This window comes from Rattus norvegicus, chromosome 6 (genome assembly GCF_021556685.1).
Source record: "Rattus norvegicus strain SHRSP/BbbUtx chromosome 6, alternate assembly SHRSP_T2T, whole genome shotgun sequence".
Classification (NCBI taxonomy): domain Eukaryota; kingdom Metazoa; phylum Chordata; class Mammalia; order Rodentia; family Muridae; genus Rattus; species Rattus norvegicus.
The window spans coordinates 15,932,144-15,995,978 of record NC_141539.1 but is presented as its reverse complement, the minus strand read 5'-3'; the positions used below and the strand labels follow the sequence as shown (position 1 = coordinate 15,995,978).

The following is a 63,835-nucleotide window of genomic DNA, read 5'->3' as shown; positions in this document are numbered from 1 at the left end:
CATAGTCCATTTCCCAGGATTAACTCTACTTCCCCCAACGGGTCATTTTTCAGCCTGAGGCTTCATTTAACCTGAACACTGAACTGTAGCCAGGTATGTTGATGTCCACCTATAGTCTCAGCTACTTATGAGGTTGAGGCAGGAGGATTGCTTGACCCTGGGAGGTCAGGGCTAGACTGGGCAACACAAGACAAAAATAAATCAAACTTATGAGTCAAAACATATGCACAGCCAGCAGAGAGTCTCCACAGAAGGGCTGCTCTCTCAGGCATGCGGGCTCCTGAGGTGCTGACTGAAGCACCAGGCAGAGCTCACTTAAGCTCTGTGCTTTGGGGTGGAGGGGATGTTTAATCACAGGCACTTCCGGGTGGAAACTGGTGTTAGCCTGTTAGGCCTGTGTCTGTCTGTCTATCCCTTTGGAGCACAGGAAGGTAGGATTTCTTCTCACCCAACACTGAGGCACTAGGAATAGAAGTGAAACAGTCTACTTTGTAAGATCACGAGTCACCCAGATCCTTCTCCAAACCTAAGGACTCCTATTTCAGAGAACCAGAGGTAGGCACAGGTACTGAAATTCTCTGGGTACTATTTTCAAGATTTCATCCTTGGCTTTCTGGGCAATTCTGCTCACTTCTCAACGCAGAACATGTGGGTTTGTGAGATAGATACACCCCACATTCCAAATTCACAGAATTTAGTTTATAGTTAGAAACGTACGAATCACTGAGGTAAGTTGGAGTAGGAGGTGTGCAGGACCATCCATCGTCCCAGGGATACATGTCTCATGTTAATACTTAACTAGGTCCCCAGTTCTCTGAGCACACAGACTGTCTGCTGCAGGTTGGGGAAGAGGGGCAGGTGGCATTGGGAAAGCTAACTTCGGATTAAAAATTAATTGTGCTGTTTTCAAATTAGATCATTGTAGGCAGATGGCTATGAATTTTAATGCGATTGCATATTTAAATATTTGAGGAGATTTAAACTCCAGTATCTACCAATTGGGCAATTGATTACCTCACATTTCAGCTTTAACTCTAACTCATGGCAAGTGGAATCATACGGCTAGGAAAACTCCACCAGTCATCCACAGCTGCAAAGAACCACGCCCAAAGCCAACCAAAGTGGTAGGGATCCCTGACACACATTTTCAAAAGCTTCTAATTTAAGGTTTTCTATCATCGTCTTTCTTGGGAGTGAATTCTGCTTCTCCCTGTTCCATTCAGCTCCTCTCTGCTCTCGTTCCTCTCTGTCCTCTGTGCTCTGTGGAGCTGGACAGACAGAGAAGCCTCCTCTCTCCCACCCACACAGCCCCAACAGCATCAGGCCTTGGCATCTGCATGAGACTGCCATCCTGTCCTATGCAGTCAGGCATGCTAGATGGTGTCAGGAGACACGGGGGTTGGGGTGCAGGGTGCCCACATTAGGAGTAGGATTCCAGGCCAGAAGGAACTAACGCAATCCTACAGGAGTGCTCAGGTTATTAAAAAAACAAAAAAACAAAAACCCAGCACTCAGGGGAAAGAAACCTGGGACAAGCAGTAACACTACACCTACAGTGTGGGCAGTGTTATTTAGCAAGGGGAGAGTCCATGCAGCATTGACACTAGGCCTACTGTGTGGGTAGTGCTACTTAGCAGGGGAGGTCCCAAGCAGCAGCAATGATGCATGTAGCAGAAGTAGCAGAGCTGTAGTTCAGGAAGACCAGAAAATCCAAGGAATACATCTGCCAGTAAATGAGGGCACAGAGAATTTCAATTTATTTACTCAGGGAAAAAAAATGGCAAGAGTAAGTGTCCTAGTTGCTGTTCTATTACTGTGAAGAGACACCACGACCCAGGCAAATCTTATAAAGAGAAAATGTTTAATTGTGGGCTGAAGGGGAAACTTTTGGTTTCTTTGGAAAGTCAGTTATGACCAAGAACATTTTGCTGAAGCAGACGCAGATGAAAAGGATGACACACATATATTGGTTTGCCTTACACTGCAGTGTGGAGCTCCATTAGTCATAATTCCATAGAGAGAAACACACCAAAAACCTGTGGCGCTCTGGCAGCTTCCTGCTGCTTCTGTGGACTCAGGTCAACTGGCAGAATAAGGTCAGCTGATACAGACTCATGTGGAGTTTTGCTAAGACAGACTCACGTGGTGAGGCAAGACCTGTGGGAGGACACGTGATGTCTGGAATGGATATAAATAGAACTCAATGGACAGTGGTGCAGACTTGCATGGGGAGCTTTGCAAGGTTTGTTGGTGTCCAGTCTTGTTTTGCTGATCTTCACTTTACTGAGAGCAGCACAGCAGAGAGCTCCTCCTGGTGTCCCTGTTGGTCCTAATGGCTCCTGCTGACTCATGCTGATTCAGCCTGGATGTCTCTGCTAGGTCGCATCACTGCTGCTGATTCGTGTTTGCTATCCTGACACCACTGAACAGGGTTGCTGGCGTGTTAGTGAAATGTTTGCAAGTCTAGTAAGCTGTTGCTGCTGCTGTGAACTGAAGTGCTGATTTCCTCACAATGCAGATTGAATTTGCTCCAAAGAACAATTTCTAAACAGGTCCACTTCCCCCATATCCTAACAACCTTTCTTTTCTACTACCTCTGGTGGATGGAGGGCTAAAGGGAGATTAAAGCATTCATGAACCATTAGAAATTTAAGCAACAAGGGGGCTTGCTTACAGTTTCAGAGTTTTAGTTCATTATCATTATGGTGGGGAACATGGTGGCATGCGTGTTGCTAGAGCAGTAGATGAGAGCTTTATATCCTGCTCTGCGGGTGGTGTGTGTGTGTGTGTGTGTGTGTGTGTGTGTGTGTGTGTGCGTGTGTGCGTGTGTGTGTGTGTGCGTGTGTGTGTGTGTGTGCTGGAGTGGGTGTTTAAAATCTTACAGCCTACTCCCAGTGACACACCTCCTCCAATAAGGCCACACCTCCTAATCCTTCCCAAACAGTCCCACTATCTGATGACTCAGCATTCATATATGAGTTGGAGTTGGAGGCTGTAGCATTCTCATTCAAAGTACCTCAGCTGCCTTCCCCAGGAACCCTTCCTTCGTAGGTATCCTTTTTAGTTCATTCTAAGCCCCCAGGACTTCCTCAGACCTCACATTTGCCTCCTGAGTCTGTCTTTCTAATTAGTCTGTCAGTACCTTAAGGTAGAAAACAACTCCTTTTTGCTAAGGAGCAGCGCTGCAATGGGGAGACCATGGGCTTTCAAATCACCAAACCTGGGGTGCTACATGTGTCAAGGTCCTCATCTCAAGGTCTCCGCCTCATCAGATATTAAACAGTTCACACATCCTCCTAAGGATTGTGAGTAACAAACCAGCAGCTGCACCTAACACTTTTTGATGCAGAAAATGTCAGATAAAGAAAGAACAGGAAGAAAGGCGTCAATTGGCTTATGGGTTTGTGGTCAGCCATGTCTTTGGCAGAGAGAGGACAGAGCTAGGTGGTCTCAGTGAGACCATGCACAGTGATGTCAAGTCTTGGCTGTGTCAGGCCTTTCCTGATGTCTAGTGCCTTGACAGAGGGAAGACTTGCCAAGTGTCCTAAGCTAGGCATTAAGACGGGCATTTTCACCCTTACTCTGGAGCTTTGATGATGCTTGGTGTGGGGAGGGCCCAGTTCACTGTAGGCAGGGCCACCCCTAGGCTGGCCGTGCTATAAGAAAGCAGACTGAACAGGCTATGAAGGGTAAGCCAGCAAGTAGTGTCTCTCCATGGGCTTGGCTTCTCCTGGTTCCTGCCCTAACGTCCCTCCAAGATGCACTGTGATTGGGACATAGAAAGTAAAATAAGCCCTTTCCTCCCCAAGTTACTTTTAGTCATGGTGTTTTATGACAATAATAAAATCCCAAAGACAAAGATTAGATTAAAAGTGTCTAGTAATAACAGTACACAGAAAGAGAAGATCCGGGCGTACAGCTCAGTGGTAAAGCACCTGCCTGGCATGTGTGAAAGTCTGGATTCCATCACTAGAGAAGTAGCAGCAACGAATCAGCTAACATTTATTTGAGAACTTTGGTCCTCTACCTGGTGGATTTCCTATTTTAAAAAGTCTACAGGGGCTGGGGATTTAGCTCAGTGGTAGAGCGCTTACCTAGGAAGCGCAAGGCCCTGGGTTCGGTCCCCAGCTCCGAAAAAAAGAACCAAAAAAAATAATAATAATAAAATAAAAGTCTACAAGCGTATATTAACCAAAAACGGGACATCATGGTGAGCCTTCCACGCATGCCTGTAAACATTCTCTGACCACATTCACCACCACCCTTACTCTTTGTTTTACCAAATACTCTGTGGATTTCTACAATTTCTTATTCACTCTTCAAAAAGTTCATTTCACAAAGAACGGGCTTCTAAGAAGTGAGTTTACGACGTGGCTTTCAGGGAAAGCTGGCGTTTTTATAGGCCCTTGCTTCTCTGAAATCTTGTTCAACTTGGCCCTGAAATGTCTGATTGTGCAAACAAGATCAAAAGTTATTGCTCGTGAGGGACTGGGGATGTGGCTCAGTCGGTAGAGCAATCGCCTAGCCTGCAGGAAGCCCAGGGTTCAGTCCTCAATGCCACATAAAACTACATGGTCGTACATGCCTGTAATCTCATTACTGGGGAGGTGGAAGTGGGAGGGATAAAGTTAAAGGACATCCTTGGCTACATAGTGAGTTGTGGGCCATCCTGAGCTACAAGAGATCAGGTTTCATTTTCTTTGTTTCTTTGTTTTTTAGTTTCTTTGTTTCTTTCTTTGTTTCTTTCTCTATTGCCTGAGGCAGTTCTGAAACTTTATTTGACATCCAGCGGTTTAGTTCTTCTCATCCACAGTGACTGTCTGTAGATCCCTGAGTGTGATAACAGAGGCACTTAAGTTACCAATGTGGAGAGCTTGTTTGGTGAATCTTCATACTGTTTATGCTTTCTGGACAAACGTACTCGGATTTGATATGGAACCTTTCTTATTGCTTTGGCCCGGACATCTTTATTGACCCTGGCATCAATTCACAGATCTGGAGTTCCCATCTCCTTCATGATGAGTTTCTGTATTTTTTTGAGTGCCCGAGGGGCATGTTTCTTGATGTTCACACTGTGGATGTGCTGTGGATGTTGGTGGTCTATACTCAGGTCACCACCTCAATGATGAGAGAATGGCCCTTCTCTTCCTCCTCCTCCTCCTCCTCCTCCTCCTCCTCCTCCTCCTCCTCCTCCTCCTCCTCCTCCTCCTTTTCCTCCTCCTCCTCCTCCTTTTCCTCCTCCTCTTCCTCCTCCTTTTCCTCTTCCTCCTCCTTTTCCTCCTCCTCCTCCTCCTTTTCCTCCTCCTCCTCCTTTTCCTCCTCCTCTTCCTCCTCCTTTTCCTCTTCCTCCTCCTTTTCCTCCTCCTCCTCCTCCTTTTCCTCCTCCTCCTTTTCCTCCTCCTCCTTTTCCTCCTCCTCCTCCTTTTCCTCCTCCTCTTCCTCCTCCTCTTCCTCCTCCTCCTCCTCCTTTTCCTCCTCCTCCTCCTTTTCCTCCTCCTCCTCCTTTCCCTCCTCCTCCTTTTCCTCCTCCTCCTCCTCCTTTTCCTCCTCCTCCTCCTCCTTTTCCTCCTCCTCCTCCTCCTTTTCCTCCTCCTCCTTTTCCTCCTCCTCTTCCTCTTCCTTTTCCTCTTCCTCCTCCTTTTCCTCCTCCTCCTCCTCCTTTTCCTCCTCCTCCTCCTTTTCCTCCTCCTCTTCCTCCTCCTTTTCCTCTTCCTCCTCCTTTTCCTCCTCCTCCTCCTCCTTTTCCTCCTCCTCCTCCTTTTCCTCCTCCTCTTCCTCCTCCTTTTCCTCCTCCTCCTCCTTTCCCTCCTCCTCCTCCTTTCCCTCCTCCTCCTTTTCCTCCTCCTCCTCCTCCTTTTCCTCCTCCTCCTCCTCCTCCTTTTCCTCCTCCTCCTTTTCCTCCTCCTCCTCCTTTTCCTCCTCCTCCTCCTTTCCCTCCTCCTCCTTTTCCTCCTCCTCCTCCTCCTTCTCCTTCTCCTCCTCCTCTTTCTTGCCACCTTTCTTTGTAGGAGTCATTCTGGCAGGGCACAAGTTGAACGAGAGATCCTACTTCTTTTTTTTTTTTTTGGTTCTTTTTTTTCGGAGCTGGGGACCGAACCCAGGGCCTTGCGCTTCCTAGGCAAGCGCTCTACCACTGAGCTAAATCCCCAACCCCGAGAGATCCTACTTCTAAGAACAGAACTACAACAACAACAGCAGGAGTTACTGACAGTGAGTCTATACATTGCAAGTAGTGACTTTCTCTGCTTTAGCCTAGAAAGGGATTTTTTAAAATATGTGCTTAATGCCATCAGTGTAGAAACCATCAAAATGCAAGACAGAAATCTACAAGTTCAGGCTGAAGAGATGGCTCAGTGGTTAAGAGCACTGACTGATCTTCCAGAGGTCCTGAGTTCAAATCTCAGTGGCTCACAACCATCTGTAGTGAAATCTGGTGCCCTCTTCTGCTATGTCTCAAGATAGCTATAGTGTACTTACATACAATAAATAAATCTTTTTTTTTAAAGAAACCTAAGTTCATGACCATTGTGCATCCCTATACACATGCCCTCCTGCCACTTTCCACCAAAAAGAAGTTCTTGCTAAAATGAAAACTTCAGCGCTAAAGAGATGGCTCAGCAGTTAAGAGCACTGAGTGCTTTTCAAGAGGTCCTGGGTTCAATTCCCAGCTCCCACAGGATGACTGACAACTGTCTGTAACTGGGCCTCTGAGCATTACACATTCTTGTGGTGCACAGACATACTTACAGACAAAACACCCATCCACATAAAAAATAAAACTGAAAAAGAAAAGAAATTTTTGTGTCAATAGAATATTTTCCTTCCCTCAAACTGGGGAAATCTATAAAGTGATTCATGGTCTTCCTGGATCATGGAATTACCTAATTGTAAAAAGACTAGGGGTTGGGGATTTAGCTCAGTGGTAGAGCGCTAGCCTAGCAAGCATAAGGCCCTGGGTTCGGTCCCCAGCTCCGAAAAAAAAAAAAAAAAAAAAAAAAAGACTAAAGACTAAAGGGACTTCCAGTCCCTCTGGAGAAAGAAGTGACAACTATTTTAATTCAATCATCTCTTCCTTGGAAATTAACAGTTCACGTCTCTACTGATTTAACCCTCTGTCCCTGTGATTCGGTGGCATTTTCACACCAGTAATGAGGACAGGCTGTCCCATGATTGTTTAACCCTGCTGTTCTTCTCTTTGAGTAGCTTTCTCTAAACAAAAATAGCCCCATTGCAAGGACACTCAGTCGGAGAGAGACCAACACCTATACCTCTGCCAGTTATTTTAAACACTGGAGGGAAGGGGTTCACTGGTAGAGCAGTAGCTTGTGTCAGGCCCTACGTTCAGTCCTGGACACCACAAAATCAACAGTGACTATCCTTAGAAACTCCTACGAGTAGGGGATTTTAACCTGTGTTGTTGTTGTGCTTCTGAAACTTCAACTATTCTGAACAAAACAAAACAAAGCCGGATGTGTTAGAACAGTAAGCAAGAGCCAAGACAGGGAACAAGAAAGAACATGTCTGGCCCTGGTTTTCTTTCTGGAGCCCTTGACTTTGCCTTAAGAACAGGCTAGAGATGTACTCGCTTGTGGAGAGATCATCTTGCTGCGGGTAGAAACTATGACAGTGGCCTAAATTAGGCACCATGACTTCAGCGTTGGGACAAGGAGGAGGGAGAGAGGAAGGGAGGCCGGAGCAGCTGTTTCAAGTACAGTAGCGGAGTTGGGGGGATCGATCAGTTTTCTGTCCGAGAATTCTTCCTCTCAGCGCAAGGGAGGATGAGGCCATGTCCTTTATCCTCTGACATCTTAAGGACAAAGAGAAGTCTTCCAAACTGTGAAGAAAAGAAAAGAAAATGTTCACTGAGCCTGCGGAGGCCTGGAACTGGCAAAGCAGAGGGTGAGAGGCGGTTGTGTGGGTGCTGAGGGAACAGAGGCCCCTGACACCTTCCTCACCGAGACAATGCTTCAGTGTCATCTGTCATCCCATAGCATAGGCAGCTAATCTGCCTCTGGGATCCTCCCTGCCTCTCCTGTACCATCTGGAAGGTGTCTCTGTGCGGTCAGCAGGACTGGTCCCGCTCACTCCCCACATGGGTCTTGCTATATTTTCGATTCCTTTTCTTTATTTAAACTCTACATGGATGGATGGTAGAAAAGTCATTATTTTGCTCTTGTGGCCTAATTTTGAGGAGTCACGTCTTTCTTTAACTTTTTTGAGGGGTAGGTGGGTAGGGTTTGAGATGATGTCTCAGGTAGCCCAGGCTGGTCTCAAACTTTGTAGCTGAGGTTAGCCTTGAACTTGATCCCTCCTCCTAAGAGCTAGAATTACAGGCAGGCACAGCTCCACCCAACTGAGTTCATTTCTCGAGTCTCAGTTTTCCCCTGTAATTCACAGCTATGATGCTACCGAGAAGGACTTGAAACAGCAAATGTGAACACCCTGGGGCTCCTTTTACCCGGAGCACAGCGCATGCAGGTGTTCTGCGGAGTGCTGTACAGACGGTGCATAATTCACTCTCCCGAAAGTTAGTAAGGCAGACACTCTCCGTACCCCTAGCTAATAAGGCAGACAGACACTCGCTGTACCTCTGGGGAAGTGAGGAAACAGACTGGGAGCATGAGTAACTTTCTGGAGGCGCACAGACAGTCCATGGGTGTGAACATATGTGAATTTGGTTCTCCCTCACTTGGCAGGGACTATGTTCACACTAGTGGCACGCCGCCTCTCTGAAAATGTGTGTCACCAGAACAGAGCTATACCAGACTCTTTCTAAAGCACAGTACCCTCCTTTCCAGGCAGATTTGAATGTAGCAAGGATCCTAATTTACAGATTAAAACCCTCAGGGAAATTAATGTGCACAGAACTGCAATCTATTCTAGGTGAAAGGGAACTCTGATATGACTTAGGTTTTCAAATTTCGATTCTCAAAGGCCCTGCCCCAAGTTCTGCTTCTATCTGTCTTACATTTTATTTTGCTTTCCGGATAGCACCATGCAGACCACCCGGGAAGTGAGCCCTTCTGTGATGTGCACACTCACGGATGTTTGGCTTGCTCTTGCGACATTTCACAGTTGATCCCAGGATCAAGAGACTCGAGGCTCCTGACTCGACTCTCACTTAGTCCTATGTCTTGGCTCAGTGTCTCCAGTGTAATAAAGGACAAACATCAGATGTTAATAATCAAGGAGGACCTCTGCAATGAAATATCTTAGGAAGGCCAACGGGCCCTGCCTCACACACAAAGGCAGTGTTAAGTGTCACAACATAGAAAATGAGGATGGGACAAAAATAGAAGAAAGAAGGGTGTTTTGTTTTGTTTTTGTTTTCACTTATTTTTCCCCCTTGAGGAAAGCCCTCGGTGTATAGCTCAGGTGAGTCTTGAACTCAGTCAGGATCCTCCTACTTCTGTCTTCTAAATGCTGAGTTTACAGATTTTGACAGGGTCTGGAAACAATAGCAAAATGACTATTAGAAAGTTGTCTCTTATGGTCATCGTTGGATCCAGGAATCCCCTCACAAACCACATGAACACTGATCTCAGTCAGACACGGTAGTTTATTGAGCATACACCCCAAGACTGGTCCACTAGGGCCATCATCCAGATTTGGGAACTGAACTATGACTCATTAAGAGTCTACAGGGTTTTTAAGCCTCCAATCCACAAGCATCTGTGCTAAGTCATTTCACCAATCAGGATTTAGGGATAGGGGTTTCCTTGGGAACATGTCTTTGTGGTACATTTAACCTGCTTCCAGTGGTTGGGGTATTCAGCTGTGGGAGGGGACTTGCCTTGTCTAACATTCATGTCTTAACTTGTCTACCAGGATGTCAGTTACCCATGTACATGTCTTTTTTCTATCAAGTAGGATGTCAGTACCCAGGGAGGTCTTAGGAATTAAAACCTCATTAGACCCCTACTCAAAGTGGAAGACTTACTTCAAATAGTTTCTTATATTGGTGCAGGTGTCTCTCTTATCTTGGGACCCATCCCAGGGGCAGCTTATAAAGGCAAAACCCATAAAACCTTATACATAGGTGCAGGAAGTGCTGTTGGGTGGTTGGTTCCAGTTCAAGCTTATTTGTGGGTAACTATACAAAACAGTTCTACTCACTTCTATTGTGATTGCTTTCCAAGGACACAGAACACAAGAGAATGTGTAATCAATCTTGGCATTAGAAACTTTCCTAGTAACAGCAGAAACATAAGAGAAAGTTTCCTTATAATCATAGGCTAGCCAGGTAACTGTTACTTAGACCTTAACATTTTACCTAGGTCCTAACAGTAATAAATAGAGTGTGCTACTCTATGAAGCCCACTCCTTGATAATTTATGAAATAGCTATTATTTTCCCAGTGTTATATTAGGCAGAGGGTCCACAAGGTGCTCTAGAGGGGTTCATGAACTGTCATGGAAGAAACCGAGAGACAGAAGCTTGAGACAGTGACAGCTGTATGGAAGACTTAGACTCCTGGGTACTTAGGGAGGGGCCATCCCATGCACCCTTTTCTGTGTGAGGTGAGGGAGGCAGGGAGGTCAGAAAACCCTCCATGGAGGCTGCTAACGCCTGAAGGAATTCTAGACACAGGAGACTGGCAGAGGAGGATAGCCCTGTTCAACTTCTTTCTCCCTTTTCTTGTGAGGAGCCATAGATGGGTAAAATTCAGCAAGGCTCCTGACCATAAGCCATGAGCTGATTAGAACCCACACCCTATTGCCTCAGAGTTAGTGCCGGCTGGAGGTCTGTGTTCAGTGACTGGACATAATGTCTTAAGGTTATTTCTTCCCACAGAGATGAAGCCGGCTGTCCCTCAGGATCAGAGCATGGAGGCTTTTAGGTCGCTGATGATGCGCCTCCTTCGGATAATTGTTGAATAAACTTTTTCTGTGGGAACCACACCACCCATGTGCTGGATGTTTGAGAGGATATGTAAACGAGGATATGTAAATGAGGATATGCAAATGAGGATATGCAAATGAGGATATGTAAATGAGCTCTTCTTATTATGGACACTAAACGGCTGAAACAAATGGACTCTGTAAAGCCGTGGCTTAAGCCCAACTGTTTGCCACTTTGAAATGTTTCAATATCCCATCAGCCTCCATTCTTTCCCTCAAGGAGACCCATGGGCAACGTGAGGCTCTGTGTCTTAGGCATATATTTCTCTTGGTCTTCAGTACAGCAGAAACTCATGGCAATATAGACATTTTCCTAAAGGACTCTACTTAGGACTAGCTGACAGCATTTCCCCTCGTATGATGCCCTACGGCTGCAAGGGCTGCTAAGAACAGCGTTGCATGCTGGGTAATGGCTGCTGGTCGTCTGTATTGCTGTGGACAGGGAATAAATTACTACGTCATTAAGCACTTTCGTCACAGAAACAGAGAGAAAGAAGGTAGGATGAATAGCCAAATAAATTTTAACTTAGAATGGTAATTGCAATAATGTCTGTCTAGGAGTACTGCCATATTACCGACACCCTAGGAGTTGGCAGGTAGAGTCAGAAGATAAAGGAGTTCTATGCTGATTCCTAAATGTTCTCTGCCCTCCACACAGAAGCTATGCTTTACCTGTACCCACACATACAACGAATAAACAAAGATAAAGAAAACCACCCAAACTCACTTTAAAAATACCTGAGCGGACAGAACTTCTTAAACACTTAGGACCGAAGCCTGGCTATAAGTGGCCCAACCAGGAGCACACTCATTAGGAAAGCCTACTTTTGTTTTTCCACATGAGCCAGAGTTTCACTGTGCAGCTCAGGTTAGCCTCAAACTCTGTTATCCTCCTGCCGCAGCCTCCTGAGTGCAAGGATTATAGGTTTGTGCCGCCATGCCTAGCTAGTTTTATTTATTTATTCATTAAGAATTTTGGCTGAATGGTGGTGGTGTGCATCTTTATTTCCAGCACTCAGGAGGCAGAAGCAAACAGATCTCTTGAGTTCAAGGCCAGGCTGGTCCAAATGCATGGGGAAAAGAAGGGTTTGAGCAAGATCCTGAACTAGAAGTAAAGTGTTGCCAGACACTATGGATGGGGAAGCATGGCATTTATAAAAGTTCTAGAAACAGAAGAGAGCAAGCAGACTAGGACAAAGGGAAGAGCTTCACGGGCAGAAAGATGTGTGTCAGAGTCTCATTCCAGCACAGAGGGAGGCTTCCTGGAAGGGAAGTGGCAGTTACATTTCTGTTCTCTGGGTGGGAAATGAGGCAAAAGGTAACATATCGGGCTTCAAAGGGCCTGAAGTAATGTGTTGTGAATCTTCATTAAAGCACTCCATTAAAGCAAATATACAAATATTATTTGTATATTAAGGTAAGGGGGCTTGCTTTGAAGCAATCGAACCTGCGTTTGATTCTTGGGACCCACAGGATGGAAGGAAAAAAGTGACTCCCAGAAGTTGTTGTCTGACACTTACATCCACACTCTGGCACACAAGTATACTCACGCAGACAATAAATACATAAATATAATAAAAACGCAAAACAGCTTAAACACTAACTCAATGGTATATTAATCATTTATTGAAAATACTTGCTGCCTATTTGGTTTTAGTCTGGAGTAGACTGCACATCTTTGGTCACCTCAAATATCTTTCAGACTAGAAAGATTCCTTGTAACTCAGCTGTGAATGGTACGACATATTCAGTAAAGGACCGATGGGAAATTTTTATTTAACTAGTGACCTGATTGACAAATGTCATAAGATAGGCTCACAGACTGACTATACAGTGGCAGAATCTAAAATCAGTGTGGTTTCCATCCCCTGGTTAGACAATCAGACATGAATTTCGACAGCGCTACAATACAATTTTGCATATAATCTCACATTAGGTAACCTTAAGATGTGGAAGGCCCTTTAAAAGTAGTTTTCTGTCCTGATAGCAAAAGAAGATGCATCTATGAAGGTGAAGTCTCAGTGGGTTCCTGCTAACTTTGGGGGTGCAGGAGAGCACTTGATATAGGTGGCCTGAAGAGCAGAGAAATGCAAGCAACTAATGGGAATTAGAACATCAGCCTCGGGGAGACAGATCCCTGAGTGCTTCCTAATAAGAACTCAGTCTGGTCTCTACCTTGCTTTTAGCCTTGCAAGACTCTCTGTGGAGAGCCCAAGATGAGCTCAGGCCCCAAGCCACAGAAATACGGTCTAAGAAGGAAAGGTCACTTGGAGACATTAAGTTTGTGGTGATCTGTGACCTGTCTATGTATATGTATGTGTATATGGTGTATATTTTTATGTGCATGTGTACATGTACCCAAGCACAGTCAATTTTCTGTTACTATGACAAATTATCCAACACAAACAATTTAAAAGGAGGAAAATTTATTTTGGCTCACGGTTTCAAAGGCTTCAGTCCATGGTTGGCTGGCTCCAGGTTGCTATGGGCTTGGGGCGAGGCAGCACATTGTGGCAATGGTGAAGTCAAGCTATTCACACCATGGAAGCAGGAAGCATAGAGCTGGGTGGGGAAGAGAATACCACAGATCATGTATACATACACGTATGTGTGTGTGTATGCATATATGTATATTATTTGTATGTCTATGTTTATGCGTATATGATGTATGTGTATATCCTTCAAAACACTCCATGGCCTACTTTCTCCATAAGGCCCCTGGCCTCATTTCCATTATAGTGCCATCAAACTATGAATTTGGATTATTTCATTGATAATGCACAGCCCTCATGATCCAGTCACTTCCCCTAAGCCTACCTTTGAGCATTACTCAGGGAGACCAAGTGTTTGGGGAGACACATCATATCCAACTGTAACACAGATGTACAATTCTGGATCCTCCATAAACATTTCTCCTTATTTCTAGTGTTTTACCCATCCCTCACTCCCAGTGCTGAGGATAGATTTCAGGGACTCAGGCTCACTACACTGAGTTAGACAGACCACTGAGCTACATTTTCAGCCTGACTTTTTCTTTTCACTTAGAAAGAATTATTTATTTTATGTAGGAATACACTACAACTGTCTTCAGACATACCAGAAGAGGGCATCAGATGCCATTACAGATGGTTGTGAGCCACCATGTGGTTGCTGGGAATTGAACTCGGGACCTCTGGAAGATCAGTCAGTGCTCTTAACTGTTGAGCCATCTTCCAGCCCCACAGCCTGACTTCTAAAGGATATAGTTTTGTTTGTTATCCTGGAGTTAGGGGCTGGAGAGATACCTGGGCTCTTCTTACCCACCATGACACCAGGAAATTCAAACATATCACTCTAGCTGGAGGGCCCAATGCCTCTGGTCTCAAAGGGCACCTCCACTCACATGATGCACAAACAATGATGCACAAACACTCATGATTAAAAACAAATATTATTTTTCTTTTTCATTTCTTTGGGACAGTGTCTCTCTACATAGCCCTGGCTACTGTGGAACTCACAGAGATCCTCCTGCCTCTGCCTCCCAGAGTGCTGGAATTGAAGGCAAGTGCTACCACACCCAGCAAAAATAAATAAATCTTAAAAGGGATTCTGGAGTCAGGGGTCAAGAAGACAACTCAAGCATTAAAGCACTCGTTGCACAAACCTGGCAGCCTGAACTCAACCTTCACAGACCATGTAGGGTGGAAATAAAGAACAGAGTTGTCCTCTGACCTCCACACGGGGGTTATGGCCTGCACATTCCCCTCCCACAGTGACAATCCCCCTCCTTCAACGATAATAGCTCTTACATTGTATATATTGATTTTATCTTATGGGTATGATGGTTTGCCTGCATGAATGTATGTGTACCACCTGGTGCCTAAAGGGGTCAGAAGAGAGCATTGGATCCCCTGGAATTGGAAGTACAGATGTGTGTTAGGGTTTACTGCTGTGAAGAGACACCATGACCAAGGCAACTCTTATAAGGGACAACAGTTCACTGGGGCTGGCTTACAGGTTCAGAGGTCTAGTCCATTATCATCAAGGCAGGAACATGGCAGAGTCCAGGCAGGCATGGGGCTGAAAGAGCTGAGAGTTCTACATCTTCATCTGATCTGAAGACTGACTTTTAGGAAGCTAGGTTGAGGGTCTTAAAGTTCATGCCCACAGTGACACACCTACTCTAACAAGGTCACACCTCCAAACAGTGTCACTCCCTGGGCTAAGAACATGCAAACGATCACAAGGTGGTTGTAAGCTACTATGTGGTTTCAGGGAATCACACCTGGGCCTCTGCAGGAACAAGTATTCTTACTTGATGAGCCATCTCCCCAGCTCCAAACATTTTACAAATTCTGGAGTCAGGGAAACAAAGGTAAAGAGACTGCTTAGCAGGTGAGAAGCCCCAATTCTTCAACCAGCACTGCAAAAACACATAAAACTAAAGTCACTTGTCACATACTGTATGGTTCTCTGTGCACATAGCTTGTCTCATCCCTCAAGATGGTCTGCTCACATTTTCTATGTATTTACTTTCATTTTATGTGCATAGGTATTTTGCTTGCATGTATATTTATGTGAGAGCGTAAATCTTGGAGTTACAGACTATTTTAAGCTGCCTCGTGGGTGCTGGGATTTGAACCCAGATCCTCTGGAGGAGTCGTCAGTGCCTTTAACCACTGAGTCATCTCTCCAGCCCCAGGATGGTTTGCGCTTGGTTGACCAAACTTTAACTGTGTCTGCTTCCAAGAGTTTGAGAGCATGGGTGCAGACATGTGCAACCCAGATCCATCAGCAGACATAAACGAAACCTGACAGAGGCAATGCCCTTGAGGACAAGCAAATGTCTCTCTCCCCTTGACAACTAAAAACAACTTGGACTAACATTCAGCTGCTGAGATTCAAGTTAAAGATACTTGAGTGCCAGGCTGCACACAAACCGGAATGACTGGCCTGAACCCTGAGGACATAATTGAGACCCTCGCAGTTATGGCTCTGTTTTATTCTTAGTTCAAGTATAACCATAATTTCTCCCCAGCCCTGTTTGCTGCTGTGACTGTAGCAGGGACTGGAAACTCAGGGTTTCTTTTTTAGCCTCCACGTGGAATTTCCTCCCTCTCATCCTTCCATTCTGGAGATCAAACCTAGGGACATGTACATAATAGGTGTTGTACCATTGAACAAACTACACTTCCAACTTATTATTTTTGTTTGTATACAGAGAGAGAGAGAGAGAGAGAGAGAGAGAGAGAGAGAGAGAGAGAGAGAGAGGAGGGAAGGAGGGAGGGAGCTAGAGAGGGAGGGAGGGAGGGAGAGAGAGAGAGAGAGAGAGAGAGAGAGAGAGAGAGATCTTACCCCAGAGGCCTACTTCTCTACTTCTGCCTCCTCCAGTGCCTGGATAACATGTGTGCCACCATGCTCCATGCTGGCTATTTGGGGTGGGGCGTCTTGGGGCTCAAACTTGCACAACAAGCATTTTACTGACTCTGTCCCTTCCCCCACCCTCTTCAATGTTTTTCAAAGCACAGTGCCTGGACCATGCCGAAAAGAATAACCACTTATTAAGATTATAGGTTCTTGGGCACAGTCTAAAGGCTGTGGGATCAGAACCATAGAGACATGAGTTGAAAATGTGCATCGCTAACACATTTGGGGTGATTCTCCAACAACACAGATGGTTTGGTAAAGGTGGGGACTGGAGGGGCTGGGGATTTAGCTCAGTGGTAGAGCGCTTACCTAGGAAGCGCAAGGCCCTGGGTTCGGTCCCCAGCTCCGAAAAAAAGAACCAAAAAAAAAAAAAAAGGTGGGAACTGGAGCCAGAGCTGTGATGATGAGTGATGTTCTTCCATAATTTAGTCACTGTGGAGAGCCGTTCCAAGCTACCTCAGTGCTCTACATTTCCTTGTGCCCACAACGGTAGCTAGTAAATGACACTCCAACTATTGGTTACCTCACCATTTGTGGAAACAGCAGAAGCAGCAGGTAGCAACCAGAACCAGGGGCTGTGGCTGTTGACAGTGATAGAGTGCGTGCCCAGTGACCACCAGGTCCTGGGTCCACTCCTGATGCAGGCCACTAGACCTAGCTGAGCTCCTCTGAAAACAGGCTGTGAGGTTTCATTCCAGGGTGTTCTTGCCCTGTTTCCAGAGGATAAAAGCATTTTATCTTCCAGATGATGAAGACACCAAGAATCCTAAGAAACAACCTCCTGTGTTCCACGTGTCCTCCACACAAACCTTTCTTGGCCTTGCTGCTTCTAGAATAGTGCAAATACCACTTCAGAGTGGCTTGAGGCAGGCAGGTGTCTCCTGACTCCCCTGGGTGGGCTGAGAAGAAACTATTACACTGTCCTGGCTGCGTGGTGATACTGTTACATTGTTACATTAGCTGTTTATCTGTTTCTCAAGGAGATAGATTTGGTGAACTGGGTACAAGTGCTGGCTTGTTTATCTCTGCTCCCAAAGTCTGACCCAGTCTAGAAACAATATTCCCAGCAAGCGTTTGTGAATATGTGAGGAAATAAAAATTTACAATTTTTAGATTTTTAGTAAGAAAATGTAACTCGGGGTTGGGGATTTAGCTCAGTGGCAGAGCGGTTGCCCAGCAAGCGCAAGGCCCTGGGTTCGGTCCCCAGCTCCAAAAAAAAAAAAAAAAGGAGTAAGAAAATGTAACTCCGGGGTTGGGGATTTGGCTCAGTGGTAGAGCGCTTACCTAGGAAGCGCAAGGCCCTGGGTTCGGTCCCCAGCTCCGAAAAAAAGAACAAAAAAAAAAAAAAATGTAACTCCATACAAGTGGGAACAAATTGTTTTTTGAGACAGGGTTTCTCTGCATAGCCCTGGCTGCTATGGAACTCACTACGTAGAGCAGGCTGGCTTCGAACTCACAGAGATCTGGGTGGGTGGTGGGATTAAAGGTGTGTGTCATCACCCTTGGGTATAAGTTGAAACAGATTTAAAGACGTTGTAAACTTGGGAAATTTGATAGATCAGATGGTGGTCAACACGCATCAAAGAATCCGATAGCTACTGTGGAGCGTCTACTTCTATAGATGAAAATTCTAACTTCTCGGCCTTCTCAGTTCTTACCAAGGCTGTCCTGACCCCTCATGGACTGTGCCAGGGGAAAGACAGGTGGGAATGGAATGATACAGTCCTGGGTTCAACTCTCACCTCTGCCAACCTCTAGCTACATTATATTGAACAAGTTTTTTTTTTTTAATTTTTTTTTATTTCTAGATATGAGTCTTCTTCCACATTATGTAGGTCAGAAAAACTTCCTACGTATGGATAGATGGAACAGTAAGACAGAATCACAGAGGGGAAATGGTATGCAAAATGCAGATGTCCTGTGTCTGAGTCCTGTTTGGTCTCTGTCAGATACCAAGTGATATTGAGAATGGAGGAGTGGAAATGAGAGAGAGAGAGAGAGAGAGAGAGAGAGAGAGAGAGAGAGGGAGGGAGAGAGAGAGAGAGAGAGAGAGAGAGAGAGAATAAGATACCGAATATTACAAAACAACTAAATAAGCCAGTTTTGTTGTTTAATTTTATTAAAAAATGCTCATAGAGGGGCCAGCAAGATGGCTAAGCTACTAAAGGTGCTTGCCACCAAGCTGAAGACCCGAGTTTGAGCCCCAGAGCCTACAAAGTAAAAGCAGAGAATTGCCTTTCACCAGTTGCCTTCCAATCTCCACATGAATGCCACGGCAGGTAAAAACATGGCATATGTACACAGACACACACACACACACACAGACACACAGACACACACACACAGACACACACACAGACACACACACACAGACACACACACACAGAGACACACACACACACACACACACACACACACACACACACACATCAGGGCGGGAGGTTAGAAATACCTTTTAAGATATTTGCTTGACTGCTGCTTTCATTCAGTTAGTAGAATGCTTGCATGGCTAACACAAGCCCCAGGTTTGATCCCTAAAACCCCACTGACTCTGGTGTGGTGGTGGTACATAGCGTGGGAGGTGGAGGCAGGAGGATCAGAAATGCAGAGTCATCCTCATCTGCATAGCAAATTTAAGGCCAGCCGGGGATTATGAGAATCCCAGAGTGAGACGCTGAGGAAAGGGGGTGACTCTAGCCCAGGAGTTGGAGACCAGCCTGGGCAACGGAGCGAGATATGGTCTCAAAGCATCGACAGGACGTCAGCTACAAGTCTGCTACTTGTCTTCCAAAATCTAGTCTCCCTGTGTTCCGCAGAAGTAAGACCCTTAATTTTCCAAACACTGCTGATTTCTTCGTATGTGAGCACATGGATAAGCATGTGTGCACGTCTGTGTGACTGTGACTTCCTCAGGGTCTCTCCCTGAACCTGGAGTTGGCAACTTCTTTTGGCTACTAGGTCCCGGTGATCCTCCTGCCTGCGCCCACTTGAGAGCTGGGCTTTGTAGGCACACACGCAGTACCTAGCTTATTATACTGGTGCGGGGACCTGAATCAGTTCCTCGTGGCTTAGCCATCTCTCTACCCGTAGAATTCCTACCTTTTAACCAAGCACATGGCGGCATGCCATCGCCTTTACAAGTCTAGCCTCTTTCACAGTCCCATGTGACCGTACCCCTTAGCACCGACTATTGAGAGAGGAAGACAACGGGAGGAAATTCCATCCAGAACGAGAGGATGCTAGTCGCTTGTCTTTTCCGTCTGGCTGGTTGGCTGTGGTTTCAACAGCTGCAGCTAGAGAAATCTTTTGGGTTCACAGCCCCGGAGACGCTGAAGCAGCGGAAACCTAAGGACGTTGATCCCTGGCGATCCCAGACACCCTCATTGCCTACGTTTATTTGGCAGACAAATAAACTTCAATCTGCTGTTGCTGGGGTGGGGGTTGTTAATACCCACAGATGAAGTTAATCCTAACTAATACAAACTAAAAACGGCACACAAAACCCGCCAGCTCTCTTTGAGCTTTTCGTGTAGAGTTTATAAGAAGTGAAAATGAGGGCTGGAAAAATGTCTCTGCAGTTGACAGCACTGGATACTCTTCCAGAGGACCCGGGTTCAATTCCCAGTGCCCACAGAGCAGCTCACAACTGCCTGTAACTCCAGTTATAGGGGATCGGACACTCTCACACAGACACACACGCAGAGAAAACCCAGTGCACCTGAACTTCCAAAAAAAAAAAAAAATAGCGAAACCACTGGAGATGATTTTACACGCAAAGCTGCACAGAAGACATATCGGAAGGGAATATACCTAAGTCTTAGCTTATTGGCTTAGGATGATGGATTTATACATAGGGATTTTGTTCTGTTTTGTTTCAAGACAGGGTTTCTCTGTATAGCCCTGGCTGTCTTGGAACTCAATCTGTAGACCAGGCTGGCTTCAAACTCACAGAGATTCTCTTGCCTCTCCCTCCTTGGTGCTGGGATTAAAGGCGTGTGTTACCACTGCCCACCTGGCCTTAGATAGTTTTTGTTGTTTGATTTAATTTGATTTTTTTTAATACTTCATGTTTCTTTATTTCTTTCCATTACACCAGTGGGAGGAAATCATACCTTTCTCCCATCCCTTTTCCTTTAAGGAGTATTTTGTAGCTTACTGTTTGCTACTGGAAATATATTTGGGTTTCCAGTTTTTCACAGTAGCTTTGCTGTGTGGATGCTGGGAGGGGTGGGGAGATTACTGAGGGAAGGTCTTGAGCAATAACCTTAATAATTGGAATTAGCTACAAGGGTGTGTGTGTGGGGGGGGGGGATGCAAAACATTCTTCAGGTTTTTTCCCTAATGTTTTTCCCTCAGGATGGTCAAGAGTTTATTTCCATTGAAAATTCTAATTTAGGAGTGGCAAGATGGTTCGGCAGGTCAGGTACCTCACAAGCCTGAAGACCTGAGTCTGATTCCTGGAACTCATGTAAAAACGGAAGGAGAGAACCAACTCCACAACGTCGTCCTCTGACCTCCGCAAGCACGCTCTGGTGTGCACACAACCACAATAGCAGTACATTTCTAAAGTGTAAAGTAAATGAAACTTTAACAGACTACAAAATTATACACGCCTATAGTGTAAAATAAAACCCACAAAGAAATCTCAAGAAAGTTAAAAGCATGTGGTTTTTGTTTTTTGTTTTTTTTAAGAGCAAGAACTTTTTTTTTTTTCTTTTTTTTCGGAGCTGGGGACCGAACCCAGGGCCTTGCACTTGCTAGGCAAGCGCTCTACCACTGAGCTAAATCCCCAACCCTTTTTTTTTTTGTTTTTAATAAAGTCCCAATGTCCACAAAGGAATAAATATATCTAGTATTATCTTCATTAGGAGATAATCTGGATGATTATGGATAATTACTAACCACTAATGTAGTTAGATACAACAGTTATTTAGTTTTGGGATAAAAAGTGAGAGTGTCTACTGATGTGCTTCCCTTTTGTCAGCATGTTGGAACCATGAATACTTTAATCATAATGTATTATATATATATACAAATAATATATATACATATATTACATATATATACATATATATTGCATTGCATATCCATGCATAATACATCATTTTAAGAAATACAGGACCCTGGGTTCGGTCCTCAGCTCCAAAAAAAAAAAAAAAAAAAAACAAAACAGGAAAAACTGGTTGAGAACCTAAATGTTATGCGTGCTATGAACGCTACCCTGAGGGCCGAGCATGGAGACATACATGGGTGTCTTAGTTTCACTGCTATGAGCAGACACCATGACCACAGCAACGCCTCTAACAGTGCCACTCCCTGGGCCAAGCATATACAAATGATCACACATGCGTAATCCCAAAATTTGGGAGGCTGAGGCAGAAGGATTCTAAATTTGAGACCAGCCTGGGTTATATAGAAAGACTCTCTCAAAACAAGCAATCTAAATAAATAAATAAATAAATAAATAAATAAATAAATAACTATTATACAGATATCATGCATAAAACACTGAGTGAGTTATATGTTTTGAATCATTGTATCCTCAAATATTAACATATTAGTTAATTAATGACAACAATATCCACTTCCCAGATGAGGAGAGTGGAGTGCAGGAAGTTAGGGCTCTCCTAACACTACAATGGTGGTGTGTGCTGGGTACCCGGGCAGCCTGAAGTCAGCCTTTTTTTTTTTTTTTTTGTTGGGGGGAGAGGGTGGCTTTTGCCAATTTCAAGGAGAAGAAAGCTAGACATTTAGGGGAAGACTAAAGTCCCAGAGTTCTGTGTAAAAGAACTTGAGCTGGGACAACCACTCAACCCCTTGTGTCCTGCAGAAGTTTGCTTTTTGTGCCATGCCCGTCCGCATGGAAAGACGAATGTCCCTGTCACGTCTGCGGGAAACACCAATGTGGAGTATAGTCAAGCTGCAGAAGCCTAAGAGGAGAAAGTTCCCCCAAGAGAAGTATTCCCTCCCTCTTCTGCTCAGAGCAGTTCGACCCTTTGGGGAAAGGAAAGTCGAAAAGCAGAACGGAATAGAAAAGAAGAGAAACTGAAGCCACCTTCTCGCCTTCCCCATCGCAGCGTTGTGACTGAACCACATCGGTTGTCCCCAACTCCTTTTAAGATAGCCGTCCATAGTCATAGCAAGCACAAAGGACACAAGCATCTAATGGCTTTAGACGGCTAGTCAGCATCACATCCACTCATGGCTGATGATATAGTAGTGGTGGTGTGCTGGCTGGACAGAACTCTGGTAAGGGCTCCGATTTGCGTCATAGTCTCCGTGTCAGCCTGATCCGACATAGTGTCATGTCGGGTTCTCAAAACAGCCCTGTGAAATCAATAGGGCTGGTATTATTAGCCCCATTCTGCAGATAGGAAACTATTTTTAGGTAAGTGGGACAAGGTATCATTGCCATCCTCGTTTTATGAATGAGGAGACTCGTTTTATACAAGCCGAGTGCTATAAATAGCTATGGAAGGAATGTAGACCCGTAGAAAAAATACACGGAAATTCAAAAACCATTTAAAACCAGAAAGCAAAGGGAACACGCTGAGAGAGATACTCGTGGAGGCTGCTGATTCACCGCTGCTTCAGACTCACCACACATTCATAAACTGTTTTGACGCTAACACGACACTAGCCTTCCAAGCCTTGGTACGTAAGGGCGTGATTGACAGGACCGTCCCGTACAGGGCTCCATGCAACAGCACTCACGTGGATATGATGCAACCCTGCAGCATGGGTCAGGAGTGGCAGGTGTCCCTTAGACTTGACAGAGTACTGACCCTAAATCAGGGCCACTACGTAGATACTACAGACATAAATCTCAGGCTTTGTCTTCAGTTCTCCCTCAGCCTCGTCATCTGCTGTCGTCATCTGCTGTCTCCTCCAGTAACTTCTGTCCTGATCGTCCCTCCTGTCAATCGTATATTTTGTTTATGTCTATTTTAATCGTGTCCTTCTTTTTTAAGATAGGGTCTTGCTGGTCTCGAACCCCCGGTGACCCTCGTGCCACAGCATTGTAAGTGCTGTGCCTGGGCTCATAATTAATCTTTCTGTATTACCTTCTATGTTTCACCTTTGAAATCTGACTCTTAGGAGTTTTCTATCCTTACAAAAGGCTCTAACTTGGGAACAGAAACTGTTTCCACACCTTTGTGCTTCAAGTTTTCCTGTGCTTAATGATAAGCAAAATAGTTTAAAAGTACAGTTTCAGTTCGTGTTCAAAAGTTAAAGTCATGTAGCCGGGCATGGTGGCACAGGTCTCTAATCCCAGCACTCAGGGGGCAGATCAGGTGGATCTTCATAAATCCGAGGCCAACCTGGTCTACATTGCAAGTCCCAGGACAACCAGGGCTACACAGAGAGACCCAGTCTCAAAAAACAAAACAAAACTGGCGTCATTTGTTATAAGTATAGTTAAAGATCCCAAATAATTCTAGAAATACATTAACTATTCCATGAAAAATATTTCCTCTTAATTTTACTAATTTGCTTATATTTCTTCTCTCTCCCTCTTTCCCCCCCTCTGCCCTTCCCTTCTTTTTTTTTCTTTTTTTTTTCTTTTTTTTTTTTTAAGATTTATTTTATATATGACGAGTACACTGTCACTGTCTTCAGACACACCAGAAGAGGGCATCGGATCCCATTCCAGATGGTTGTGAGCCACCATGTGGTTGCTGGGATTTGAACTCAGGACCTCTGGAAGAGCAGTCAGTGCTCTTAACCGCTGAGCCAGCTCTCCAGCCCCCTTCCCTTCTTTCTTTCCCCTGAACGGGATCTTCTGTTTTCCAGGCTGGCCCGAAACATGATGTAGCTGAGGGTAACTTGAATTCTGATGTTCTTGCCTCTGTGTCTCCAGTGCTGGGATTACAGATGTGCACCACCATTCAGGGTTTACGAAGAGTTAGGGACCACACCCAGGGCCGCAGGTATGCTAAGCAAGCTCTCTACCAGCCGAACTACACCCTAAACCCCGTTGTGTGTGTAGTTTTCTGATGGCAGAGTTATTGTTTTAAACGTGTGTTCCTTTGTTTGGTAACTCACAAATTTGAAATCTGTTTGTGTTATTGTCTCCAGAACAAATTCAAGAGTGGTCATTCCAGGCTGTGGTTGAGTTACATTTCTTAAAAGAGACAGTATCATGTAGCTTAAATAAACAGATAGTTTATGTAACTATCAGGACTCGAAAGGATATCTATCCTAATTTAAAACAAACAATTTTTTTTAAGGTTTGTCAAAGGTTCGCAGCAGTTACATGTAATTGAAACTTGTCTACACTAGTAGTTTAACCAAAAGGAATTGTTTTGTTTTGTTTGAGTCAAACACTTGCTATGTAGCCCGGGGTGGCCTTAAACTCACAATCCTCCTGCCTCAACCTCTGAGTACTGAGATGATAGATATGAACCTGCATGCTTTGCTTCTGAGTAGGTTTTTGCTGGACAGAGTTGCAGCCGAATGAGAGAAAATACAGGATGCTCAGTTAAATGGGGAGCTGCTCAGGGAAGCTTCCACCTGTCCTCACCTCCCCAGCATGGGATTGGAGCCTGGGCCTCTACCCTGGGTTTTGTTTCTGTTTACTGATGTGAGTTCTGAGAACTGAACTCAGGCTCTCACATTTGCAAAGCCAGCACTTTACCAACGGAGCCATCCCCAGCTCCCTTCATTGAACAGAGCACCATCAGAGGTAGGGTCATGTGATAACCTTTGGGTGATTCAATTTTTTTTCTATACTGGCAAAGAATGTAAAATAAGAATGTGACTTTATCATAAATATCTCTAGTGTCATTACTATATAGAAATATATACAAATAAGAATAAAAACTTAGTTTTACTCAGAGTATTAATAGTAATTAATTAATTACAATTTAGTTACCTGTGTGCTTTTGGTAAGGTCATATTTATTTTATCTCTGGTAAAATAAAAGTTTCGTGTCTAACTGAATCAGCGGCATAATTATTTTTGTCAGAGTAATAAAAAAACGAGTGGTTTTCCCACTTTTGGGAGTGGCATGGTCTTTAGAAGCTCCCAGGAGACATCATTCAGATAAGGTCACACTAAATAGAAGTTAGCTCACCAGATTAAAAATAGATTGTCTCAGTGACTCAGCAGGTAGCCTGCTGTTATCACCCACTGAGAACATCCTAATTCTTCCTCTGCTGCGTCAGAGGCCGTTCCAGCGGCTTTGTCGGGATTAGCTCGTTTGGCTACTAGAAATAAGATCACAGTATATCTAGGATGGTCTAAGAGGTGAGACCATTATGGGTCAGACTCTAGCTAAGAATACATAGACGTGCATTCAGACCTACCTATATGAGCTCCTTTCTCTGAGAATATTCCGTGTCACATTCTGGAAGAAGTATAATTAAGCCCATATTCAAAATAACGATTTGCTTCTTTTAATAAATGGGCAATGGCGTCAGCTTAAATTGGACGCGAACAGAGGAATCAGGTTACAGAGAGAACTGAGCTCTGGTTTCTAGAGCAAGGACCGGGGATGTGACTTTCCACTTGCAAAAGCAAGCGTTCCTCTCTCACACCAAGGAGAGGAGAGTGACTGTGACAGCCTGAGTCTCCTGCCACACGGTTCACAGCCACCCTCTAAGTTTACCTCCAGTCCATTTGCCTACATACCTTTCAGACCACATCATCTTTAGATGGTATATTAATATTAATCCACCCATTTTATCAGTCCTTTGGAGGTTTACTTCCTCTCCTAGTTTGTTTGTTTGTTTTGGTCAACTTAACATAAATCATAGTCACTTGGGAAAAAGGCATCTCAATTGCAAAATCATCTCGGACTGGTCCGTGGGTACACTTGTGAGGCATTTTCTTGATTAATAATCAATGTAGGGGGTTGGGGATTTAGCTCAGTGGTAGAGCGCTTGCCTAGCAAGCGAAAGGCCCTGGGTTCGGTCCCCAGCTCCGAAAAAAAAGAAAAAAGAAAAAAAAGAATAATCAATGTAGGATGGTCCAGCTCACTGTGGGTAGAACATTGGGCAGGTGGTCCTGGGTTCTATAAGAAAGCAGGCTGATCAAGTCATGAGGAGCAAGCCAGTAAACAGGCTTCCTCCATGGCCTCTGCCTCAGTTCCTGCCTCCAGGTTCCTGCCTTGAGTTCTTGCCCAGGGTTCCCTCAGTGATGGAGGATGATCTGAGAATTATAAGCTGACATAATAAACCCTTTCCTACCCGAGTTGCTTTGGGCCAAAATGTTTTACCATATGTGGCTTTCTTTCTTTGACCCTTTCTTTCTGTGAAGCCCCCTTTCTCCCAACAATCTGTCCTTTATCGTTTTAATTTGCATGTCACAAGAAAAGAACCTAATGATGCAGAAAAGGTTGTTTTTTTCTCCCCTATATCCACATTCGGGCATGACCAAGAAAAGTCACCCCCAGCTCCAGGACAACCAGGGAGGGTCTCACACCTAAATAGAGTCTCCTGGAAGCCCTCATGAGGAGTAGAAGGCACTGTGGTTTAGATGTGTCCCCCACAGGCCTTCTGTTGGAAACCCGATACTCCATGCAGCAGTCGAGAAGCAAGGTTAAGGAAAGAGGAGGAGACCACAAACAAAGTCTCTGCCCTCAAGGCTGGATTAATGCTATCATGAGACTCCTTTCTATCCTTGTGATAGTAGGCTTTGTCCTCTCTTGGTCACTGTCTTGCTGTCTCTTGCTCTTTCGAATTCCACTGAAGAGACACGAATCACGAGAGCCCTTACCAGGCATCAGCAAGGTGCTCTTGGACTTTCGGTGAAATATATTTCTTTTCTTTATAAATTTGATATACTATGGCATAACATAAAAAGGGCTAACACGGAAGGCCCATTTCCCCTCCAGAACACCTCTAGAAATCCCTGACTCTTGGTAGGCTGGTTAAAGCTGCAACGGAGGTAAAAGAAACTCAGCACAATGCATGCAGGTGATGCTGCAAAGGACTTGTTAATATATTTGTTTAGGAGCTCTCAAGCCACACAAGTGGAATTTAGCTAAGGGAGCACTGCCTCCAAAATACCTCAAAGATAAGTCATGTGCTAGCCAAGCCTGTTAGAGGTGAGCAAAATGTAGGACATGAGGATGTAAATATCTACTCTCCAGGATGGACCAGGCATGAGCCTCTGCTCACACAAGGAGAGACAGCACTGACTTATAACCAGTCAGTAGGGCCGGTTCCCTGATACAACAGCAGCTCAAGGGCAGTGGTTTAGAATCACAACCAATTTCAAGTTCTGCTCTGCCATTAGGTCTCCTGTGCTTATCAGGAAAAACATAATTTTACCAGATAGGCGAGAAGCCCTAGATAATGACTATTAGGAGGTTGGGGTCAGTAGTGTTCATAGTATCATCCTGGCAAAGTCCAGTACCTTTGCTGGATAACTTTCCTGTCTGCCTAAGAGGCCAGGCTTGCTTGCGGTCTCCTTAGATTGTAACCTGGGGTTGGAAACTGGAAGTGGGTTAGGGAGGGCCGTGTTTGTGGCTGTAGAAGTCTAAGATGTGCACGTGTAAGGAATGTGTAAGGAACGGCTTGCATCAGGGGCTGACTCTATGTGGGTGTTAGCCACAGTGTGCCAGGTGCTCTCTAATAAAGTGCTTGTTTTTCTTCCCAAAGTGTGCAGTGGTTTCTCACTGGGAAGCCACATTGTTTCTACAACACCAGCACCCGTCTAAAACTACCCCGGCAGCCTCCGGATGTTAAGTGCTGAAGAGCTAAGGACAAGTGAGATATGGTCCTGACCAATTTTCGTTTCTGTTGGTTCCTTTTCCTCCAGAATTGAGGGTTTTACCACAACTTCTCTCTGTTTCCTATCATGTGGGAAGAGTCATTAGTCACAGCGAAGAGTCAGAAAGCTCTAATTACTCCAGGCTTATAGCTAGGCCTGGCAGCACAGGCCTTAATCCTAGACTCTAGCAGCAGGGATAGTCATATCGCTGTTCGTTTCAGGCCAACCTGTCTATACAATGAGTTCCAAGCCAGCCAGGGGGGCATAGAGAGACCCTGTCACAATCAATCAATCAATCAATCAATCAATCAATCAATCCATCCATCCATCCATCCATCCATCCAACCAACCAAACAAACAAAACAAAAACAAAAACAAAAATAATCTTACAATGAGTTCCCAGTGTTGCCAGTGGTGTCTCTTGGGAAAATCTCACGTATAGACCAGGTTGACCTAGCTACCTGTGCTTCTAAATTCTTGTCACTATGGAGAAATAATTTAGGGATGAGACAAAGGCAAAGTAAGAAATGTGGAGGAAGGTTTATTACTGGGTATTCTAGGGTGGGTGTGGGCTTCTCAAGAGAGTGGTTTCTGGCTGAGATTTAGGATAGTCCATTGAACAGGCAAAAATAAGGGGAGAATTATTCATGAGTACAGGGTGGGTGATGGACTGGGGGTGGGGTAGAAAGCGGGAAGTTCCGGGACTGGGTCGGGATTTTCCTTGAATGGAGTTGGCGCCTCTTTTCTATTTTAATATAGGTTTTCCCAGGTATCATATGCATGATTGCAGCACACAGCTTCGCAAGGCGTTGATGGGAGATGTGTTTTTAATGATGCAAAGGAATACGTAGAGAGCAGTTTCGAGAGGCCTAGAATGGTCACAGGACATCCTGCATACAGTTTTGCTGTTGCACGAGCCTCTATGAACTGAGTTTGTGTTTCTACTAGTCTCTCAGCCCACCTCACTGTCTCAGATCTGCGTTAACACAGGAGTCCCAAAAACTCAGAAGGTTGTGCACAAGTGCACATCACAACCTCAATAATTACCCTGTAAATTATCCTACATTAAGGCTCTGCCCCAGGCCTCTGCCCTGGGCCTCCGCAGTCTTTTGGGAATGGTTTCAATTTGTCTTTCCAGGGTTTGTGTGTTGAGAGCCTGGTGCTCGGGGCAACAATACTGGGACATGGTGTTGCTTTTAAGAGGACCTAGTACAGTGCTTCTGTGACCTAGTAATTTCTTTACTGTTTTAGGAAGAAAAGCTTAAAGAGCACATTGCACAGAGGCAGTGGGCTGGGCAATATTGGAATTCTGCTTTGACCCTCACCTAATAATCTCTTAAAGGATCCATCTACCTCTAGACCAGACCACACCCGTCACACAGCATTCAAGAGGACAAAGGGAGGAAGACAGGGAGTCCAAAGTCAGCCAGGGCTACTTAGTGAGACCCTGTCTCAGAATAAAACCAGGAAATCAACCAATAAACAAAATAAAGGTTCCTCCACTCGACATTACTGTGTTAAGAATAAGCATCTGACACAAATCCTTGGGATAGGATTTAAAACCATAGGATCAGGGCTGGCAAGATGACTCAGTGCGCTAAGGCTCTTGCTGTCAAGCTTGTGTTTGGTTCCAGCTGGGATCCACACAGTGGAAGTGAAACACTGACTCCTGAAAGTTGCACACACACACACACACACACACACACACACACACACACACACACACACACGCACGCACGCACGCACACACGCGCGTATGGACATACATACGCCCATGCACAGGTATGTGACCACATAACAAATCCCATAGCTGCAACGTTAAACATAAAAATAATATATCTTGGGTTTGGGGGGGTTATTTGCTTCATTTTATGAAACATGTAGTTTTGCTATGTAGTCCTGACTAGTCTGGAACTCTAGGTAGACATGGCTGGTTTAGAACTCACTGAGGTCTACCTGCTTCTGCTTCCTGAGTGCTGAAACTAATTGTGGGCAACACCACAGTCAGGGAAAACCCATATAGTTAAGTCTATCTGTGCACTACATAACCATAAGCACATGGAGAGATAATAAAACCCAGAGCTGTGCGCACATCCTTAAAAGCATTCTATCAGAGAGCTACACCCAGGATATTAAAACAAATACATGAAATTGTAAATGGATGACATAAGTTTGAGGCTGCTGAGTGACTGTAAGACTAGATCCAGTGTAAACAAATGGTCCAGCTATTGAAAAGAAGGAGAAAGACTCACTTTTCTCTCTTCCTGCGTGATTTATTTCTCTGGGCTTTTCAGAAGGCCATGAATCTTCTTAATGGCTAACCAAACCTCTGACCAGTGCCCACACTCAGGAATGATTTCCGAGGACCCAGAGGTCTCTCTAAAACGTAATCACCATGGATGCTGACTCTCTGTCCCACCCACCAGCTCCTGAGGGACGCTTGGGCCTGCCTGCTTTGCCATCTGACTCTGAACCGTGGAACCTACAACGTTGGTCTTGGGTTGTATCTGCTTAGCCATAAAAAGCATTGGATTTCTTTCTGTCTTTACAAGCTTTTCAAGCGAGCTGTCAGTTTGTCTCCCATTCTGATTTAATGCTTAGTCAGTGGTAGAACAATTTTCTTTCTCTTCTTCAGAGAAATATTTTCCTGGGTTGGAAGATTTTGTTTTTCATTGTGTTTTCCCAATACTACTGTAGGCTATCCTTTTCCAAAGGTGGCACAGTGATGCTAAGCACTTTTCAACAAAACCATTTATCCTCTCCAGTTCCAGTAATAACAGAGAATGTGTGTGGTGGTGTCTTCGTCAGTCAGTGTTCTATCACTGTGAAGAGACACCATGGCTACCAGCAACTCTTACAAAGAAAAACATTTAATTGGGGCTAGCTTACAGTTTCAGAGGTTTAGACCATTATCATCATGGCAGGAAGCATGGTGGCATACAGGCAGACATGGTGCTGGAGAAGGAGCTGAGATCAATAGCAGCTGAGATCTGGATCTATAGCAGCAGGAAGAGAGAGACTCTGGACCTGGCTTAGGCTTTTGAAACTTCAAAGCCCACCCTCAATGACACACTTCCTCCAACAAGGCCACTCCCACTCTAATAAGGCCACGCCTCCTAATCCTTCTCAAATGGTGCCACTCCCTGATGACAAGGCATTCAATATATATGAGCCTATGAGGCCATTCTTATTCAAACCAACATAGACATTATTATTTTTGCTTTTCTTCCTTTCTACCCTGTTACTAAAGTAGTTAGAGGGATCTTATTGTTAACCCAGCACTAGAGGTTAACTTTAATCTATATCCTTCTGAACAGATAAACTTAGGTTTTCTCTCGTCAGGTCCACATTCTATATATGCTTATCCATTTGCCTCATCAGAGCTAAGAAGACACATCATGTCAGACAATATGACTTCTCACTTTTTATGCTTATTTAGTATCTAGAAATGAATTCCCGCTTGAGCTTGGAGGATCATCCTCCTGTCCTAGTGTCTACGGAGCACTTGAGAATGGCTGCCTAATTCACACACCCACAGCTGCTGACAGACGCCAGCTTCCGTATAACGTCACCAATACTCAGTATCTCTCATTGTAATCACTGCCAACGGGGTGCTGTTTTTAAATCTGCATTTATCTCTCCCCATGACTCAGAATCCTTTCACGTGTTCTGTGAGCATTCGTATTTATTGTGCTAGTCGTCTGTTCACACCCTTTCATTGACCCTCCTGCTCTTCTTCCTCCTCCCCCACCCACTTTTTCTGTCTCTCTTCCTTTTCTTCCTCCTTTTTTTTTTTCTTTTTGGAGACACTAAAGTCTCCAAAGCCTCCTTAGGACTCTCTTTGTAGCCGAGGCTGGCCTTTAGCTCATGATACTTCTGCTTCCAGAATTCTAGCAGTAAGTGTTTGTGCCAATGTAGCTGGCTTCTCTATCCACTCCCAGTCATTTATACCATAAATGATATCATTTATACCATAGTTACTGCAGTGTTGGAGCTGCTCTCTCCGTGACTGTACAACCTGGCTCTGGCCTCCTCAGCTTCATCTCTTAGCCTATCTGATATACTCCTTATAACTCTCTGCATTTCTGCCCCTCTGAGTTTTAGCTGGGGACCCAATCCAGGGCCCTGTGCATGCTAGGTAAGAGCTCAACTACTGAGCTACACTTTCAGCCTCAAGGCAAATATAAATCTTAACTATCAAAGAATACTACGATGGAATGAAGCTAAGAGAAGTCTAAAGGGCTCCAAAAAAGCCATTTACTTACTGATTTAACAGATATCTGTTGGAAATAAACTCAGAGATGAAGCTGGGAAGTTAAGAGCCTATTTCCAAGCTTCCAACTCCAGAGCCAAACAACCTCGTTGATAACTTGGGAACCTGGGACCAGAAAGCTGATGGTCCCATGAGCAAGCCATCTTAGCTGTGACCCAGAGCACCAGGAAGCTTCTTGTAGATGCTGTGCTAATGGGGCCATACTGACTAACACAGATGAGAGCCTGAGAGAGATTACACTCTCATGCAGGGCAGAAGAGGATAACACAGTAATGAAAAAACTCAGTCAGTAGAGGGAGGAACAGAGCTGCAGGGAGGTGCTATTTTAGTAGGGTTGTTGGGGAAGGCTTTGATGAAAAAGTGGTGTTTGATGATGAGAAAACAAGGAAACAAACCTCATTTGAGAGGTTTGTAGGCTGAGGAGAGGGCAAGCAGGACACCTGAGAGTGACCCTGGCAAGCTTAAGGACTGGAAAGGAGTCACATACAGTGGAAAAGGGCATGTGGGGCTGGGAGAACCCGGGAAGACAAAAGAGGCCCCCACACAGGGAATACTGTAGGTGGGTCCAGCACAGTGGTTTATTAGACATCTGTGTTTCTTCATTCTAGTTCCCCAACAATCTCATTGGGGTTTTTTTGAGACAGGGTTTCTCTATGTAGACCTGGCTGGCCTAGTCAGTGTCAGTGGCAACAGTCTCTTTAGCTTGGTTTCCCCCGGGAGGAGCAAGCATACTTGGTGAGCTGACTGAATCATTTTCTTCACCGTTTTCTGGAGAGAGGTTCTGTAGTGGGCTTGTGTTTATGATGATTCTGACCTTCTTGGAGCATTGAGCCATGGTGTATATGAAAACTCTTTCTAATCAAAAAACTGAGGGGCTGGTAGTGGTTCAATTCTACACTTCCGTGGCATGCTTGGGTTCTCTAGTACTGAAGAGAGTGAACAGCCAGGGTGGAGGAACCACCAGAAGCTCTCCAGCGTGGATACATTTACCCTCTGGTAACAATTGGTAACTTCTGGACACCCTGCCTTTGACACTGAGAGCACCTGCTGTGGTTTGGTTATCACTGTGGTCCACGGGCTCCTGCCTTTGAACACCCAGTCCCCACTTGGTGTTGCTGCTCTGAGGTGCAGGGACTAGCCTGAAGAAGTGGGTCACTAGAGGGTGGGCCCTGAGGAGATTCACCTAACCCTGCTTCTAGCTCCAGTCACTCCGATTCCTGGCCTGCCCAAACCCGATGTATTTCAGACATATACTCCGAACATCAGGCAGAACTCTATGCTTTCTCCATCATAGAGAAATGTCATCTCTTAAAGTCTGAGGATAGTAAATAAACCCTCCCTCCCTTCCATTCCTTCTCTATGGTATTTAGCCACAAGAGAAAAAAAAAGATAAAAAGATTAGCCTACAATTAAATAATGGGTAGAGGACAAAGACCCTAGGAAAATATACAATGTACAAGACAGTCCCTGTCACAAAGAATTATCCCATTTGAAACGTCAGTGTAGCCTGAGCGAGCAGCCAGGGTTCGAGAACTGGAGCAGAGCAGGAGGAGGCAAAGCAGCACTGGGAAGTAGAACACGTGAGAAAGGAACCACATAGGCAGGGGAGCACGTGGCTTAAAATGGAGCCATTCCGAGGCCTCAGGATGAGGAACAGAGAAGTCAGAGGGCGTGGTGATGTCCTTCTGATTCTGAGGTGTGAACCGGATACCTTATACCGCTCCAGAAGTAAGAAAAAATGAACCCATTTCGGTGTGCGTGCGTGGGTGCGTGCGTGGGTGCGTGCGTGGGTGCGTGCGTGGGTGCGTGCGTGGGTGCGTGCGTGGGTGCGTGCGTGGGTGCGTGCGTGGGTGCGTGCGTGGGTGCGTGCGTGGGTGCATTGTGTTTTCGGTTCTAAATGTGAGCACTCAAGAGTGTAAGAGGGAAAGATTGTGAGTTTCTGGGCTACAAGATTCTGCACTGAAAAAAATTACATGTAGGCTGGAGAGATGGCTCAGCGGTTAAGAGCACTGACTACTCTTCCAAAGGTCCTGAGGTCAATTCCCAGCAACCACATGGTGGCTTGCAACCATCTGTAAAGAGATCCGATGCCGTCTTCTGGTGTCTGAAGACAGTTACAGTGTACTTATATATAATAAATGAATAAATCTTTAAAAAAAAAAAAAAAGGAGGTTGGGGATTTAGCTCAGTGGTAGAGCGCTTGCCTAGGAAGCGCAAGGCCCTGGGTTCGGTCCCCAGCTCCGGAAAAAAAGAACCGAAAAGAAAAAAAAAAAGCAAAGCCAAGGGGTTGGGGATTTAGCTCAGTGGTAGAGCGCTTAAGCAAAGCCAAGGGGTTGGGGATTTAGCTCAGTGGTAGAGCGCTTGCCTAGCAAGCGCAAGGCCCTGGGTTCGGTCCTCAGCTCCAAAAAAAAAAAAAAAAAAAAAAAAAAATTACATGTAAAAAATAAAATATGCTTGCAGGGACTGCAGAAGGGAGAGAGGGGAGAGTACAGGGGAGGGGGAGGAAGGGGGAAGGGAGAGGGGGAAGAGAGCGAATGGCTGAGGACAGGGGCAGGCATGAGGCTGCTGAAGAGGCAGAGCAGGTGAGGGCTGTGAAAATATTCAGAGGCTGAGAGAGGAGTTGAAGGCCTGCTTCTGTAAGACAGTGAGTGACTTTGGTAAAATCGTACAATTTTTTTTTTCAGAGTATTGTCACATTTTAGACATCAATTCCTCCTCCCCCAGCTCCGTCCTATTAACTAGAGCACTCAAATCTCTCCTAACTGCTCAAACTCTCAATAGCTCCTTTGCAAAGAGACTTTTGTTTTCGTTGGTAAATCTCTGCCTCATCAAATCCTTAAATCCTGTAAGTCCCAAACACATTCTCAGACTTGACTCCAGATAACAGCATTTCTGGAACATTCTCTTCCTTTCTTCCCCAGACAACCTCCAGCACCTTGGAATTATTTAGAAATTATTGCCAAGGTCGGCCTCTGTGAAATCAGGAAGCAGGTTATTGGATTCCAGAGCACAGCGAGCCTGCGGCTGTTTTTCTCTCAGCAGAAGAAAGGGGTGCGCGCACCCGTGAGCCTGGGAGTTTGCATCCTTGTTTCAGCACTAGCTAGGAGCCGTGAGACCTTCTCCCATTAAAATACATTTTTATTTGTTTATTTTTTAGTTTAGGCTTGGGGTGAGCTCAAGGGTAAAAATACTCCCCTAGAATAATTATACAACAGCTACGGAAAAACTACCTGAATTTTGCCAGAGATCCTAACAAAAACATTTAATACACCTACTGCAGTATGATTTTTTATTTTTTTTTATTTCTTTTTTTTAAGTATAGGTATTTTGACCGTATCTGCATATGTGTACCATGCGTGTGCCGGTGCCCAGGGAGGCCAGCAGAAGGTGTCAGATGCCCTGGAACTGGAGCTACCATAGCAGTACTGGGAACTGAACTCCAATCTCAAGGGCAACACGTGCTCGGAATCCTGAGTCATCTCTGAAGACGCAATTCATTGCCTCTACACTTGATCTGAGTTCCTAGGCACACTTCAGAACTATTACAGATTTAAAAAGGTTTTCTGAGGAGATTATATATATATATATATATATATATATATATATATATATATATATAGTTGAACTCAGGACCTTCTCGTGCCTAGTAAGAGCTCTACCACTGAGCTCTCCTATCCCAACTTCTAATATGTTTACTTTGAAAATTACCCAACTTAAGTGGGCACAGTGTGGCACGTCTATAGTTCCTGTTCTTGGGAGGCAGAGGTAGGAGATCAAGGGCATCCTTGCTTATATAATAAGTTCTGGGGCCAGCCTGGGCTACATGAAACCTTAAAGTGGGGTTTGTGGGTGGGAATCAAATGTAAAAAACCTGGAAAATTAAAACATTAAGGTGCACCTTTTACCCAGTTTCCTGTCCTCACTTCTGTAAGTGTGTTTTCCCTTTCTTTCTGCTTCTATCTGATTAACTAAGGCACTGAAATATCAAGTTCTGTGCATCAGGAAACTTTATCCTTCAACATTAATAGGCATCTCCTAAGACCAAGGACATTTTGTATTATTAAACTTCAGAATGGACTCCCCACAGGAAACTTAAGATTAGAATGACTGTTAGAATTCTCTAATACATATTCGAACTTTAAAAGTTGTTCCTCGCAGGGCTGGAGAGGTGGCTCAGCCGTTAAAGGCTAGGCTCACAACCAAAAGTTGTTCCTTGGATGACCTTTGAAACTATTTTTCCCCTCTAACTTAGAATGTAATTGACATTCATGTCTATCTAGACTTACTTAATTTATAAATGTCATTTGTTTTACCCTTTCTGCTTTTTTTTTCTTTTTTTTTTTTCAGAGCTGGGGACCGAACCCAGGGCCTTGCGCTTGCTAGGCAAGCGCTCTACCACTGAGCTAAATCCCCAAACCCCGCTTTCTGCTTTTTTGTCACACTAATTTTTTTCCCTGTTTTTTGTTTAGCCTGAGACACATTCCTCTGTATAGCCCTAGCTGTCCTGGAACTCTCTCTGTAGACCAGGCTTGCCTTGGATTTAGAGATCTGCCTGCCTCTGCCTCCTGAACGCTGGGATTAAAGGTGTGTGCCACTACTGCTTGGCTATGTTTTTTATGCTATGGCCTTGTTTAGTGTGAGCAAGACCTTGGGCTCTAAAAAGACTGAAATATGGCTACTGTACACAACATAATGGCCTCGTATTTTCATATGCACACATATTTCTAATTAATATATTATAAAATATAATTAATGTTTTATTATATATAATATAATTAATATTATAAGCAGAATTGTTGTAGAATGACCCACAATCTCAAATCAGTTTGTTTCTCTCTGGTTAGTTTAAGGTTACGAGAAAGCATTGTGGGGTAGGCATGTCTGTGTTCCCTAGTACTCAGTAAGCAGCAACAGGTCTTGACAAGCTCACGGCCACCCAGGGCTATGCAATGAGACCTCCAGCTCCAAAACCAAAGCAGAGCACTAGAAGCTGGTCCAGGGGTAAGAGCCCCAAATCCTCTTTCAGAGGACATATGTTTGATTCCAGTCAAAATGCAAGTCAAGAACAACCTTTCCCATCAAAACAAAGAAACAAACCCATAAGCCTGGTCACAGCAGGGGTCACAGCCTGGAACCCCAGCACCCCAGAGTCAAAGGTAAGAGGATGAGGAGTTAGGGGCCTGCCAGGGTCACCTGATGCCGTGCCCTAAACAAACGACTTTGTGAACGCCCTGGGCAGACACTGCAAGTCCTGCAGGAGGTTCTTCCGATCCGGACTGAAAGTGCTATCAGCTCAGCTCATATTCCGTTTCCTAAAAATCACACCTATAGAGCTGTAAAACGGTCTAGGATACACGGACTCACAAAGTGCAGTAGTCCCTGGGAACAGCCTGTGACTCTCATGACTCTCTCAGAGTTGGGCGAAGGTTGAGAAAGCCTCCCCCCACTCCACGGGGAGGGCCGGAGGAATGTGCTGTGAGTTTCCAGTCTTTCACAGCTCCTGCCTCCGCTCCACTGAGACGTCGTCTCAGGCTTCTCTGCTGCAAACTTGCACTGATTTTTGATTGTATGTTGACGGGTGTGTCACCTTACTGTGGCCCCACAATCCGTTCTGCTGGATCACTTCGTTCAGATGTCGTCTTGGGTCTCGGAGACAGCTAAGTGGTAGAGCCTTGTCTAGAGTGAGTGAGACCTTGGGGTAGAGCCTTGTCTAGAGTGAGTGAGACCTTGGGCTCTGTCTTTAGCACTGACAGAGAGTACTGAGATCAGTCTTTTGATGACTGTGAGCTTAGGGCCAGGCAAGGACAAAGGTAACTGAATTCGTCCTTACTGGATTTGATTAAATGACCCTGCTCACGTAAAAAATCAAACATTATGGATGCTGGAAAGTGACCTCAGTGGTTAAGAGCACTTACTGCTCGAGCCTGAAAAGGACATAAATTTGGTTCCCAGCACCCATATGGCTGCACAGACTGCCTGTACCACCAGTACCAAAGGATCCAACGCCTTTTTCTGACCACCAAGGTTCTCTTCTTGCATGCATGTGGCATTCACATAATCACTCAGGCATGCACACATAAAAGTGTGTGTGTGTGTGTGTGTGTTTGTGTGTGTTGCTGAAGAAATAAAGTTTCATAGGTGTGAGAAGCAAAGTTATAAAAACAAGGTTTTGAAAACACATCTGGTGGTCAGGATGCTTATGACAAACTTGTGACCTTTCTGAGAGATACATCTGATACCAGGATGCCCAGTGAGATGATAAAGTTTTGGTGATCAAGATATTGAGGCAATTCTGACTAAGCTGATTAAGACAAAACAAAAACAACTGTTCTCAGAAAGACCCCCTACCCCTCCCTGTGGTAAATTCTGAGAACAACTGCAAGATGTCATCCTGACCCTGCCCAACCACCCAGTTCACACCCCCCCCACCACCACCACTCTAAGAGACGTGCCAACTTAGCCCTTTCCCAGTGATTCTCCAAGGCCAGGCATAGGGCTGGATCAACTGAGCCAAGAACAGCCCCTTGAGCAGGCCAGCCAATACCTGACCAGATCCTTTGTCCTGTGTACCACCAATGAGAACAGGCCAGCTAACCCTGTTGCTGAAGTCTGCCCTCCGTAATGAATAAAAGTTGTGTGCTTTTTGGGTTCGGGGTTGCCTCTCCCTGTGTGGATGAGCAACCCCACATATGTGGATTAAAAACCTTATACCCTCATGCTATTGCAGTGGTCACTTTGTCAATCTGTGCTCTGTGGGTTGCGCTCCTGAGGTAAGGCCACTATGGGGTCTTACAACAGTGCAGGATGTGGTGGTATCTTTAATCTAAGCATGGTCTACAGGTCGAGTTCAAGGCCAGCTAGAGTCCTGTGGTTAAACCCTGTCTGGAAAAAAAAAAAAAAAGACATTCTATTCAGGTCCTTTGAGATGACCAAAAATTCACTGAGTTCCATTACTCTGAAGGAGTCCAGAGTTCTGAGGCATATGTGCCTGGAAGAAAAGGGACACAATTCTGAGGAGCAGCCAAAGGGCTGTAGGAGCATTGGCAAACTTCTACTGGGGAGTCATGGCAAAAACATCTCTGACTGTCATGTTGATTGGCAAGTGTCATAGAGACCAACAAGAGCTCAACTGAAGAGAAAGAGAATCATAAGGGAGAAAGGGTCATAGGGGCAGCCTGGGGCTGAGGATGGTCAAAACCTCAGGGCAGAAGGTAAGGGAGGTGAAATAATGCCCAGGGCCAGCCCACACACATACAAACCACCAGAGGCTCCCACAGAAGTGAGATTGCTGAAGTCCCCACAGGGAAATAAACTCATCACCCAGAAATCGGTGGAAAAACAAACAAAACAACAGCAACGAAAACTTGCCTGTCTTGAGCTTGACCCAGAAGGAGAATAAAACTCAAACAAACAAACAAACAAGCAAACAAACCAACAGACAAAAAGAAAACCTCTTGGAAGGTTTGTTACACAAGTGGTGTCTCTTGACTCACATTCAGCTGAAAAGCATGCTTCCTGTAGGTCTGAACCTCAGCTGATCAGAGAACTTGAAGTCCTCCTCCCAGATTAGTAACTGCCTTAGGCAATAGGCAAGGTGACCACAGCTTCAGCCTGGACCTCAGGGAAATGACATGGATCAAATACCAAGGTTAGCCATTCAGCTCTGTCTCCATTTGTCTGTCATCTGTCTGTCTGTCAGACAGAGAGTAAACAAAAAACCTAACAACACAAAGAAATGAAGCACCCAGGGCAAAGTCCAGCAAAATTAAAACAGTGCGATCAGATCCACGAAGATCACAGACGTTGCAGTTAGAGTCATCTGAGTTTAGGGCCCCTGCAGTAGCTCAGTGGCGGAAAGCTTGCCTGTCCTGTGTTGAAATCTACTTTTCTAAACCCACCACTATGAGGGATGGGAGGAAGGAGAAAGAAAAAACTTGCTGTGTTTAACATACTGAAATAAATAAATAAATAAATAATAAATAAATGCTTTAAAATATGAGCAAAACCCCAAAAGGCTGTAAAGCTGCATCCTAACGGGATGAAGAGGACTTGGGAGGCAGCTCACTGGATACTGCCTGTTCTACAAGCATGGAGTCTTGAGTTTGGACTCCTAGCACCCATGTAAAAAGCCAGTTGTGGTGGGGAAGTGCTTTGGGGGGTAGAGGTAGGGGGATCTGGAGGGGCTTGCTGGCCAATCAGTCTAGCCAAATAGGCTGAGTTCCAGGATCAGTGGGAGACCCTGTTTCCAAAAAAAAATAAAGTAGAAAGAGAAGTACCTGAGGTTGACCTCGGACCTTCATATGCCTGTATGTTTACCTGTTCATACACATCTACACACACACACACACACACACATGTACGTACACACACACACACACACACACACACACACACACACACCCCAAGATATGAAAAATCAAACAGATTTTAGAGATAAAAACATGAAACACCATACTCACCATACTTGACGACTAAGAGATGGATCACACGTGAGAATAGATACAGCTGAGGAAGAGTCTGGTCCCTTCCAATCCTAGAGCTGTGGTTTTGTTCAGGCAGTTTCTAAATTCCAAACTTGGTCAGAGCTCCAGTTCAGGCCAGCTTTGGTCTAGGAGCCACGGGATTGGAGGTGTTATCTCGTTGGCTCCTCCTCTCCTCTCTGTTCCCCCGACCTCTGATCCTGACTGCTTCATGAAGTACTTTAGTCAAAAAGGGCCAGAGAGAAAGGGACACAGGCTTGTGTGCCTGCTTCTGGCTCATCTGGCATGAGTATGTTCTGGGTATGAAGGCCTTTCTCTAAGATGTTCTCTCACAGGCTGCCTTTCTCATTCACCTGCTCTCAGTAGATGTCATGCAGACAACACTTTACTGGCTATCTGCCTTTTGAGGTTCTTTTACCCATGATTCCTTTCCAGGTGACCCCAGGGCACCATTTCACATGGCTTCTACATCATTCCTTGAGCTATAATCACCTTGACCTATTGTCATGAGAGTCCTGTTCACACCTAACACTCCCTACATTCAGGAGTTAGCATTTAGCATTTAGCATGTAGGCATTTAGCCACATGCCTACACTTCAGGCTCAGAGTCATTGTGCAAACTCCAGAGGCATTTTCTAGAATCTCTCCCCCCAACTGGTGGGCATCCAACCCAGCATCCTGTGCATGGTAGACAAGCAGTTTAGTGACCTGAACCACACCTCAAGATCCTTTCACTTCCTTTGAAGGGTGCCCTCCCTGTACTATGGAAAAGGGAAGGAGAGAGAGAGAGAGAGAGAGAGAGAGAGAGAGAGAGAGAGAGAGAGAGAATCCCAGTCTTCTCTCCCACACTTCTCTCCCACAGGATCCCCATATTCTGAAGTCAGTCTGGGGTTCATATTTGCCAGTGTTTACAGTAGATCTGGATCACGCACTGTGTGTGTTTCACCTTGGGACCCCTTCTAAGACAGACACAGTAGTGCCATTTAGGGTGTCTTATTTTGTTGATGTTATAGCAGATAACTTAAGAGAAGCACAGGGGTGGGGAAATGATACAATACAATTTCTTCTCTGTTAAAAACTCGAAGATGAAAATCTAAACATTTACATAGGGAGACAGGAAACTCTAAATGGATGGTATCGAGGGCTTATTTTTTTTTTCTTTTTTCTTTTTTTCGGAGCTGGGGACCGAACCCAGGGTCTTGCTCTTGCTAGGCAAGCGCTCTACCACTGAGCTAAATCCCCAACCCCGAGGGCTTATATTCAGAATCTATAAGAATTAATAAAAATCAGAATAATGAGGAATGAGGTGGAGTCTTAGACAGGCCCCTCATAAAAGGAGATGTTCAAATAATCAATGAAAATGAAAATGTGTTCAGGCTCATTAGTCATCAGGAGAAAGTATGCAAGTCCGCTGTGAGCGGACACTGCACACACCGCAGAGTGGCGAAAACTGATAAGATTACGAAGAAGCCAGACTCTTCTATTTCAGTGTGGTGGGCGTTTAGGTTGATAAACAAGCATGCTGGACTACTGCCTAGCAATGTTAAGTGGGAGAATATGTATAAATGTTTTGAAAATATAAGTTATAATAACAAAAATACTATTTGGGGGAAAAAGGTCAAGGACAATGTTATTGTAGAAATTGTTGGATTTTTTTTTTCCAGGAAATTACTTAGAAGAGGACAGTGGTAGAATGCTTGCCTAGCATTCATGAGGCCCTGGCTTCATTCCCTAGTAAGAGAGAGAGAGAGGTGGTGGGGAAGGGAGGAAGGAGAGAGGGAGGGAGGGAGGGAGGGAGGGAGGGAGGGAGGGAGGGAGAGAGGGGGAGAGAGAGAGAGAGAGAGAGAGAGAGAGAGAGAGAGAGAGAGAGAGAGAGAGAGAGAACTCCCAAGTGTTAGTCAGGAAATAGAGGCCTCTCATACTATTTAATCCTCATGAGTCACCAACAGATGTACTCTATAGCCACACAGATATGTGAGTCTACAAGATAAATTTAGAAGCCTTTCATGGCAATGCAATATTGGCATCTAAGTACAACCTCTGTGTCTCAATGGACAATTATAGGAAAGCTCTTCCCCTACTTTTAATCTGAATGTCTCAGTTACAACTATTTTCGTTGCAAATAGAAACCAACACAAACTAATTTAAGCCAAAAAAGAATGTGGAGATGGCTTACAGGATTCAAGGCAGTCATGTTGCAGGGCTCTAGGAATCAGAGACATCTCAGCCTTGGAGAATCCAGGACATGCTTCCTCCTCTCCTTCTGTTCTTCCCAGGGTTCTGCTGCTTCCTTCTCTCCATGGGCTGGCTCTCCCCCTTTCCCTGGGCACACTACAGGGTCTGGTGGCTCTGAGACAGAGCCAACTTGTAGCCTCTCCTCTTAAAAGTCTAGTCCAATCTGATGGGCATTTTCTCAGCCTGGAATCAAATATTCCTGTCTTGGGAAGACTGCCACCCTGGCTGGATCAAAGGGGCAGAAAGAGAAAGTGCATTTTATTATGGGTTCAATCTCTGGTATAAGACATAAAGTAAATAAATGGGCTATGAGTTAGAAAGACACACGAAAAAGCTATTATTCAATTTTGCACATATATTTTAACCTAATTTTTTCTTTTATCCTCTTCCTCTTTGTTCATTTTTTAAAGATGAGGCCTATGCATCCCAGGCTTGTCTTTAATGTGTAGTCTAGGATGATCTCAGGTTCCCAGTCCTCCTGTCTTTGCTTCCTACGTGTTGGAATTATACACACGCACCATTGCGCCAAGTTTATAAGGTGCTCAATGGAGCTACATCCTCACACCCTTTTCTCTTCCTTTTGAGAGGTTCTCCATGTAGCCCAGGCTAGCCCATAACTCTTGAGCTCAGGTGATATTTCTGTCCCAGCTTCCCATGTAGCTGGTACTGCATGCATGGATTCAAGTATTCTATGATTATAGCTGTTGTGGGAATGGGAGGTGGGAGCTAAGAAATAATGATGAGCTAGAGTCTTACTATACAGCGCTGGCTGGCCCAGATCTCATCAGGTAGACCAAGATGTTCTTGGACTTATAGAGAGTCTACTGTTTCTGCTTCCCCAGGGCTAGGAACTGCACCAATCTGATTGCTTGCCTTCTGTGTTTACAGCCTTACACAGAATGGTGCCACGGCACATTGTTCGACTATCCATGTGACAGTCACCCGGGCCAGGTATTGCTATTACAAACCCATTATAAATCAACATATTTCTCCTAGGTATTTGAAAGTGGGAGGCGAAGGCTGGATCAGTTTCCCATGAGGGTGTATCCTAGGCCATGAAGGTTCATTCTTCTAGGGTAAGCATGAGGACTGGTGAACTAAACTCAGCCCCATTACCATAACGAAAACAGCAGCCGAACAGAGGTAAAGAGACTATGCCACCTTCTAAAGAGACACCGGCCGATCTCTAACTTTCCAGCCCCTAGCTTTAGTCTCATGTGGCTTGAGTTGCAAGACTGCGATTGGGAGCCACAAAAGCCTCTTGTCTGTTAACTAAGGATGGCCATCTAGCTAAACTGATTTAACTGGATTTGCATTCACTGTAGTCAGAGGATCAGAGCGAATTTAAAAACATGGTGAGAGTCCCTCTCACTCTCCTCCCGATACACGAAGCCATTGACCTTGACTTCTGGCCACAGTTGTACAAACACACAGTTGTTCATTTGGATTTTCCTATAAATAATCAAGAAGACGTGACAGTGCCGTCATGTTTAACATAAAAATAACACCAGATATATTATACATGGGTTTAGTGTCTGTGACTATGGTCCTGTTGAAAAGAAAAAAATGTAACATTCCTAATAATTTAAAGACCAGTATAAAACAATTTATAATAATGTATTAAACTGCACACAACAAGGGGCTGGAGTGATGGCTCGATGGGTAAAGCACTTGCTGCACTGGAGTTCGAATCCTCAGAACCACATAAGAGCCAGGTGACCCTGGCTGTAATCGCAGCTCAAGGAGGGCAGAACCAAGGAGTCCCTGAAACAAACTGGCTTGACGGACTATCTGTAACAGCAAGCTCCGGGGTCAGGGTGTGCTCTTGCCTCAACCAATAGGATGGAGAACTGTGGAGGAAGATACCTGATGCCAGCCTCTCGGGAGGGGCTCTACACACACACATGCATACACATGTGAATACATCCACACAATTACCACAAACCAAACTTTATCATTGCACAGCACATAATCATTACAACCATGTTTCCGGAAAGAACATTAGATCCTTGAGAATGGATGAAACAGAAAGACTTGGGAGGTAGAGGCAGGAGGATTTCTATGAGTTCAAAGCCAGCCTGGCCTACAGAGCAAGTTCCAGGACAGCCAAAGCTACATAGAGAAACTCTGTCTTGAAACACACACACACACACACACACACACACACACACACACACACACACACACAGACACATAGACACATATACATACACATACACACATGCACACACACACACACATATATGCACATAAACACACACAGAGGAATGGACAGAGTGAGGACGATCAATACAGACCAAGTAAGTTCAGTTGCCAGTTGGTAGGAATTGCCTTAAAACTAGTTCTTTGGCTCTGATTACTAGTCCAGTTGGTGTTGGGTCCTATTGTAATGGTGAAAAACAAGAGATGCTTTGACTGAAAGTGTTCTCTGTAACTTTAGAGATTTTCAACAGAGTCTTTTTTCATAGTAGCTTGATGTTGGGAGATTATGTTGTTCTGGGTCCAATCAGCGCTTTGTCCTAGTCACGGAGTACTTTGAAACTACTGTTGACTCTTCTGTGCTATCCTGCATAGTGTCCTGACAGGAAAAAAAATCACCTAGACATGAACACATGTGGAAATCTGGACAACAGTGTACTGACTTTATAACCTAGTCACCTTCTATTTAGCAAATAGAAGTAATCTTTCAAGGTTACAGTAGAAGAAAAATCATAGTAGTTTCATATAACCTCCTAAAACACACATAATACAGCCGGAAGAATGAAATAAAAAAAATATGTGTTGTCTTTTTTTTTTTTTTTTTCGGAGCTGAGGACGGAATCCAGGGCCTTGCGCTTGCTAGGCAAGCGCTCTACCACTGAGCTAAATCCCCAGCCCCAATATGTGTTGTCTTGCGGCTTGTTTCTGTAATTATCATGCAAATGTAGAATTGACCAATATAATTATGAGCAAGGACCTTTATTTGGTGTTGGTTTCCCATGGACCCTACAGACTTTTATTAGAAGCCACAAAGTGGTTGTTGTTTGTGGATTCACAGTGACTGTAACAGAGTTTGGCTATCAACTATGTTCAGAAAAATACAATGTAAACGGTGCTTTAAAGGGTGGCTGGTCCCTTCCCCCAGGTCAGCTGTTTCCTGTGCCAAATTCAGGCTTAAAGTGCTGAGGAGAGTAAAGAAGCCTGACTGGAGGATTTTCACACACAGCCTCGCAATTTTCCATGCCTTTTAAAATGGTGCTTGGAAAGAGGATACTTTCCTTTTAATCTTTAGTGTCTTTGATCTTTTCACTTCAAAGATAATCAATTAGCTTTTAATTACTTTTTCAGAAATTAGAGTGTTACATATTATGCATGTCTTCAATTTCTAGTTAGAATTAAAATATACTGAGGACTTACTTATCAGGCAACGGAAGTACCAGATATAAAGTTTGTTCAAAGTACATATTCTTTCTTTCTTATTTATTTATTTATTTATTTATTTATTTATTTATTTGAGATAAGGTTTCATTCTGTAGCCCAGGCAGGCCTGAAACTCATTATGTAGCCCAGGCTAACCAGGCTAATAATAATATTTCTGGTAAAGACCGTAGAGCTAGAAGTGGAACCTTGACAATCCTGGCTAGGAGAGAGAACTGGCGCAACATAGCAGTCATGTATGGATTGTATAATCCGTGTGACAGAAGCCTAGGGCCCGTTATATAATGTTAGTGACCCTATTTTTGTGTATTTAAACTTTTCCTAATAAAGATGTTTGAGGCAGGCATAACTGGTGTGAACTTACCATGTCTACTTACTTAGAGACTGAGGCAGGATGACTCTAGGCTGATGTCATTACACAGGTGAAGGCAGGTACAAGATAGAACGAGGCCTGTCATTGGACGAGAAGGATGGGTAGAGAATAGTTTTGGGGAAGAGGAGGAGACTGGAACAGGAAGAGGGAGAGATAGCCGAGAAAACATGGAGGCGGATGTTAAGATTCCTCTCTGCACACTTACAGGTTGTTGTAAATATTCTTAAGGGATGGATGTGTACAGGGCTTTGTGTGTCTAGGTGGGCGATTATATCTTATCAATTGGGTCAGAGGTTATCGTGTTGTGTGTTCTTTCATGTGGTGATTTAAGTTCAAGAGAGAATGTGGCAGCTGGAGACACTGGGCTGCCACGGAATTGGGATGTGTATGTCTGGCATGGTGGCAACCTGCCTTGGGAACTGGATGGGTAGAGAGATTGTTGCCAGGCTCAGAGAGAGCCTTCTGCAGTGTGATACGGGATGGAGCAGAGCAGGTGAGAGGCTTTGCTGACCGAGATGAAGATATCTACCAGATATCATGGGGCACTGCGGTACGGGGGTAAAAGACAGCATTATTTATTTAATTTTACAGCAACAGATGATAGCCTGCAGGAGTTTAAGACTTATTGGGCAACATAGTAATTGTTCACTTCAAAAACAAAAAGGAGTTTCAGACAAACAAGCCAACCTCACAAAAGCCTTCAGAAAATCTCACTAAGAAAAGTCTTTCATTCCGTTCTTCCTTGTTTCTATTACTGTGATAAAATACCTTGACGTAGAAACTCAGGGGCAAAGGGGTTAATTAAAGCTCACGCTGTCAAGTAACCATTGTGAGGAACCAACCCAAGGCAACAGGAGCTGAAGTGGCTAGGCATGTCATATCCCCAGACAGGAGCAGAGAGAGAGCCTGCGTTTTCTCAGCCCACTTTCCCCTTTTTATATAGTTCAAGATCCAAATTTAAAGTGTGGTGTTGTCCATAGGCCATGTCTTTCCACCTTGACTAAAGTCCTCAAGCCACATCCCACCCCAGACTTGCCCACTGGCCACCTAACGTAGACTATCCCCCATTGAGACTTCTTTCCCAGGTGATTCTAGATTAGGTCAGGTTGACAATTAAAACACCAGCACAGTCACTAACTTAACTCTTTAATACCACATGGACCCAGCCCCCACCCCCGATATGTCCATGAATTAGTCTGTGGCAGGAAGGGACAGAGAATTCTTACTGTCACAGACTCATCTTCCAGCTGTACCTACCACCCATCTTCCCTGCCTGTTTATCTGGGACTCTTCCAGGAGATGTACTTCACCCCAGAGCCTGAATTCATCACCTGTGATGTCCAGCCATCCCGTGGCTAGGTCCCACTGGGACCCCATTGTGACCCATTTACCTAACTTCTGGGATTCTACTATTTGCCAGAAACACTAGGCTGTTATAGAAAGGAGCAGAGATGTGGCCCTTGTAAAGAAACCTCTTCAACCAATAGCATTCAAGTCCCACATTTCTCTCTTGCCATGAATTTTTTATTCCTACAACCTTCCCTTTGCTTGTCCAAGAAGAGTCTACCTGGGACCTGATGTCTGTGTTTGTCTCCTTTGTATCTGTGTGCCCTCAGTCTGCTTAGATTCTCAAAATTAGGACTCAAGTCCAGTCTCGATGGGAGAGAAAGACAAGTAAACGGGGAAAGAGAGATTGCAGACAAAGGAGGAAAACAAGGGGAAAGTAGGTTCAGGGTCTCTGTTTGGTGTGGGAACTGAGATAGGAAGGGTGGAGAGTTGGCAGAGAGAAAGCATTTACTGTAAAGGAAAGCAACATATATCAAAGGGAATGAATAACGAAAATGTTCTTGGGCATAAATGTTCAGCTGTTTACATTTGGGGTTATTAGCGTCCACTGCCAAGCACATTTAAACATTTTGTAGTTCGAAACATGTCCGGTTGGGTGCCGTGAGGACTGTCTTTCTGATACCACCCACAGTGCTATGATCATAATCTCAATCAACTCATGTGCACGACATGAACTCTGAAACACAAGGAGGGGCTGGCTCTGGGGCAACCAGTTCTGGCCTCTCAGGCTATGTGGATTGCATGCAGGATGGAGATAGCTTGATCAATTTCCTGTCTTAGGAGGAAGTGGGAAGGTGTAGGGGGAGTTGCACCCAGACTTGGATGGTGGCTGTGAGGAAAAGGAAAGCATCCAAGCAAACTCTTGAAATCCTCCAGATGCAGTTCAGTCAGCCAACAGTTGCTGTGCACCTATCGAGTGTCTTGCAAACAAAAGAAACTGGTTACCAGGCCTGACTGGGCGCGGCAGGGGCATTACTTCAACCAGGCTTTTCGCTTTTGTTTTGCTCCTGAGCCTCACTGGGTTCCTTCTCAGAACTGTTGTATTTTACGACACCAAGTCACCAAGTCGTAAGATTACCAAGGGAACCAATGGCTGCATTAAACGAACACATTTATGATATAACAATGTATATGCTTGAGCCTTTATTGGTGGTAATGGCCTTACCAGGGCTGTGTCTGAGACCCATGACCTTGCACAAGCTAGGTAAATGGTCTATGGTGAGGCACAGCCCCGCCTTAAGCTCTATTAACACAGTAAGTAAAACGAGCAGTGAGTCTAACAAATCCTCCAATTTCAAATCCGTTGGAACTGAAGTTTCGGGAGAGGGGGGATGACACCTTTGTTAACGAGTCTGAGAAGGTTGATTAACTGATTAAAACTTGGTGTCTGTGGAGAATTAGACACCCTCATGTCCCATGCCACCCCTACTCTCACTCCCCCATGCCTCCCCACCGCTCAGAACCATATACTCTGTAAGAGAAAAGAAACTGAGGAAAGAGACATTTAAATTTTGTACCTTTCTCTGACAGCTGGCTTAATAAAAAATACTCAGGTATGTTTCTGCATTCACTTTGTTACAATAACCATGTTAGGAAGCCCTAAGGTCCTAGACTTTTGTAGAGTATACTTGTGAGACAGGGAATTTGAAAACCTTGTGACCCAGGCCATTAGACCATTTTCTGAGACTTCTAATTTAATACTTGTAGCTAATACTTGTAGCTGTTACAACTTTTGCATTCTTTGGCTCTACAAAAGAACCGATTTGATAGAAGTAAATATTTTTAAAATGTAAATAAGTTTATGCTGGCTATTTCTTGTCCCCTCCAGATGCTAACTCTGTCTGCAGCTGGGAACCACCCCCCTTTCTCCTTTCTATGTAGTTGAGGACCTCAGCCCAGCAATGGTATTGCCAACAAGTAGGGTGGGTATCTTAGTCAGTGTTTTAGTCAGGGTTTCTATTCCTGCACAAATATCATGACCAAGAAAAAGTTGGGGAGGAAAGGGTTTATTCAGCTGAAGCAGAGGCCATGGAGGGATGTAACTTACTGGCTTGCTTCCCCTGGCTTGCTCAGCTTGCTTTCTTATAGAACCCAAGATCACCAGCCCAGGGATGGCACCACCCACAAGGGGCTGGGTCCCCTTGATCCTAATTGAGAAAATGCCTTACAGCTGGGTCTCATGAAGGCATTTCCACTACTAAGGCTCCTTTTTCTGTGATAACTCCGGCTTTTGTCAAGTTGACACACAAAATTAGCCAGTACATTCCTCAACTTGCTTCTTGGTATTGATGTTTTGTGCAGGAATACAAACCCTGACTGTACTGTCTGGTTTTGTGTATCAACTTGACACAAGCTGGAGTTATCACAGAGAAAGGAGCTTCTCTTGAGGAAATACCTAAATGAGACCCAGCTCTAAGGCATTTTCTCAGTTAGTGATCAAGGGAGGGAGGACCCCTTGTGGGTGGTACCATCCCCGAGCTGATAGTCTTGGGTTCTATAAGAAAGCAAGCCGAGCAAGCTGGGGAAGCAAGCCAGTAAGTAACATCCCTCCATGGCCTCTGCATCAGCTCCTGCTTCCTACTCTGTGTGAGTTCCAGTCCTGACTCTACGAAAGTCTAGGACCCTAGGTCTTCCTAACATGGTTATTGTAACAAAGTGAATGCAGAAACATACCTGAGTATTTTTTTTTATTAAGCCAGCTGTCAGAGAAATGTGCAAAATGTAAATGTCTCTTTCCTCAGTTTCTTTTCTCTTACAGAGAATATAGCTCTGAGCGGTGGGGAGGCATGGGGGAGTGAGAGTAGGTAAGACAAGGTGGAAACAGTTACTCAGCTTACACTTCCACATTGCTGTTCATCACCAAAGGAAGTCAGGACAGAAACTCAAGCAGGGCAGGAACCAGGAGCTGATGCAGAGGCCATGGAGGGTGCTGCTTACTGACTTGCTTGCCCTGGCTTGCTCAGCTTGCTCTCTTATAGAACCTAGGACTACCAGCCCAGGGATGGCACCACCCAACAATGGGCTGGGCCCTCCCCCTTGATTACTTATTGAGAAAATGCCTTACAGCTAGATCTCATGGAGGCTCCTTTCTCTGTGATAACTCCGCTTGTGTAAGTTGACACACAAAACCAGGCAGTACAATGGGTTTTCACACCTCACTTGACCTAATCGAGATAGTCTGTCACAGACATGCTCCAAGATCTCATGATAGTTGGGGCCAGTGGGTAAGTCTAGCCCAAGATGATAGGGAAGGAAGAGGTGAGACTGAGAAACCTACTTTATAGTTGAAGAGTGTTCCTTTGTCTCTCATCTACAAATTGGAGTTCCTGCGAGGAGAACATCTGTACTCACACCTCCTCTCTTTCTCTCGCCCTTTTTTTACTTCTTGAACTCATGGCGAATCCTTCTACTTTGGCCTCCCAAACAAACCCCCAGAGATCTGAGCCACTCCTCTTGGCAACCGAAGTCCCTTCTGTCCGTGTGTTTCTGCAGTCTCTTCCTCTCTCTTTCCTTTGGACACATGAATGAACACTAACATGTAGCTTGGGAACTAACACTAGACTTTAGGATTGACCTCTTCTGCCTTGCTCAGAGATAGTTCTTCATTAAAACCTGCTCAACCTTCCAAACCTGACTGTAGCATTCATTTCCTGCTGGGATCTAATACATTTGGTGAGAGAATGAATTATATACAATTTATTGAAAGCATAATCTGCTGCATTGGGTCCACTCAGTTTTAACGCAAGCTAGACAGCATGGAGCCTTAGCCTGAGGTTCTGAGTAGCCCTGGATGGAGAGGGCTGGGTGCAGCAATGACCTACTGATGTCTGTATGTATGGTCAGGCATCTTGATTCTTGCCTGTGTTTGGGCTTATTTTCATCTATGCATAAATGTACAGAAGAGAAGCACAGTTGTAAAAGTGTTTATAGATGCCAGTAGGGCCAGCTTCCTGGTACCGACATAGCAGTAGCAGGCCGTGGATCCTGAGTAGCCCAAGCCAGTGCCATGCTGGAGATGAAACCCACGGGATAGTGCGTGCTAGACAAACTCTCTGAGGTTGAACTATATCCTCTGCTCAATCCAGAAGTGCCTAAAATGAGCTTTTCAGTCCACGAGGCTAGATGGTCTTCAGTGATATGCTGGAATACAGAAGGAGGAGGTTCTCATGCCAGTGAACGAAGGGATCACTTGGGAGACACAAATCCTTAGATTCCCAACTTGGAGCTATAAAATTAGAAACTCCAGAGGTGAAGCTTGAGCAGTGTAGGAGTCAGGGCCTCGTCCAGGTGACTGAAACTTTGAAATCCCTGAGAGACTCTGCTGTAAGGAGTACGAGCCAACATGTCCCAGATGTCCTCAGCTACCGTGCAGTTAGAGAGTTAGAGATGGTCATGTGTTTCTCACCCCAATGTTCTGAATCTGAGCGCCTTACCTGCGTCTGCAGTGTGCGTCCTACAGGGTCTTTACTGCTTGGGGCATCACTGGTGACCTGGATCAATTTCTTTTGTACAGCAGCATTTCTCAACCTTCCTAACACTGAGACCCTTTAATTTAGTTCCTCGTGTTATGGTGACGCATTCCCCCAGTCATACAATTATTTTGCTGCTACTTCGTAACTGTAATTTTGCTCCTGTTATGAATTGTAATGTAACCATGCAGGATATATGACACCATACTCCAAAGGGGTTGCAGCTCACTGGCTGAGGACCACTGCTCTTGAGGGTTTGTTTGGTTTATTTTGTTTTTTTTTTTAAACTGTCACTGTGTAGGTTTTCTGTTACTCATAATCAAATACAGTGGATATTTCCACCAATATTTAAAACACTTCCAATATAGTGTGGTTAAAAGTTTAAAAGGACATTTCTCTTCATGATGGCAAGAATTTAAATGTGATTTTAATAATATAATAAACACGTATGTGGGGGTAGAGAACCAGCTTCTTATGGTTTGAAAAAAAATTTTTATTTTACGAGTATGGGTGTTTTGCCTGCCTGCTGCTCTGCCCTGAGGCTAGGAAGAGGGTGTTGCATTCCTGGGAACTGGAGATGTAAGCTGCCGTGTGGGTGCTGGGAATCCAACGTGGTTCATTGGAAGAGCCTTGTCTCCAGCCTCCTCTCGTGTGATTTTAAGGTAATGTTTTGACAGTATAGTTCGCCTCTTGCTGAATGTCTGTGGGCCTAGACATACATCCCTCCATCGTAAGTGGTTTCCCTGGAAATGCTTTATTTTTAAGGAAAATAAAGTCATTTTAGGAAAGTGAGGGTTGAACATTGCTAAGAAAATAGAATAGCCTCTGCTCATGGTGGCTCATGGGTCATGCACGGAAGCCACCACTTGGGGGGACAAAGCAGTGGGTTTGCTATGAGTTTGAGGCCAGCCTTGGCTATGTAACAAGTTCCAACCTGAGCTATACAAAAATACCCTGACTGAAGGCAAGAAGTGCCTGTCAGAGTACCCATCTCAGTGATTTTTTTTTTTTTTTTTTTTTTTTTTTTTTTTTGTGACAGGTTTCTCTGCGGCTCTGTGTAGCTCTGGCCGTCTTGGAACTTACCCTGTAGACCAGGCTGGCCTTGAACGAATAGAGACCTACCTGTCTTTTCCTCCCAGGTGCTGCGATTAAAGGTGTGCATCACTACTGCCTGGCTTCAGTGGATTCTTGCTGTGAAGCCAAGGCTAGCCTTCAACTACTAATCCTCTTGCTACTAATTCCCAGGTGCTGAGAAGTTAGATGTGTACCACTGCGTGGCTTATGTGTTGTTGAACTCAATCCCTTTGTGCATAAATAAGCAAAGATTCTACCAAGTTGTGTGTGTGTGTGTGTGTGTGTGTGTGTGTGTGTGTGTGTGTTGAGTTAAATAAAAAAAGGACACCACCCCCACAGTGGGCCACATGGCACCAGTGGGGTGTTCTCATCTCTGCAGACTCTCTGATTCTTTGCTTTTTGAAAGCTCTCCACCAGACTCGATAAGTTCCCGTGGTGGATCACTGCCACACCATCCCCATGCAGCAACCACCCATCTTGTGGTTAGCTGTCACCAATCCCTGTAACCTGGCAAACTCCAAACTCTAGAGGCTTGTAATTTATCAGTCAGATTTATATCAGTAAATTCTCACCCCACAAAACATGCACACAATAAACTCAGAGTCAATGGACATTGATATAAAATGCTCACTTAGATTAGACAAATTATCCTGAAATAATCCATCCCTTATATAATATTCATAGCTACCTATGGCTATTCAAAACCACACAGATCTGGGTCGTCCTTCTCTTCTTCCGTCTTCCTTCCTTCTCTCTATTTCTCCCACCTCTCAAAAACTCCGAGTCTGCCCTCCTTTTCTACTGTCCAATCACAGGCTCTAGCTTTGTCTTTCACCGGCCCTCACCTGCTTAGAGACAGCCATCTACATGTGTGTGTGTATGCAGGGAAGAAAACAGACAGTAGAGGAATATATCCAGTCCCTGTGATAAAGTGCTGACCTATCATCTGTGAGGATTTAAGTTTAACACGATATCTCAGTGTAACTCCAATCACGGTACTGGAAGTCTGACACTAAAGTAATCAAGGAAGCTTGGTAATTATTGTGGAGCAGGGACACAAATGGACGTAGCAAATAGATAAGAGGTTCTTAATGTGAAACGTATGAAGGTGCCCATTGCTATTAGGTAGTAGATGCTGTGCATGATGCCCCATTTAAGGGTGGTATTGGAAGCACCGTGTCCCGGGTGGACTTACGGACCATCCAGGTCTGTTGGAAATGTGATTATCTGATATTTTTTTTTGCATGCGTGTGCAGAAGCATGGGTTTATGAGGTGGGGGATCACGGTATTGTTAATAATTGGGTCTTTCACTGGTTCGAAGCACCTCCTCTAGGCTAGGCTGGTTGGGTCACCCCCACCCTTCCCAGTGCTTGGATACAGTCCTATGCTACCAAGCTGAGCTTTTTATTATGTAAGTGCTGGGAATGGAAACCAGACTGTAGTGCTTGCGAGGCAGGCTCTTTATGACTGAAGCTGTCTTCCCAGCCCCGATGTCTTACTGTGAAAAGAACCCCAAAGCTGGAACAGAACCCCAGAGCTGGAACAGAGGTACATGCTTTTAATGACAGCACCTGGGAGGCGGATTGAATGGGGAAATAAGGGAAGAGAGAAAAATAAAAGGAGAGGACATGACTGCTCCCAGGTAGGTGGAGGAGAAAGTTTATTACAGATGTGTGGGAGACCATAGCCAGCAGACATGTCTGGAGAGAGGTCATGCCCCTGATCCTTGAGGGAGAGATGGAGGGAGAGAAAGGAACCAAGGACAGCAGCCAGGAGACCAAAGGGGCCAAAGATACAAAAGGGAGCAGGTAACCAAATGTCAGGATCACACAGGGAAGAGGTTCCGAGGGAAGGGAAGCCCATGCACTCAGGTACACCAGTCATACCTGTAACAGGTAGGGACTGAGGGATGCTGGGAGAACCTGAGGTCAGGTCAGTTTTGATATGTCGAATAGGTACCTCAGCTGTTTGTTTCAGGGTTTAGAACTCAACAGGGATCTTGGTGAATTTGAGGTCATCATGGTATACATAGCAAGTTCCAGGACAGCCAGGGCTACATAAAAAGACCCTGCCTCAAAACAAACAAAAGTGACCCCCACTCAACATAAAAACAAAACAAAACAAAACAAACCTCTAACTCAGAATGATTTTCTATCTTACAGTTAGCATTATTTCAGTTCTAAGTAACATATTGGAGAGTATTGTCTTTTATTAGGAGTGTCTACTGCTCTTCATATGGTTCTAAAGAAAGGTATTATCACTGGACAAGCCAAGGTTCAGAGTGTAGTTCCCACAATATTAAGTTGTTGCAGAGCCATGACAGTACTGATTGTGTGAGACAGATACACACGACTGTTTAAACTTAGAAACCTTTTGGGGTCTTCTTTAAGGATTTGGCGTTAAGCTTTAGTAACTCAGAAAGTTAACCTAATAGTTTTTGTCTGTGATCTCATCTCATACCGCTTTTTAGTGTCTGCTAGAGGAAATCAAGAGGAAATCAAGCAGGGCAAGAAAGTGCTCTGATGCCTGTCTGTGGTTGCATGGGTTCTCTAGGCAAGGGTACCCAAGGGTCCTTATTGTTAATCTTTAGCATGTTCCCTATTTTGGAAGGCAAGGACCCATATTTTAATCTTCTTATATAAGGTGTCCCAAGCAAAGGTGTGATTTAAGAAAATATATTATCAATTAAATAAGTCCAAGCTGGCAAAGATGGCTAATAGCCTAATAGCCTTGGTTCTACTCTGGGGCCTACGTGATGGCAAGAACTCATTGTCCTCAACCTCCACTCCAAACACGCACACACACAGGAACAAACAGGAAATGTAATTAAAACCTTTTTGATCCCATAATGAAGATCCTTGAAGGAATAGTCAGAACTAAATTGGGCTTACTTTTTTTTTTGAAGCTCACCTATGGCATACAAAATCAGAGGAAAAAATTTTTATGGCTGTCTCCAATTCTCATTGCCATGGGGGTCTAAGAATTGGTGTGCCAGACTAAAACCAAAAAAACCCTCAAAAATAGTAATGATAATAATAAATGATAATGATGATGATAATAACAACCAGCCCCCACAAAACAAAAAACAAAGCAAAACCAAAATCCAGTATCCAAAGAATTACTTTTAAAAATTACCTTTAAAGGTCAATCTCCAGAATCACAGTAAATAAAATAAAATTTTGCTGTTCTGAGCTTTATCCCCAGAGTTCTGGATTTTGTAGGTATGAATGTGGCTTGGGACCTCAGGTGATTCTGATTTTAGCTACCTGTTTGCCCATTATCCCATGAAAACACCATCTGTGCTGGCTAGATTTTAACGTCAACTTGACACAGGCTAAAGACATCTGAGGGGAGGAAACTTTCATTGAGGAAATACTTCCCTAAGATCTGGCTATGGGTCACCCTGTAGAACATTTTCTTAATTAGTGATTGATGGGGGAGTGCCCGGCCCGTTGTGCGTGATGCTATGCTGGTGGTCCTAGATTCAGTAAGTGGGCTGAGAAGGCCAAGTGAGCAATACCTCTCTATCAGCAGCTCTTGGCTGCAGGTTTCTGCTGTCTGCGTTCCTGTTCTGGCTTCCTTCAGGGATGGATTACAACATAAATGTGTATGTCCAATAAACCCTTTTCTACTCAACTTGCTTTTTGGTTTTTGGTTGCCATGGTGTTTCAACAGAAACCTTAAGATAGTGTTTTTAAACTTGAAGTTCCAGAAAAATCCGAATTGCAACCAAATGTCTATTTCTGCCAGTTTCACTGTGGAAATTGCTTCAGAAATATGTCCTTCTCTCCGAAGTTGGATTTGCACTCCCTTGGGTCTAAATTGTCCCAACTAACTTATACCCTGAGGTTTAAAACGTCTTTCAAAGACTTGTATAAGTATCAGCACAAGCGTGTTTAAAATCTCTTCAGGTGAACGTTTAAAGTTCCATTACACTTTGATTTGGAAGAATTAACCTGGTTCACTTTCTAGCCAAATCTGGTTGCTAGATGACCATTTCCTTCATCTGCCTTGTAGAACTCCTGCAGTTTATTCTGGATTCATCCTGGTCTTTGTGAAGCCGTTTTAGTAATCATACCCAGAGGGAGAATCCTTTATGTCATCACTACCCTTCGCACACGTTCAATGATTACCTTCCATTCCAGTCTGGGACTGCCTGCCAGTTTTACTTTTGTATCTCCAGTTCTACCTACCACGACTAGCAAAATGCAGGTGCTCTTTAAGAGAGGAATGACCTAGTGAATGTCAAGAACCTAGAGAAGAGTTTTAAAAATCAGAGCTCAGAAACAAAACACGGAACTGCTAAGGGCTGGAAGGCAGGCGGTAAAGAAGACGTATGAACAATCTGAACCATCACAAAATCATCCTGAAGGGATTACTTGTCCCATTTTCTCAAGTGGGTTTTCAGCCTTCTCAACTTGCCGCCCACTCTCGCCTGCTGGAGACAGGTCATGCAGGTATCCCAACAATGAGGCTCTGATTGGTCAGAAATGATTTCATTGTTAGGGAACATCCGGGCTCTTTCCCTCCCTGCAACACCTCCCCAGAGCCCTACGCGCCCAGTTTTGTACTCCCGCGTGCGCCCCACCCGTGGCTGAAGCAAAACAACGCCTTCTCTCCAGGCCCTTTCTCCAACCTCTCTGTACTCTCCCTTCACAGCTCTAAGTCAAAGAGAGGCGTCCATCTCTTCCAATGAGGGTCTAGGGACACTTTTCTGGCCAATCAGGAGCTGGATCTCTCCACTCTGGGTGGGACAAATTTCCACCTATAAGTGGACTGCCCGTTGGTTTCTTTATGGTGTTCGTTTTCCTCGAGGCATAGAGGTCAGAACTGCAGGGTCTTCAGATTCGGGGCTTGGCCGCCTCCGAAGACTAGCCAATCCCTTTTAGGATACTTTTGCGTGTTCATTTAAAAAAAGCCGAAGTGACGGACTTGGAAATTGGTTCAGTGAAGGACAAGCAGGGGAAGCCAATCATCGGAGGGCCAGGCCTCCATTTGGACCAATCAGAAAAGGAAATCGGTCTCCAAGGGGGGCGTAATTTGACTGACAGAGGACTCTACCTATGGCTACTAGGGTGGGCAGGCCGGTGACGTCGGGAGTTAGTGCAAGGCGGAGGTGGGGCTGAATAAAGTAAATGGTAATGAAGGGTTGGGCCTCACTGGTGGGCGGTGTTTGATGGATAGTTGACCTTGCCAATTAAAGGTGGGCACTGACGCCCAATGGGAAATTAAAGAATCAGAGGCGGGGCTGTGTGGGCGGGGAAAGAGAAGCACAGAGGGTACTAGGGGCCAGGTTGGGCGGGAGAACGTAGATTGACAGGCTTTTCAGCAAACCGAGGGCAGCGGTGACACGCGCGGCGTCCCAATGGGTGCCCTTGGGGGGCGGAGCCCGAGGAGGGGCGGGGAAAGACGGCAGTGCGGGGAGGGGGTTGCAGAAGGAGCGGAGCGGCCGCTGCTCAATGGCGGAAAAGCCGCTGGTACTCTGACCGCCTGGTCCCCCCTGGCAGTTGCGGGGGAGTTTCCTGCCGGCGCGGCTGGAGTCTCTGTTTCTCTGTGTCCGGTGGCTGGAAGATGCTCCAGAGAGATCAGGCTGCGGCGGAGGAGGTGGCGGCGGCCGAGTCGGCAGCGGCGCTGGGTTGGAGAGAAGGCGGCGGCGGCGGCGTGAGGGGCCGGACGGTGTAAACAGCTCGGGCGGCGGCGGTGGCCGAGCCCCCGAGGGCGAAGCGGCGGCGGAGGCGGTGTCGCGTCTCGGGAGAAAGCCGGGGGCCGCGGGCGGCTGTGCGGCGGGCAAGCCCGCGAGACCTTGCCTTCCACCTTCGCCCCAGGTAAGGCCGCTCTGCGCCCAGCCGAGTGGGGAACGGCCGTCAGTCCAGCCTGCTCTCGGAGCACCGGGCTAGGCCCGGACCCGGGCCATCGCCTCCGCTCGCGCTCGAGGCTTCGGGGGGCGCGGCGAGGGAGTAGTTTACCCGCTCGCGTGGAAGTCCGCTGCTTCCTCTCGCGCCCCAGCATGCAGGCAGCGCCCATGGGCGCGCGGGCCACCCCAGGCCGCGGCTCACCCAGTCCTGCACGCCGCGCAGGAAAACACCACCTTTCGGCGTTACTCTCCGGGTCGCTTTCTGCCCTCCCCTGCGCTCTGCTCTACTTCCTTGTGAAATCTTTCTGGCTTTTCTGTCTGTGCCTCTCTGGGCCTCCTTCCTCCTCCTGTGTTTTAAACCGTTTCTCTTGCTCCTAACCAGATTCGGGTCGTGTCTGTATGTGCCCCACAACCACTGTCCGAAAATTTCGGAGGTCGTGCTTAATAATGGACTTCTTAAATGAAATTACTATGAACTCTATCCCAACTTTACTTGAGTTCCATTAAGAATAAACTGGTCAGTATTATGTGGTCCGTCATCATTTTATCATTAAAAGCCTTTAAGGAAAGAAAGTGTCATTAAACAGAGTGAAAGGAACCCTGAAATAAACTTATAAATGAAGGGCTTGGTGAATGTTAGCGCCATGTCTTCATTTTTTACAAAGTTGAATGACCTCTAATATCAGTTTTAGCACCTCTAGGACGTTTGCCCATTTTATTTGGCAAAAAATCGTCTCTTAAGGATTTGATAGCTCCCCAAATTCATCAGTATTCAAGCGCTTCTAAAAACAACTTGGAAACTTAAAAACAACTACGAAGCTGTTTTGGTAAGTCACCGGAACTTTTAAAATAGGCCCCACATGTTTAACGTATCAAAATAAAGCTGGCAGAAGTCTTATAAAGGGATTATTAGGGAATTTGAGTCGTCTTCGTGTTATGTGGCTATTTTGGGGAAAATATTCTTTTTCTGTTAACAGAGGTTTGTAGCTACTGTGATGTGAGAATTACTGAGGCTCATTGTGGGATTAGCACAGGAACTCTTTATGTTTGAGCGGCTACATGGATGGAGAAGTGGTAGGTTTGTGCAGTGAAGAGAGTATAAGTCACAGTGTGTTCTGGGCAATGGCAGAAACACGCCATGGCCATACATGTTAATAGATGTCATTTCATTTGCTTTCTCTGTTGTGCAACTACAGTGTTCCTTTTGTAGGCCCTCTTTGAAATATGTCATCTCTAAGTAAGGAGGTTATTCTGATTATTAGAGAATTTTCTAAGAGTGTAGACTTAAACTTGCAATAATATTAAATGATAATCTTTTATTTTAAGACCAGGACATGGGGAGCTGATTATATAACCCCAGCTGGTGTTGAACTAGCTGTGTAGACTACACTGGCCTTGAACTCAGATAATCTGGCTTCTGCCTTCCAAGTGCGGGGCTTGAAGGTGTGTACTACACACTCAGCTAGATGGTGATTTTTTTTCTTTAAAGAGATGCTTTTGTGGTCCTTTCAGATGGACAGGGAGTGTGCTGTTACAAGAATTTATTTTTTACTGTTTCACTGTTTATTATTTAGTGGAGTAGTCCTCTCCACACACATCTGACACACCCCTCCCCTTTCCCCCTAATTGTTAGAGGTTTTTTGTTTTTGAAACAGGATCTCAAAATGTAACTCAGGCTGACCTTGGGCTTACAGTGTAACATAGGCTGGTCCTCCTTCCTCAGATTCTTGGGATTATAATGTACCACCATTCTTGTCTCATTTCTCTCTTCATATTTTAAAGTTATTTTTTATATTCGTTTTATGAGTGTTTGCTTACATTGTGTAAATGATCCACGCGCACTACCACGTGTGTGCCTGGTGCTGGTGGAGGCCAAGAGGGAGTGAGAGGGCATGAGATCTCCTGGAACCAGTTACAGCCAGTCGTGAGCTGCCATTTCCGTGTTGGGAACTGAACCCCGGTCTTCTAAAAGAGCAGCAAGTGCTCTCACTGCTCTCTAGCTCCTGAGCTCTCTCTATTAAAGCTTTAATTTTTCTTTGTTTTTGCTTAGTAATGGTTGTTATTTTCTTTGTTTTTCTCTCTCACACCCTTCTCCTAAGACAGTTTCTGCCTGGTACCTTTTGTTCATGTATGTTCATGTATGTTCATGTATGCTGTCACTTGAGCTTTCATATTTTAGTTGGTATTTCTCCATAAGTTATGGGCAGGGCGTTCAACACCTGTGTTCTAATGCTGGCTGTCTGGTGTCTGAAGACTCCAGGAGTAAGTGAGAGCCGTTTTAGTTCCTGTGATGGTCCTGTCAGTACAGTTTTATGTCAGTAGTCAGTAACTAATCAGTCCCCTAAGATGATATCATCAAAAGGGTTGGGATACTTGTGCATCCAAGAACAGTTGATTCGTAGGTTGATTAGATCAGAAAAAGTAGCTCTTCAAAGTTACAATGTTTCTTTCCTATGATGTATATTTCTTAGTGGAACTCATTTGCCATATACTATCATTTCGATCTGGAGATTTATTAAAAGTTAGCTGAGCCAAGAGTTAAAGGTCTTTCTGTGTCCTTGTGCCCGAGTTGGTAAATATCTCCTTTATTGTATCTCATGCTGAGAGCAAATGTTCTCCCTCCCACCATTAATGTTGGAACCTGTGTAATGTATATTTCAAAGTATTGTGTGTTAAGTGTAAACATTTAAAACTATATGGTAGCCTTACCTTGCATACAAAGGAGTAAAATAATGTAATCCTAATAGTGGCTTATTCTCCTGGCACTCAGAAAGTTGAGGCAAAATATTGCAAGTTCCAGAGGCCACAAAGCAAGGCTACGTTAAAAAATGCTACCAAAATGAATACAATTAACTTATTTTTGTTTTTTTTTTTTTTCAAAATACAATTTTGGTGATTTATTGTTTCTTTTTTTTTTTTCTAAGAAATTAGGGAAAAATCAATGGTATCAGATTTATACAAGGATATTTGGTTGTGGTTTTTATTTTTAATTTTTTCAACTTTAAAATTTAATAGAATTTATGCAGTAATTTTAAGGTATAATTAATGGTAGAGATTTGAAGAATGTGATAGTTTTAGGTTTTCTGTGATTCTTCCTTGTTCTTGTTTCATTTTTTCATTTTATATGTGAGAGTGAGGGGGGGCTGCCTATCCTGGAGCCACTTGCTGTGGTAGTGAGTAGAAGTCAGACCCAGTTCTCCCTACCATGTTGAGTCCTAAGGATGCAACTTAGGTCATCAGACTTGGTGCCAAGTCTTAGTCCCCAATGTATCTCTTCAGCCCTTATCGTTTACTTTAATGAACTCGTTTTAGATTTAGAATGACCCTGAATACTGCTGTTTTCAGTTTTGTTGCATAATATAGTTGAGAATGTTAATAGAGTTGTATTTATTGAGTCAGAGGATTCATTAGCTGAGGATATGAGATAAGATTCTTGAATATTTGAGAAGGCTCCAGATATGAATTAGGCTACTTTCCATATCACTGTTCTGTGAACTCAGGGTAAAGGTAAGGTGGAATAAATTTGCGAACTATTTAGATTTTGTGTTTTATATTTGCTGAGTATAGATTATCTTAACAGAATTTGTTACCAGTTCCTACCAGTTAATGAGTACATGTGAAAAAGCTACAAAAGTCTCATAAGTCGTATTTTACTTTTTTTTTTGTAAACAGGGTCTCCTTTATTCCAGACTGGCCTCAAATCTCAGGTTCTCCTTGAACTTCTCTGACCCTCTGCCTCCCACTCCTGAGAGCTCTAGGGTTACCGGAGTGTTCAGGCCCATCTGGTTTGAGAGCTAGGACAAGGGCTTTGTGAGTGCCGAGCAGGTGTTTGCCCAGTGCTGCTCTTACCCTTGTTGCTCTCCTGTTTGCTTTGGGTGTTCTCAACTCGCTGTATTAGGGAGTCATTTGGAAATCCCTGTTCATGCCCCTTGATCACCTCCCTCCTTGTCTCCTTGCTTTCCTGTGCTCATGGTATAGTCCCTACCTAGGACCTTGGAAATACTAGAAAGTACTCTTATCTCTGAGCTGCAGCCCCAGCTGGTTTTCATGTCCTTTCACAAGTAGAGCAGTTTTAGTCAGTGTCTGTGTAGTTTCAGTTGAGAAGGTGGGTCTGGTCCCCAGTCCTCCCAGAAAGAACACCCTTTCATTAGCTTTCAGTAGTGTGATCAGGCGGTTAGGTCAGTGAGGGGAAAAGGACCTTTTACTGACTTCTTGATTATATAACATTTCCAAACTTAGATGTAATACTATGTTGCAGATTTAATTATTTAAAATTTTTTAATAACC

At 44.7% G+C, this 63,835-nt stretch overlaps 1 protein-coding gene and 1 long non-coding RNA gene across 6 annotated transcripts in view; one reads left to right on the top strand and one right to left on the bottom strand.

Moving 5' to 3' along the window:
* Nucleotides 1-3,863: 3,863 nt before the first annotated feature.
* On the bottom strand, nucleotides 3,864-40,821 carry LOC134479312 (cilia- and flagella-associated protein 251-like). Of its 3 annotated transcripts, XR_015622682.1 has the most exons (5): nucleotides 40,758-40,821; nucleotides 15,166-15,303; nucleotides 13,342-13,463; nucleotides 9,043-9,448; nucleotides 7,039-7,834 (listed from the first exon to the last, which is right to left on the bottom strand). It is a non-coding gene; the product is annotated as a cilia- and flagella-associated protein 251-like (long non-coding RNA). The 3 variants fall into 3 exon arrangements; XR_015622681.1 differs by lacking the exons at nucleotides 9,043-9,448; nucleotides 15,166-15,303 and adding an exon at nucleotides 3,864-4,094 and having other exon boundaries at nucleotides 6,936-7,834; XR_015622680.1 differs by lacking the exon at nucleotides 15,166-15,303.
* A 17,465-nt stretch (nucleotides 40,822-58,286) lies between these two features.
* Ppm1b (protein phosphatase, Mg2+/Mn2+ dependent, 1B) overlaps nucleotides 58,287-63,835 on the top strand; it is a 60,677-nt gene continuing 55,128 nt past the window's right edge. For 2 of the 3 annotated variants that reach the window (NM_033096.3, NM_001270619.2), the window contains 1 exon segment: nucleotides 59,128-59,519. The gene's annotated coding sequence lies outside the window, so the exon portion shown is untranslated. 3 annotated transcript variants of the gene reach the window in all.